Source organism: Pyrus communis, chromosome 16 (assembly GCF_963583255.1).
Source record: "Pyrus communis chromosome 16, drPyrComm1.1, whole genome shotgun sequence".
NCBI classification, from domain to species: Eukaryota; Viridiplantae; Streptophyta; class Magnoliopsida; order Rosales; family Rosaceae; genus Pyrus; species Pyrus communis.
The window spans coordinates 10,694,559-10,757,366 of NC_084818.1; the positions used below are offsets into that span (position 1 = coordinate 10,694,559).

The 62,808-nt window shown below is 35.8% G+C and overlaps 5 protein-coding genes across 5 annotated transcripts; 1 reads left to right on the plus strand and 4 right to left on the minus strand.

The window, feature by feature from the left end:
• Window positions 1-447: 447 nt before the first annotated feature.
• On the plus strand, window positions 448-3,109 carry LOC137720018 (protein CURVATURE THYLAKOID 1A, chloroplastic-like). The gene is made up of 5 exons (XM_068459009.1): window positions 448-700; window positions 1,993-2,090; window positions 2,243-2,350; window positions 2,502-2,573; window positions 2,839-3,109. Exons 1-5 carry the CDS (start codon window positions 559-561, stop codon window positions 2,902-2,904), a joined length of 486 nt encoding a protein of 161 aa, XP_068315110.1. The 5' UTR covers window positions 448-558; the 3' UTR covers window positions 2,905-3,109.
• Window positions 3,110-3,468: 359 nt separating this feature from the next.
• LOC137720017 (BTB/POZ domain-containing protein POB1) lies at window positions 3,469-7,061 on the minus strand. The gene is made up of 6 exons (XM_068459008.1): window positions 6,485-7,061; window positions 5,618-5,743; window positions 5,120-5,241; window positions 4,961-5,024; window positions 4,560-4,839; window positions 3,469-4,450 (listed from the first exon to the last, which is right to left on the minus strand). The coding sequence occupies exons 1-6, from the start codon at window positions 6,747-6,749 to the stop codon at window positions 3,637-3,639; spliced, it is 1,671 nt and encodes a 556-aa protein (XP_068315109.1). The 5' UTR covers window positions 6,750-7,061; the 3' UTR covers window positions 3,469-3,636.
• Window positions 7,062-42,196: 35,135 nt separating this feature from the next.
• Window positions 42,197-45,729, minus strand: LOC137721377 (uncharacterized protein At5g41620). The gene is made up of 3 exons (XM_068460471.1): window positions 45,200-45,729; window positions 44,464-44,586; window positions 42,197-43,997 (listed from the first exon to the last, which is right to left on the minus strand). Exons 1-3 carry the CDS (start codon window positions 45,560-45,562, stop codon window positions 42,540-42,542), a joined length of 1,944 nt encoding a protein of 647 aa, XP_068316572.1. The 5' UTR covers window positions 45,563-45,729; the 3' UTR covers window positions 42,197-42,539.
• A 4,638-nt stretch (window positions 45,730-50,367) lies between these two features.
• On the minus strand, window positions 50,368-54,033 carry LOC137719793 (putative phosphatidylinositol 4-phosphate 5-kinase 11). The gene is made up of 7 exons (XM_068458812.1): window positions 53,888-54,033; window positions 53,538-53,706; window positions 53,145-53,255; window positions 52,597-52,784; window positions 51,750-51,847; window positions 51,325-51,445; window positions 50,368-50,710 (listed from the first exon to the last, which is right to left on the minus strand). The coding sequence occupies exons 1-7, from the start codon at window positions 54,031-54,033 to the stop codon at window positions 50,368-50,370; spliced, it is 1,176 nt and encodes a 391-aa protein (XP_068314913.1).
• Window positions 54,034-57,512: 3,479 nt separating this feature from the next.
• On the minus strand, window positions 57,513-60,636 carry LOC137720429 (F-box/kelch-repeat protein At3g61590-like). The gene is made up of 2 exons (XM_068459497.1): window positions 60,175-60,636; window positions 57,513-59,016 (listed from the first exon to the last, which is right to left on the minus strand). Exon 2 carries the CDS (start codon window positions 58,987-58,989, stop codon window positions 57,772-57,774), a length of 1,218 nt encoding a protein of 405 aa, XP_068315598.1. The 5' UTR covers window positions 58,990-59,016; window positions 60,175-60,636; the 3' UTR covers window positions 57,513-57,771.
• Window positions 60,637-62,808: the final 2,172 nt, after the last annotated feature.

Below are 62,808 nucleotides of genomic sequence, written 5' to 3' on the forward strand. Positions count from 1 at the left end.
GCAATTACAACTCCATACCTCAAATTTAAAATATTGCAATGTCATGTATAAACTTACAAATTCATGATCCAATGGGATTATGAGTCCTCCTGGTCGAGGTAGCTAATATCCAAATGACTTATATGTCAAATCCCTTTAAATTGGACTTACATATTATCTCGATCTTGCCCAAACATTATAATTAATTATGTGATAAGAGAGACAAACATATAGTTGCACGTAACTTGTGGCATCCAAGAATCACAAAATTTAGCATCTTTGCTCATTCATTTCAATGACAAGAAAATAAGGCAATTGAAGCAAAAGAGAGATTATTTTGTTTTGAGCTTTGACAAAAAGAGACCTCAAACGTGGATTTCAGATAGGGAACCAACCAATCAAAACGGTTTAATCTGCCACGTGTCAAGCTCTCCCAATGAACTGAGGAAGTAGTACAACCCTCCGAGATAACGAACCAACACACACCCAACACTTCGAGAGAAACAAAATCATTGCCAGCAACAGAAGCAATCAACCACGGCTACCAAGTCAAGCAGCTGACGATAAGACTCAATTCTAATGGCAGCGACAGCCTCATCCATGGCGGCCACCGCCGTCTTCATACCACGTTTTCCCATCAAACCCACCCGCTGCTCCGCTTTGCCTTACCTCCCTCCTCGCCTCTCCTCCCCTTCTTCCTTCCCTCTTAAATCCTTCTCAGGTGAGCTGCTTCTCAAGCTTGTATTTTTAAGTTTATTTCTTAACAAATTATGTTGTTTTTAGTGGTTTTTATGTGTGTTCTTTTACTTGCTTTTTTGGGTTGCTGAGAAAATGTGGGTGGGAGGGAATTTTTTTTGTGATTTTTTATTTATTTTGGTAATATCTGTTATGTGGGTGTCAATGGAATTATCTGCTAGTTGCAGTTGACTTGTGTATATCAAGTATTTTCCCTGCGTTTAGTTGTTAATGGTTTTGTGAATTGAAGTAATTCATGAAGGAAGAATTTTGTTCTGTTGTTTTCCTGCATTTCTCAAGCTAATAGATGTAGAGGAAAGGTAAGGTTCTGGTTCCGGTTCTTAACGCAGAGGTTTTGAACCTTGCTGTTTTGATATTTTGAAAGTTGGGTGTTGATTGAAACGAAGATAACTGTCCTGCATTCCTGTGCTAATATACGTCATAGACGGGAAATTAAGGTATGCAGAAATTACGAGAAGGAATGAATGTATCTTAGTTGGTTAAGTTGGATCATTGCGGTTGTAACTTCTTACTTTAGAATGGGGCTCCAGATTCCGACTTTAGTTTCATATGGAACTAGTCTCAGTAGATTTTACGGGTGGGAATGACGAGTGTCAGAGTTTTTGGATTTTAACACGTATTTTATGTATCTAAGCATTTAGGCTTATAGCTGATTTGGTGCATTGACTGCATTCCAAGTAAATGAACTTAAAAGCGCTGTTTTTTGCTTCCATGCTCCAATTCCACTTCAATACCTTTCGTAGCCTTGATCAGTTAATTGGTAAGAGAAGGGAACCTTAGTGCTCAAACTGTGAAGGCAAATAACACGGTCGCAGCCAAGTTGACATGTCAGGTTTCTTTGATAGTTGTTGATATAGGTGGTGGGACTCAACTCGGGTACGCCGTTCTGTGAAAAGGCAACAGTCATAGTCTCATAGAGTAGAGTAGGAATTGGCCAATCTCATATGTTGCTCGAAATTTGCTGCAACTCTAGAGCACATATATGCAATCCAAGACACGCAAACGAAGATGATATTTAAAAGACTTTTGGGGTGTGAATTTTTCACTTTTTGGTTTGGCAGACCGTTTGAAAATAAAAATCATTGCTTAAGCTTTTAGAGCAGACCATTGTTATCCTTAGTTTTTTCTTTTACTTAATTGGTTTCACTGTCTATTGGAAACTGAGTTTGATTTCTTATTTTTTAATTTGTCTGTTTATATAAACTGTTAAGAATGTATTAACTATAAGCTTAAGCAAAGATTGTTATTCTTTCAAAGGGTCCCGGAGGCTTTCTCTTCAGGTCAGAGCTTCATCTTCAGAAGAGACATCCACATCCGTCGACACTAATGAACTTATATCAGACTTGAAGGAGAAGGTATGAAAAGCTTTTTGTTCCCCTTTGTGTTGAATCTTATGACAATCATTTCTATGTTTCTTCTACTTACTGCTATTTTGTTTGGACCTTTCTTGCTGAAGTGAATCCAATAGTTGGTTTAAAAATGATTTCCTGTATGTTCTCCTTCCCAGTGGGATGCAGTTGAAAACAAGTCTACAGTACTTCTGTATGGAGGTGGGGCGATAGTCGCTGTGTGGTTGTCCTCAATAGTTGTTGGTGCCGTCAATTCAGTGCCACTTGTAAGTGATTTCTTTGGAAACCACATACCTCTAGGTTTTTCAGTTTTGAAATGGAAAGTGATGAATCTATTTTTCAAGTTACAACTTTGTCCGTGTCGTTGATTTATCTCCTCTTTAGAAATTAATTGAACTACTCTGAATTGACTTTCAGCTTCCAAAGGTCCTGGAGTTGGTAGGGCTAGGATACACTGGATGGTTTGTCTACCGTTACCTACTCTTCAAGGTGAGTCTAAAATTCCCGACTTAAAGTTTGAGTTATCGCTGTTTTCTTCAAGCACGATGCATTCCTTTACAAGAAATAAGATCTGTTTTTCGTTTCATATTCGCCCCCTTAATAGGATCTCGTACACACTGGATGATCACGTCATTCACGCAATGCCCCCGTCCATCCATCAATGATTTTAATGGCTAGAACAACATATTTGCTTTCTGTATCTGCGCACTCGATAATTCTAACAAGTGCAATTTGTGTTTGGTATCACCCTCAGTCAAGCAGAAAAGAACTAGCTACAGACATTGAGGCACTGAAGAAGAAGATTGCCGGAACTGAATAGATCCGTATTACGAGGTGGCAAACGTCAGGCACATTTATCGTCGACATCCTTTCGTTTTGATTCATGTACGTCCACTGTAAGAGGCATTTGTATCCTGTAATCTAAAATAGGTTTATAATATTTGAACTATTGTTGTAGTCATGTTAATGTACTCCCATCCTTCATCTTTGGAATAAGATTTGGCAATTTTATGTCAGTTGGTCTATCGGAATCGGCTCTTGCACTTTTAACCATATCCGAAACCATATTCGAATAATATTTCCAAAACCATATCCGAAACAATATGTATTAATGGGGTTGGATACGAATTAGAGACCCCCATTACTATACCCGAAACCATAACCTAACAATATTCCCAGTTTTTTCCCATATCCGAAATATAACCAAATTTTCATCCGAAATATGTTTCATGCTGGTAATTCTCCCTAGTTATCGAGTTTAACGGTTTGAATTGCCATTCCCACACGACCACTAAAGTGCCACCATACCATAATTTGGATTACTTTTGGACTTCGCCTAATTTGGATACCTTAAATACATGATAATCACGATTAACAGAGGATGGAAAAGTAAATAGTTGTAATCATGTTTAAGCCCTCAACCGGAGAGCGCTAAATGGTGGCTAGTTATTACAATGCCTTGTCCAAGTTAGGACAAGGATGGTAAAAAGCAAACACATAAAAGCAAAACGAAAATTAAACTTGTGCTTCGACAATCGGCTTGACAGACAAGTCACTGTTTGATGGTAAGCTCCGCTCTAAGATGGAGGACGCCGTTTATGAAGAAAAGACTATCATCGGCCATGAAGGAAGTCCATGGTATGGCGAATAAGTTACGGTAGCCAACTGCCTTGCCCCCGGTAAATGTGTAGTTGCCTTTGTATTTGCTGATGAATTCCTCAGTTGGCTTTGATCTCGCCGCAAATTCGTAGTCCACTGCAAAACTCACTGACCCTTTTTCCTGCATCCCCAAAAACAGGCCAAAACAATGGAAAGAACTCTGCTGGTCCATGTTGCAATGCGCAGAGAGGAAGAACCCTTGCCCGCCCAAGTGAAATGCCTGAGAATAAACCCGTCCGGATGGGAATAAATTTGCACACTCTTCCCGCTTCAAGTCCAGGTACACCACACACTGCTGTCTCGGAAGATCAAATTCTACCACCTTAACAGGGCGATACTTGTATGCCCGCTCCACAAACCGACGATTCAAGGTAGCTGACTCCTCTGCTGCAAGAATTCGCTGCCTGTGTGGAGCCTCAGCTTTGAAGAAAAGGGCCTCAAGGACAAGCTTGGATGCGGCTTCGTGGTCAAAATCATTACAGGTTAAGACCTTTTTTAGCTTTCGACAAGTCATGTATGGGAAGCGAATGTAGCGTGCAAGACGAGCACCCAAGATGTCTCGCCTTTCCTCCAACTTAGGGTAGTGAGTCCTAGACCATTTCAACACAAAGTCATATACAGCATCCTCTGATGCAACCTGGAGTTCATCACTGGATATAATTGCCTCTATTCCAGCTAGGGGTAAGGCCATCACCTCTTCAAAAAACCTGGTTGAAAGAACCAACTGTCAAAAATATATCTCCTAAATTTCATACAACTTTAATGAACAAGAACTTAGTCAGATCAAGTTCAAATATGAGTCACACAGAAATTTACTTGCTTATGTCCTTGTAACGGACAGCGAGGTGCTGCTTTGCTGCATCAGTCAATGCCAGGACTGCTTCAGCCATTAAGACACTTGAAGGAAGCTCTAGGTAAAGCAATGCAGATTCAGGTGTCATGGGCATATTCCTCAGTAGCCGACTGCAATACCTCATGCATGAAGCAACCTCAAATTTGTCAGCAGCCATCAACACATCTAGTAGAGCAGGAGCTGTGGTGGTGGACAAGGTATTGCTGTACATAAAATTTAGGAGCTCCATGACAGCAGCTTCTTCTGCACTCAGGGAAACAAAACGACACTTGTCAGGTAACTTCTTCATGGTCAACTCGTAAAGTAGTAGTTTCCATGGAAGGAAACATTTCGGGGACAGTAAGCTTCTAATATTTGTTCTTACCGGACACATTGATTCGCAAGGTTACATGTCGCTGTTCAGACTCCCTCATCCCATTTGAAAAGAGCTGCATAATAATACAAAAGGAGGGCAATGAGAAAAACCATCCACTGACGATAACGAGCAAATATACAGGAACAGATAAAACCAGAGGACAATTACCTTATAGAAAAATGGACTCTTGGCTGCCAAAATTGGAGAGCTAATGTGCAATGTTTTAACTCTCACAACTGTAGAACAATCCATTCCCCAATCTGAATCATTGCTGTTTGCAGCTTCATCCCCTATAAGAATATTCATTCAAGTTTGGAACGCTTAAAACATGACACCACTAGAATTACAAAGCAGATCTCTTAATATGGCCGCACACATGACTCACAGCAAGACAAGGATATGACATAATGAAATTGTAAGCCCTCATTAGATAGTATCAGGGTTTCACCTCAGATAATATTATTCTCATAAATTTATGCAGTCTCACTCAGAATCCTTAGAGATGCAATAGATAAAAAAGAATTCTGTCGAAGCCATTATTATTTTATTCATACGACTTTCTTTAGAGCTCAAGGACACAGAGGAATGTGCATATGGGAGATCCTACTCAATTAAGCCCGTCTTCTTATGTGCTTTATAAACTTCACTTAAGAAACATTCGGTTACCTGAAGGTGATTCTTCAACCATTGCAACTGCTTCCTCATCTTGATTTTCACAGCCCTCACAATCATCCATATCAGGCTGGTTGTCATTCAAGATTTGCTCCTCGGGGCATTCAGCGAGATCCAGAACTGAACAAAATTTAAAACTTTAACCAACATTGCCATAACACCACATCATGTGCATAAACAAAATGCATGGGAAGTGAGAATCATGCAGGTGATGAAGAATATCCAGATAACAGAAACCACAATCCCAAACAATCAAGGGAAAAACAAACCAACAGGGAAACGGAAATTATACCTTCTTCTTGTCCACAAATCACAATCGAAAAATACATGGAAACGCCAAGTTGAATACATGTCGGCCAAAAAAGTGTTGAAGAAATCAAGTATAAATTTTAAATTGAAGTCCCAGGTCAAACCAAGTAAGTCCTATGCAGTCATATGGTTCCGCAAAGTCAAATACCTTGATTTCTTATGAGGCGTACAATATAAGAAGTATCACCCGAATTTCATATGAAACTCCCCTTCTTCCGTTTCATTTCCACAATTTTCTCAGCAACCAAACAAACAAAATAGAGTAATGTAACGGACTCAATCAAAAGTTGCCCCCAAATATTTGCATTTGAAATTTAAGTACAATTATTAGGGAATAACCAATATCAATATCATAATAATAATTTCACTTCTATGATAAATAAACACCAAATTACTAAGCTTTTCAGCTGAACAAGCAACAAACAGTTTCAAAGTAATCCCCAATTCGAAATCCTAAAACCCCAAATGTTCAAACTTTCCCTAATTTCTCGGAAACCAAACAAAACCCATCAAAATTCAAAAATCGAATTGAAAAATCCAAAGAGAACATACTGTTTTCCTTCTTGATGTCTTCTCTCCTCCGCTTCCGGTGACGGGCCCAATCAGCAATACTGGTGCAGGCCTCGGAATCGGGTCTGGACTCGGGTGTGTCACCCATGATCTCGATCCGAAGCAGACGGTCGGAGAAGTTACTATCGTTAAAGGCGAAGCCGAAATCGTCGCCGTCAGCGTCGGCCGACGGCGTCACGGCCCGCGAGAAGTCGGGTTCCATCAGCGTAGTTCTCGGGTCGAATAGATCCGTATTCAATTCCTTCATGATTCAACCCTCAAGAGCTAAAGCCCCACAGAAGAAGACGACCCGAAGAGGGTCTGAGGTGGCAGAATCTGGGAGGAGGTAGGACGGAGTTTGGGTGGTGGCGGTGGGTGACGGGAAGAGGAGGAGCAGAGAAATGGAATGAATGAGAAATGATGAGGATGAGATGAGGAGGGAGAGGGTCATAAAGTCGTGATGATAAAACTGAAGCGGTAGACGACCCTTCTCTCTCTCCTCTCTCTCTTCAAACTTTCTCTGTGTTTGTCTCTCTCCCTTAACCTTCTTTTGTGTGCTGCTTTGGTTTTGTTTGTTACTGTTTACTGAAATTTCTGTCAATTGGGTTGGTGCATCTGACTTGGATTTTATTGTGCAGCTTCTGTTTTTAACCTTTTTTAGGTAATTAAATAGCAATTAGCAAGGTAAACATATGTAATTAGGGGCTGTGACAGGTCAATTAAGGTGGCCATACATGCTATGTGTAAAATATTTACTCATTCAAAAGCTTATCCCAATTTTTGTTTCTTGCATACATGCTTAATAACAAAATGGGTTTCTTTGGATTCGTTTCACACAGGTAAAATTCTGATAAGACCAAACTTAACGAGTGAATATGCGTAAACTAAATCATATCACTGAATGAAGTTCAAAGAGTTGGTAACATATGGACAGATTCGTATCATGATAACGAGTGATGCATAATAGGTTGTGGTGTGTCATTTCGTTGTTTGGAATTTGGATCATAAACGTACTTTTTTGTTTGCTAATGAATTGTAATTACTATATTAAGGGGTTCTCAAGAGGGTAAAAGGATAAAAGAGAATATAGTTAAGTTTTGCTACAGCAGATATGTGGAGAATATTAGTTAAGGAAAAGCTGTAAATTAGTAGAGTAATAGTTTAATAAAAGATTTGATAGCATAACTACAGACAATTAATTGATAAAAATAAAATACAGACAGTTACTGAGATGTCTACACGGTAAGAAATACATATTAAACAAAATTAGTGTAAAAATAAGGTTGTTTTACGCAAATAAAACACCCAAGGAAAGAAAACTAGTAAAAACATATATATGGGCTAACTGCATTTTACACCTTATATGGGTAATTTAAAAATAAAAAGTCATGAGATTTTAATTTTCTTACATTGCACAATGAGGTTTTTAAATTGTCTCAATTTATACATTTTGACATTTTGATCGTCTTTTTTTTTTTTTTTTGTCAAGTCTCTTTGAATATCTATTCTCTCATTAAATTATTGATGAATATTTTTTGTTAATATGGTACAAATATTGTTTAAATGTTAATCCATAAAAGAGTCGCACACTTACCATGTCATCAATTTAATGAATGATCAAACAATCAATCCCACAAAAAAAACATAAATTGTTTTTGCGAAGCCTCGTAAATCTTATTGGGGCTTTTAATCAAGCCGAAAGGAAAAAAAAATCCCACACCAATTACGTATTGGAGCTCTTCCTTAATAATAGATTGAGCATGTATTACATTTGGTGGTTATTCAAACCAATATATTACTGAACTGTTAGTTCTTACAATCAAACATATATACTTCTTTTAAAACATTTTTTATTTTGGTTAAAAAAAAAAAATTGAAGAGCTGATCAAAACTTCATTTTCTTTTTCTTCAAATCTTTTGGTCATCATTTAGTACTACAACGTAATAATATATTAGCATTCTTACTCACTTACAAGTGAAAAGTTTTAAATTCAAATTTGATAAATGACGAATTTAATACCAAATTATTATGACAAGTTCTATGTCAAGAGAGCGAAAATTAATAATTTTCACCCACCACCAGTTGGATCATAAACACTAAACAGTAATAAACTAACAACGAATACTAAAAGTGATGGTACGTACGTAGTTTCCGTTTACACCCCAAATGCCCTTCGTGCATGCTACGGTTGCGACTTTTGAGCAGGCCATCAGAGTCTCCATCCATACATATTTTGTGGAATTAGTCACAGTGTCGTGAGAGTGTTGATGGGTCGAATTAAGCCGTTCTTCACGTACAAGTTCTGTTGATATGCGGATAAGGTCTAAAGTCAATCATTTGTACACGGTTTAAACGATAAAAGTATGATTTGCAAGCCATATTTTATTGCAATCTAAATCCTCATCTGTTTGTCACTTAATACTACCGTCTAGTGGTATCTTTCGTTACTTGTAAATGAGAGATCTTAGGTTCGATTTTCACCAAATACGAATTTGAACCACATTATTGCTAGCTCATTGTGAGGCTTAACCTACTCACCACCTCCTTATCGTAGATAATATCGTTTATTAAAAAAAACATCAACTGCTTAATTACTATTGTTTATTAGGTGGCCGACAATCAGTTTAATTAGGCTACTCTCAGATCATTGGCCAAGTCTACTCATGTGTTCCTATATATATATATATATATATATATAGTTAAGCTCTTATATGACGGAGTAAGTTCGAATTTCGTCGGTGGCTAATCGAATATTTAACTTAACAAAATCTATCGCATGACAATATATATATATATATAGGGATAGGAATGTTCTAAAAGACGATAAGCGCTAGTCGGACGGCGAGCTAAGGCCTAGCGCCTAAGCGGCTAGGCGGGTGCCTATGTTCAAAGTTTGATTATTAGTTTTTTCAATTTTATACTATTAGATATTAATTTTTAATTTAGATTAGTGTTTTCTTTATTAGTTATAATTCACATCATCATCCAAGTCATTTAATTTTATAACTCTCCATATCACTCTTAATCTAGACCGTTGAATGTTATAAAATCTAAAGGCTACAAGAAAGTGTAAAAATGTTTGTCAAAATATTTGTTCCTTGATCCTATCTTATATGTGTGTGTGTATATACAGTTTGATTATTTTATATTTTTATGTATTATGTAACGTGATTCGCTGAAGTATAGAAACTGCTGGGCAGGAAAAATGCGATGTCCATTGACTAGATTCTTTTGGTTGGTAAATTGCACGATACGGTCCAACTGCAACGTGTACAAACCTAAAATTAGGTTTAAGAGAATAGTTAGGTACCAACCTAAATAGGCTTGTACGACCACAACTATCTACTTATTCCCATCACCAATATGTGTACAAAAACTGACATCTAAGAATTAAGGCATGTGACATATCGAAATATAATATGGGCAAGAATTAGAAAGCATATTGGTTTGGCTGTTGAAATTGAACATGATTGGAAATTAGTCCAGTTCATTAGTATAGAGTTTTACCTCTCTAAGTGAAGTTTAAGACACCATATATTGGATTATTTTCTAATTAACTATGTCTAGTTCTCGTACTTAAAAGTTCTACAACCGGGAGACATGACAGAAATCAAGTTTTAGGTAATGTCGATGAATTTGATACCGAATGTGTAGGTAATATGGATGAGTTTGATACCGAATGTGTACATAATGTAGATGAGTTTGATATTGAATGTGTAGGCAATGTGGATGGGTTTGATATTAAATATGTAGGTAATGTGGATGGGTTTGAAACTGAATGTAGAGGTTATGTGGATGGGTTTGATATTAAATATGTAGGTAATGTGGATGGGTTTGAAACTGAATGTAGAGGTAATGTGGATCAGTTTGATACAGAATATGGAGGTAATGTGGATGTATAAGTTCAGATACTTATCGCAAATGTGATATAGATGATATTTCAGTTTTGTTTTTTAAGAGACATTTGATTCCACATCAACACTAGGTATTATGGCGGCAATGCAAGCTTTTCTATAATAAAATGTATAATTTGAACAAATAGTACATTTAATCAAGATTTTTAAAATTTTCTCCCTTAATTATTTAAAAGGGTATATTCATCCCAAACATAACACTCAACCCTAAAATTATAAAAGGTAATTTAACCAAAAAATTTACAATTTAATCATATATCAATGACAAATTTTTGTTTTGAACTTAATCAATGATATATTTTTATTAATTAGAGATAGGTCAATAATGAATGCCACATATACTTTATGTCATTACCAATGGGGATGGAGGACATGGTGAGAAGAGCAATTGCCCGTGCAAGGAGGGCAAGTGGAAGAGGAGGAAGAAGAAAAGTGGGAGACGGTGACTAAGCCCTCAATAAAGTGCCAGTATAGAGGTGGGCCCACTAGGTAGCCGCCTACGCACATCCCAGCTATCACTAGCCCCACTTTCAGTATCGATGGACTTGTCGCCATCTCTTTCTCTCTCCTCAACTTTTGAAATCGAATTGGAATTAGCAAAATTGGGAGTCGGCGATTTCGATTCTCAATGGTTCAACTATTGGTGTTTAGTTGGGACTTGTGGAGATCAAAGACATGTGCTTTCTCATTTGTGAAAGGCTATGAAATTCTGTAACTTCTTAAGGTCTTTACATTTGTAAAGCACAATGGGGTGATGATATTGTAAAGTCGATGTTTGAAGAAAGAATTCATTAAATTAGGAAAGCATTTAGATACCAATGTTGAAACTTGAGTATGATTAAAAACTATTTTTTTGTAGTCGACTTGATGTATCAGAGAGGAAACAGTTTCGCAAATTGTTGGAGCTTGACAAATTCGATTGCTAATTAAGCAATTAAAGCTGTTTGGATTTTTTGTCTCCCCTTTCACGAAACTGTTTCCGTACACGTTTGCGGTTTTTCCACCATCGTTTACACGCCTATAATGCGAAACTAGAAAATAGACATTGTGGTCAGCAATTCAAAATCAGAAAACATAGACTTCTACAATCAATAATTGAAAACCAAGAAACGGATATTGCGTTGCTGTGTTTGAATCCAAGTATAACAAACAAAACAGTAAACGAACACTGCGTTGCCGTGTCTGAATCCAAATGTAAAAAACAAAACATGAAAGGAACACTGCATTGCAATGTCTGAATCCAAATGTAGAAATCAAGAGTCACGCGAGATGTTAAGCATAGAAGGCATGTGAGTGATGAAAAAAATAGAACCAGGAAACAGACACTTCAACGCAGTATCTTAATCAAAAAAAAAAAAAAACAATACTAGGAAACAGACACTGCATTACAATGTCTAAATCCAAATGTAAAAACGAGCATGTATGAGGCATGTGAATGATGGAAAAAACAAAACTATGAAATGGACACTGCAACACAACGTTGTCGTCGTCCTCCCTAGGCTTATGGTGACAACCTGGCTATGATGACGGTGCCAAGGAAGAAGAAGGTGAAGCACGGAGGAACTGGGTGTCTGGGTTTAGCAAGTGAAAACTTGGGAATAGATACACGACTTTAGTGAAGTGTGGTGGGACTCGTAGTCGAGGCGAGTCCCATTTATGTTAGTTCAACGACCTACGAAACATGAGATTATAGTCTTGCCTAAGACAGTCCAAGCCAGTCCCTCTTAAGGAGGTGGAACAAACGCACCCTAACGGTGCTTTTGTTGCACTGGACTATCTCGGATTTGACTAGCTTCAGGACTAAGCTAGACTAGCTTAGACTAGACTAAGCTGAACTAATTAACGAAACGTTTGGTGCAATATTGAACTAAAAAGCAGGATAATTAAAGAACTATAATATTATATTAATTAATGCATATATAGTAATATTTTATATTGTTTAATGTATATATAATAATATTTTATATTATTTAATGCATATTTATTTTATATTCACCTTTTACTTTTTTACTCTTGAAAGACTACCCCTCTCAAAGCATCTTTTCTTTTCTTCTCCCTCTGGCTCCGCCCCATTTCTTCTTTCTCCCCTCTTTTTCCTACAAAATGCAGGCGTAAAGCTCATCGCAAATCCTTCAAAACAAGCTCATCCTCTTCACCTTCTTGTCGCCGTTAAGCATCTCCACCTTCCTCATCCTTTTTTTTTTCCCAAAAATTTTCAAATCTCTCTCCTCCCACTGATACATGCATTGGCTTCCCCGCATGCAAAGCCATCTCAGAATTTTCTGGCAATGGGTAAATTTTGAATTTTAGGGTTGGATTTTGTTGTTATTTTTTCGTGTTATTTATTTATTTTATTTTTAAATTTTATTGGTTGGATTTTGAGGTTTGGGCAGTGGGTAGGGCTTTGTTTCAGATCTGGGCGGTGATTAAAGGGTGTTGCAGAGGAACGCTTGCAGACGATGCAACGTGGGCAAACAGAGCAGGTTTGGGGACAGGATTAGCAATCCCATACATATTGGGATCTTCGCTAAGACTGCCTAGTGAAAGACTTAGTCAGTGCGAGTCCGACTTAGTCTCATTAATGGTAATCCTTGATCGCATCAAACACCGGCTAGCAATCCTAGCTAAGCCAGTCCAATCCAAGGAAGTTTAGTGAGGGCAAGCAAATGCCCCCTAAGTTCCTTATATACGAGTTAGTGCGAACTAGGCCCAAAACATCTCGAAGGAAATAGAAGTCCTAGAATATGCTTTGTTGTTCTTCTAGGAGCTCCAAAGTGTTGAGTTGATTTTCTATAGAAATGCTTCTAGCGGTCTATCGAAGTTCTTCCTCTGGCTATTGAAGTGTTTCCTGCGATTTTTTATGTGGTGAGTCAATGTTAAAAAAGGCTTGAGATAAGAACTCGAGGTGTGGAAGCTAGAGATCCACAAGTTTAGTAAATGAGAATGCATAAGCTTCATTTTGTTTCCTGCAATTATTTTATTTCCGCTAGATAACAGTGTGTGCCAGACACTACTTGTTTCTAGCCGGTAAATGGATGGATTGGAACCTCCTTATGTGCTATGGATATGTTGGAAAAATTAATAATATTATTATTATATTAAATTTATTAATTGAATGAAAATTAGAGGTGGAGCCTTTTGGTAGAAAGATGTGTCTACTTAAATGAAGAGTTGCAACTTTGACTCTTCATGAATAGGGACGCCCCCTATTGGGTATCTTACAATCTATAAATAGGGACGCCCCCTTTAATCACATAAGAACTTTTCATCATACATACATATAGTGCATTAAATATTAGAGAGTCTCATTGAGTTCATATAAGAGAGTTTTCAACACAATTGTGGTTCATGGAGCCTTGTGATTTGGAGTGCTACTATTACAAGGACGTGGTCGTTGTCTTTTCAGAGACATGCGCCGATCAATCATGAGTACCGTAGTGGGGTGTAAACTTGTTTTAAGGACAAAGTGTATAACACTTGCCTCGACCGTATTTTCAGGTTTTTCTAATCCATTATGTCATGTTCATTTAACATTGGTTACTCATGTGCATGCATTACTTTGATATATAATTACATGAATTATTTCTTGATTTTTAATGTGATTTAATATAGCAATTAGACCTATTTTTCCAACAATCTTAAGACAAGTTTATAGGTTTAACTTGCTATAATGTTATGGGAAACGGTTTTCTCAATTTGGTCTGATCATTTTCCAAGCAAACAGAACTTGATTTGGTTTTGTTTCATATAAATGATTCATATATTGACGTATGCATATTAGACGCATTAAAACAAGGATGCACATAATATTCGTGCACCATTTTATCTGTGTGAAATGTTCGATGGTGTATTATGAAATTTGGGAAATCATTCATATGCGTTCCGTATTGATGATTCGCATATACGTTTGTATAACTGATGAAATGGCTCAAAATTCATAGAAGACTTGTGTAGTGTGTATACACATATTTGTTTAAATTTAAATTTTATATTTTTATGGATCTGTTAACTAACTCATTAAGATTTGGGTATTGGCTGACAGTAAGCGAAATACATGGTGTTCACACCTTTCTGTGAATGCAGTCTCGTGTTCCTTATTGGCAAGCTATGGAGCTAATAGATGCAACGATTTGAAGGATGAAACTAAAAAGATCCTTGGTCCTGCCTGAAGTTAATCTCTTTTTCGAATAATAACAAAACTTCCAAGATTGGATGTAGAGGACCAAAGGACACGACTAACGTTTTTAAATTTGGCAGAAAGACATGATCATTCTGTATGGATGATTTGGTCCTTTTTCAGGCTGCAATTATTCGGTTACAAAGATGGTGTTGTTTGGGAAGGGCTCGTTTGTTTCAGAGTTCTGTGAATATCCATTAGACCAAGCAGGGCAATTCAATAATGCAATGATGCATTCCTTATGAGCAGCCATTTGGTTTCAAAACGAAAATTAAGTCGTTTTGTTTTGGATGTGTGTTACCTTAGATCATAGTGCCATCATTTGGCTTTGTTGTTTGAGTAGATGCACATATCTCTGGGTGAAAAGCCATCATGTGATGTTTGTTGCAGAAACTGCAGACTTCCACACTTGCTTGAAGAGGCGCTTCATGCATATTATTGTTTCATGTAAGATGATCACAGTGATCATCATTTGGTGGTTGATAGTTATTCAAGGTGATCACTTGGCCAACATTACAGGCATATGTAACTCTTGGTGAAAAATGTTAGTGTGCAAAGGGCATAGTTTTCACTGTTAATTGCCTACAAGGAAACAAGCAGAGTTTGCATCTTTATTATAGACACTGTGATTAACAAGGGAAAACAACATTGAGAGAAGGAAAAATAACTACTCCCGGAAAGGGAAGTAAGGTCAAGACAATTACTTCCGAGAAGGGAGGTACATGGGAGAATAATGTTTTGACTTCGAGGCGTGACAACTGAAATTGGTGTTGTCATTGATCAAAGCTAGGTATAGCCATGAGAACTCGATAAGTTTATAGGCTAAATGCCAAATGCAAAACATGTTTCTCCATGAAGAGGCTATAGTGATACTTTAGGCCATAACAAGTAAAGATAGATAAAAACAAAATATCTTCACTGGTTCTTACTTCTTAAGTATGATGAATGAGTAATTGATAGCATTAAAAAGCAACCACAATGTAAAGGAATTGTGGGGGTGGCTTAGCTATTTTTGAAAAATGATATACCTAACTATAATGGAAAAGTAATTTGCTTCAAGAAAAATGATATTCTTTCATTTAAGGTATTGAAAGGTTAGAGACCTTCTGGAAAAAAAAAACCTTAAATGTGGGGGAGTTTACTCAAGTATTAGCAAATTACTTACCAAGTCCGAACGCATGTATGGAGGACTTAACGTTAGAAATCAACTACTCTCGAATGAAATATAATTTTATAAATGGAAGTGTGCACCATAAGAGATAGTCATCAACCTAGTGGATCCAAATTAATTAAAGGTTTGACTAGAGAGTAAGTTGTATCATCGAGGGGAATGGGTTAAAAGCCTACATATTAAGAATTGCCATAATGGCAACCCAACCTAACTGACTAGAGATCCCAAGATATAGGTTCAAAAGGACAACCGAATTGTGGATGATTCAATGAGAGCACTGCGAAGATAATCTCCTACCCATGTCCTATGATGAAACAGTGCTATCTGCAGCGTATTTAGAATAAGTTTTGCTTTTAATGATTCCTATACTTGGGAATAACAAGTGGGGTATTGCAAGATACTCTTAATAGGAAGTCACCTATCTTGAGTAAGGAATGGGGCCGTTGATGTGAGAATTTTTTGAAAGGCTTAGTTCTCTAAAAGCACTTATGAGAAACCAAGAATTGTTCAGGGCCAAAATGAATACAACCGAGCAACCACGGGTTGTTTGGAAGGGTATTGTGTGATTACTATTGTCTTGGTTTACACAAACGGCTGAGCAGTTCAAGATATCGCATTCACTGATTAGTCAAGTAAATCCGATAGTAATTCACTACGGAAGGATCAAAGCCAAAAGCCACATATTTCGATGCGGTACTTTTCCTACTGAGTTCTCTCTCTAGTGTATGCATTGTCATTTGCATGGTATTAAGTCAATTTCCATTCATGTGGGGGATTATTGAAAAAATTAATAATATTATTATTATATTAAATTTATTAATTGAATGGAAATTAGAGGTGGAGCCTTTTGGTAGAAAGATGTATCTACTCAAATGAAGAGTTGCAACTTTTGACTCTTCATGAATAGTCACATGTTTTCTAAAGAGGTATCTCATATTCTATAAATGAAGCCCCCTATAATCACATAAAAACTTTTCATCATACATACATATAGTACACTAAATATTAAAGAGTCTCATTGAGTTAATATGAGAGAGTTTTCAAAACAATCGTAGTTCATGGAGCCTTGTGATTTGGAATGTTACTATTAAAAGGGCGTGGTCGTTGTATTTTCAGAGACACGCGCTGATCAACCATGAGTACCATAGTGGAGCGTAAACTTGTTTTAAATAGACTAAGTTAGATTAACTTAATGAAACGTTTGATATACTGTCAAACTAAAAAGCATAATAGTTAACAAATTCTAGTATTATATTATTTAATCCTTATCTTCTAATACTTTATTATTGATTATATCTTTTTTATTTTATTTTTCTAGAAACCTCTTCTCTCCCCCTCCCCTTTTCGCTCATTTTCTTCTTACTTTTCTCCGTCCAACTCTAAAAGCTGGAGAGCTCCCAGAGGGCTGGCAAATCAATTCCTCTAATCTCATTTGAAATCCTAACCGAATCCCTATGGAAGCAAAACATCAGAAGCTGAAACAAAATTTGAACTCCATTGTCAACTTGTTGGATCCCATTTGAAACCCAGATCGAATCCCTCCAATCCCTCAAAATCATAACTCTTCCTTCCTCCACCACCATTGCACCCTCCTCCCAAGTAACTCCCACAACAATCCAGATCACAGATGGCGAGAACAACCAGCTCATAGCCCTTGTTCGACTTCCTGGGTTCAAATTCAGAAACCATTTATGCCCTAAAATCGCTTCTGCAACAGAAGCTCAAAAACGACGAGGATGACGACGTCGACGAGGCGCTCAAGATCCTACAACTCTTCGTAGTGGTGCAGCCCTCCCTTACCGAGTGGATATTCATGATAGAGAAGGTTCTCACTAAAATAGGCAAAATTGATGGAAATATGAATACGGGACTGCTAATACCAACCTTTCGCACAGGAATAGTAGTGAGGCCCTTAGCGAAGATGAGTCCCGCGTAGTCTTATTAACTTATAGCGTGTTTTCTAACCCGTAATTGGAATGAGAATAATGAATTCGATTTTGACTACGAATTATACCTGTGTTTACTAAAATTGAGAGAAATTAAAAGTTATATTAAAATTGGGAGAAATCAAAAGTGCGTACGGATTATACTTGTGTTTACTAAAATTGGGAAGAATCAAAAGTGCGTAGGGCCCACACAAAAAAATGGAATCCAATTCCAAAATTTGACTGATTTGGATTTCCAACATAGAGAATGTATTTGGATTCTAAATTGCCCAAGCAATCAGAATGATAATTTTTTTCCCTTCATGCCCTCACTTACTTTCATTATTTCCAAGATTATCCTTAACCCTAGACTATCATTTTTTTTTTCACGCAGCTCCTTTCTCTCTTCTCTCAACCGCAATTTTCGCCATAATTACGAACAGGTAAATTCCTACTTCTTCTGCGTTTTTATCTTTGTGTTGAATTTTTTGCTTTAAACTACACAGGGGGGTTGGTAAATGAGATTTCTGGACGAAAACTCTGACCTCTGATAGAAAATAAATGAAAGATTTTCCATTAATTGTGTTTCCTCGCATCCTGCTGAATCTTTCATTGCTTCCTTCACTTCACTTCACTTGAGAGAGAGAGAGAGAGAGAGAGAGAGAGAGAGAGAGAGAGAGAGGCTGAGTTGATTCTTGCCCACTAGTTCTTGTAAGTTTTTTACTTTGAATTTCAATAAAAGTTGGAAACTTTGTTATTGGTTTTTGGATTTGTGAATTGGGTCTGATTTGTTTTGATGTTTTTTGTTTTGTATCTTGTATTGGGGGGAGTGATTGGCTGTTAAGAAAATGTGGGGAAATGGTGGATTGAAGTAGATTGATATCTGTTGTTCTACTACATATTCTACATTTATGTAATTTACTTGAATTATTGGGTTGTTGGGAATTTATTGAGCTGAATGTTGATTTACAGTTATTTATTTGCATAATGGATCTCTTTTTTCATAGTTAGGTGCATAAAGAATCAAAGATGCAAAATTTTCTTTTTATTTGCCTTTTGGATTTGTTTGACTTTATGCTTTAGATCAGTGACATTTGGGATTTGTGTGTTTGATGATCTTCTAAATTGGGTTATGCAATTTGTTGATCCTATTGGGTTTAGAAAGCTAGGTATTTGAAGAGCATATGATGCAAGGATAGATTCTAGTTGCATGTCTTAATTTGAAGCAGAAAGGTCAGAGTTTGATTTAGCTTATTGAATTTCATAGGCTAGTCTATGCTTGAAGATACCAAAAGCTAGAACAATAGTTCTTAGCATTGTCTTTCTTGGTGAGGTTCATACTGTCTTGATCTCGAAAGCTACAACGATAGTTGACTAGTATTTATTTACCATAGAAATAATCTTCCCTGAAGGTTATATAGGACTCACAACATTTTAGGTAATCTAATACAAGATTATCATTGTTTGGTATGATTTGACTTGTTAAGAAAAAGATTGATATGCAGGATTGTGTACCTGTGATCTTTGAAATGTTGTATTGTTTAGAAAGAGTACTTTATCCCTAATTCTTTATGCTCACAAATGTTGTATTTTTAGGAAGAGTACTTTATCCCTAATACTTTATGCTCACAAATGTTTACTAATCAAATATTCATCATCTTTATGAAATTAGGAAGAGTGAGGACAAGGTTGTGGGTTGAGCTCTCTTCACTGGTTGCAACAAAAACTTGACGGTGAGTTGAGCAAAATGGAGTTTTTGGCTCCCATGGAATTATTTAAAGTCACCAACTTCTTGGCTAAAGAACATGACATTCTGAGGGTTTTTTTCAACATGTCTGATGAAAGGAAGAGTGCACATGCGACTACTTTGTTGCAAACTTGGATGCATAATGACTAGACCTGGCATTTTCAACCAGACCTGTTAAAATTAGTATTCGGGTGAGTGATAAACGGGTTGGGTGGTTAACGAGTCAACCCGTTAAATAACAGGTCATTTTGGGTGAACCTGTGAAACCCTTTAACCACCCGTTATTGAGGACTTTTGTGTAATTTCAATAGTCTTGATAGAAAACCCTCAGGTCCCTCACTATTCTCTGCCGCATGTCGTTGCTCTCTAAGAGATCGCTATGCTCCTTCCCTTATGGCCCCGGTTATCTCCCTTATATTCTTCTCTCAAAATTTTTACTGAACTCCACCACTCTATCTGGTAAGCTCTGATTCCATTCCACCTATTCTTTGAATCAGTCACGCTTGCTAACCAATGGAACCACCTCGGCCAGATGAGTTAACAAGGGTGTTGGGATTAGAGACGTTCTGCAGAAAGGACACGTAGGGTTCAACCGCAGCCACGGATTAACACACTTGAGGTGGAAGAGGTGTCTACAATCTAGCAGCAGCTGCAACATGTCGCTTTTTTTTTTTTTTCTTTTTTTTTTTGGAGTTGGTCACTCACAATGTGTGGAATTCTTGCTATTCTCGGTTGCTCCGTTGACTTTCAGGCCAAGAGGGTCCGAGTTCTTAAGCTTTCCCACAGGCAATTTCCTAATTCCTTTCTTCTTATTTTTTTTAAGTGTTATTAAACGTTATAATTCTTAATTATTGATTGAATTCAGAGCAGCATGAGGCAGTGGAGTCTTTCTTTTGGAGCTTGGCCTCATAGTAGAGCATTTTCGGGTAGCTTTGAATCGTGTTGTCATCAAGATTCCCTTCCACAGCTTCGGAGTAGGCAGTGGAGTCTTTCTACAAATTGGATCAAATGTATATAAAAAAAAAAAATTGTTAACGGATTGGGCTTGGGTGACCCGTTAAATTAACGGGTCGGGTTGAACCCGATCCAAACCCAATAAACCCAACCCGTTTACAAGTCTAATAATGACATCTAAGTGATGGTCCAAAGAATATGAATGCTAGTTTTTTGCTATGATGTGCTCGCTGCCATGATAACATATCAGGGAAAATTGTTAAAGTTTTGTAAAGCTAATGATTGATTAGATGACACCATGATGGTGAATACCTACATTTTGTTGATATTATGATGTTTAGGTAGGTTAGGAATATTTTGTTGACAATCTGATGTATAGGCAGGTTATGAATATTTTGTTGACAATATGATGCCTAGGTAGGGGACTAGTTCGTTTAGGTTGGTTATGACGGTTAGATAGATGTACTTTGATGTAAAATATTAACTTTAATGAAGTTGTTTCCTACTCTTTGTTTGTTCCTAATATTTTTTTCTTCATTTATTTACTATTATACAAAATCCACCTCTTGGAGATCTCTTTAGTTTAAGGAGAATCAAGTTTTTTTTTATTTGAAATGGTAAAAATCATTCCTTCTACTCATTGACATCATGTAACAAAATATATTCATGAAGAGTTAACTAATGCTCCTAACAATTTCTTTCCATGTCCTTCTAGCTCATTAAGCGCAAGTCCATGCTCATTCACATTATGCAAAACTCCATACATATGCCTAAAAGAAGAAACTACAACTTGAGCGAGAAAATTTAGATATTAAAGTAAATTCTTAAATTTATACAAAAAAAAATAATAATAAACAAAATCATTTTAGTGTGTCTATGAAATAAAAAAGTAATTTAATTTTTTCTTCCTATTATATACTATATCATATTTTATTAAAAAAATATAAAAGATATTTGATTTGGGACAAGAGCATTTTAGTAATCATACTAGTTTATATTCCGATTCTGCTAAATTAGTAAACAGTTTTATGAAATTCTATTTAGATTCCAGACAGTTTTAGTAAACAACTTCAATAGGAATCTGATTTTGATTCCGTCTCATTTCAATTCCTCCTCAATCCAATTCCTCCTCAATTCATTTCCTCTCAATTTGATTACGGATTAGTAAACACGCCCTTAGTCCTTTATCCGCGCCAAACAAATAACTAGGACAGCAACTAAGCCAATCCTAGCTAATCCTAGCTAAGGAGTCCAAACAAATGCGGCCTTATAATATAACTTTAATTTTCATGCAAATATTATCAAATTTTGTGTTAAAACGTGAGGTGACAAAAAGTTCATAGAGAATCTCATTCTTAAAAGTCTCCTTAGCATTTCCCTTTTGGCATATAAATCTTAAACAGATCAACCCTTCAACCTTTTTCGTAGGTGATTGAAAGGATGGCTTGAAGCAATTTTTTTTTTTGAACAAACGATATTATTGACGTTAAGCTTTAATGGAGTTGGGGAGTGGGAGCAGGGGTGGACTAAGCTAATACAAATGCTCTAACAATCATGACATTTCACTAATTATAATATTACTACTTTTAATATAACACCATATTTACACTAACACAGGAAAATAAAAATAAATAACTTTTACATATTTTTTAGCTTCTCAAACTGTTTTTATTAATACTGTCGAATTAAATAAATTAAATAAAATCAATAACTAAGAGTAAATATGAGTACGTGAATAGGTGAATGTTTGAATATTATTTATAAATTAATAAATTTTAGACTCGAGATTGAGAAAATAAATTAATTGAATAAAAATTAGTCTTTATTAAAAGTTGGGAAAGGTTGATTGACCACCTCGAAGGTCGCAAAAGGGCACACATCTAGAGATGGACAGACAGCGGTCACAAGCATGGACCAAGGTACTCAAAATCGAAAAGAGATTATTTTCGGATTTTCTCTATCAAAGTTATCAGATAAAGTGATTCGGGTATTTAAAATTTCATTTAAGGATAAAAAATTATTATAGCTTTTAAATAATTAAAACAGATAAACTATTTGATAAATTTCAAAAGTCTAGATCACTTAATCATGTGATCTTGGTGAAAAAATCCTCAAAATCTAATTAAAAATAATATATATATGACCAGAAAATCAGAATAAGAACCATCAAAACTCTATTTTAAATAGACGAACTTAAAAGAGAAATGTTTATTTTATTTTAATTTTTTTCGCTTTTCATTTTGCCCAGTGTACTTTATTAACACTAAAACCTAAATTTTAATGATATTAAAGTCATACTTTTTTTGTTGCTATAATTAAAATCTTAATTTAGTAATAAAAAGTAACTAAACTTTTAATTTTCCATGCTAGTAAAATACACGTGGCAGACCAAACGTAAAAAATTAAATGAAAAAGGTCAATAGCACTCCCAACTCAAAAAATTCATCTCCATTCAGAGCCTTTAATATACCAAACGAACAATTGATCATTTAAATTTAGAGCGACCTACTATTCAATTGTTAGATTATCTTCAAATAAGATGTCAAATTTTTAACATAAAATATAAATTTAAAAGCCTATGTAGTACTTTGATATTTTAAAAGTTTTTTTTGATATGTCAAATTAAACCATTATTTATTACGTTAATTTCTTTCCATAATTGTAATAAATATTTGGAGAGCTAAAATTGTGAAAAGCATTTATTAACCAATTAAAAATGGATTTCAAGTTGCTGTCAATTTTGGTAGCCACCACCTTTGCTGCCATTTTAAGTCATACCACATAAAAATTTGCATTCGATGGAAAAACAGTAACATTGTCTTTTTTTTCTGTCATGGATTTTTTAAAACATGCTCTTAGATACTAAAAAACTATAAAAGTCAAGAGTGGACCTTGAGAGAGGAGAAAATAGAGTGCTACTCGAGAGTGCTCACCTTTTGATTTTGCCAATGTTAATGAAAACTTGTTAAAATAGTGACGAAAAATTAGATTGAGTAGTTAAAATAATTTTTTAACGCTATTTATAATTTAACAAAAATTAAAGTTTCTCGTTCTTAAGAGTATATTCTCGAAGTATGAGAAAGTCGTCCTTCGGCTTGTATTGAATAATCCGATCAAAAACCGCATATCAGGTTGCATGAAGTTCATATACAAGATACCCGTGATTAATTAGATGACGAATATTATTTTTATCGAGTCAGGCAGAAATGGCGATTGACCAAATCATCAAAGCAGATGTGACAATCTTATATATTTAGCTATGCATTCAAATATGGCACCTGCAGCGAAATCCAATATTCATTTTATAAAAAAGAAAAAAAATGAAAGCGCCAACGCCATGTTCAACATTGTAATCGGAAAACAAAGATGAGATTTCCAGATTACGTATTTTTTTATATTAGAAGATTAATTCATTGAATGTGTTTATTTAATTAGTTTACAGAGTTGCGCAGTCTGGAAAAACGCCATGAACATTCCCTGGCAAATTTGGACAACAAAAAACATTTGGATTTCGTAGATTTACACAAGCAAAAAAGAAACTAAATAATATGGTGCTCCGTCCGGATCTGCATATGCATGCCCTTCAACGTATTTCAGGCTAAATTTCTTACGCACCCTGAAGCCACAAAAACCTTCGCAAAAAACACTACAGGTCAGAACTATTTATACATACATACATACACATAAATATAGTTTCATAAAGTTAAAGAATAAATTGAAATAAAATGAGAGAGACAAGACAGGCAAATAGTATCGGAGCTCCCTTCAATCCAAGAAAGGAGAGGAGAAGGAATTCACATCTCCTGGGTCATGCAAACCCTTACACTGCGCAGTTTCCTTAACGTGCGCACCCCAGAGGTATCCATGAACCAGCAGCAGTGTAAGACCCTCTCTCCCTCCTGCTTTTGAATCAAAGGGAGCTCCCATTTACTCACATTTACAGATCTACAAACTAAAAGACAAACCGTAGTCGTGAAGAGAAACCCTAGTTCTACTTGTGAAGAGGGATGGTGGTCTAAAGGGACTTTAAATAGAGATGGGGGTGGGGCTCATGGGACTAATGGGAAAGAAACCCTAGTTTGGTGAGAGAGGACCACATGATTGGATTGAGAAGTAAATATGGACATTAATGGGGGTTCTGAAGAAAATCGGAGAGTTAGATTTTCTATTTATTAATTTCTGACGAAAGTTGGATGCATTGGGTTGGTTTTGGAAACAGAGACTGTAAATGGCAGACAACGGCATCTTTCTACATTTCTTGTTTTCATAAAGGTAAGAAAAATCTGGCTCAGGGATTTAACAGACAGTCTAACTATTACCTATTTTAAAAGAGAAGGCCGATTCTAGCTTTAGAAATAGATCAGTGGCACACTGGCACTCGCAACGGCTAGATTTTGGTTTATAGTTTGATATTTCTCCCACACAGATATTTTGATTATTTTTTACGTTTTGTAATCTTGCACAATAATTCGAATTGTCTACTTTCTATTAAATTACTTTACATTTTTTAAAGATATTTTTTTACAAAAAATTTAACTAAATACGAAATCACGTAGTCATTAACAGTTATTTCAATCAGTTACTCATGAAATTTTTGCCCATGTAAATTGAATGGTTAAATAATTTTCAATTTGATTGATTTTTTTTTTTTTTTTTGCAAATGCGATTTTTAAAGAGTGAACTAAAAAATAAATGGTTGTTATTATCATGAGAAATAGAATCAAGAATGTAGAACGACTAAGTCTGACTGATGAGATATATAAAAAAGAAGTTGGCTTTTGCTAATGTGAATATTAGTAAATGGGTAATAAAGAAAAAAAAATTAACGGAATCATAAATTTGGGGATCTTCAATGTTTTAACACTGCTATGCTTGCAAAGACAGGATGGAGAATTTGGAAGAATCCGGAATCTTTACTTGCTTTGGTTCTTCGTGACAAATATTTCACTGGCCATTTCAGGAGGTGAGGTTGGGAAGGAATTCTTCTTGGGGGTGGAAGGGGCTCGTTCAAGCGAGAATGGTTGTGGGAATGGGTGTGCGGCAGAGAGTGGGGGATGGTGGGAGCATCCGGATCTATGAGGATCCTTGGGTTCCTAAACCACCGACATATAAGTTGTGCCATCCACCAACCTGCGGGCTACAATGGTGAGGGAGCTAATGAATTTAGATGGCACGGCATGGAATGAGGCTATGCTCATGGACCATTTTACTATTGAAGATGTGCATCACATATTGGAAATTCCGGTGAGTCGACGGGATTGCTCTGATCGGCTAATTTGATATTTTACAAGAAATACGGATTGTCGGGCTATAAAGTTGCGATGTGTCAACACAACTGAGAAAATCAATCAAGAAACCTAGAGAGAGTGCTCGAGAGAATTTTACAGAGAAAGAAAATTGATAATAACTTTTGTTCTATTTCTGTTAAATCATAATTACAAGGCTTTCTACTATTTATAGTTACACCTACTATAACCATCTCATAACATAACCACTACTACACTGCCACATGTCATATTACATACAACTTATAACCTTTATATTCTAACATTCCCCCTCAATCTTATGTTGGGAATCCCCAAACATAAGATTGGAACAATGATGAGTAAATGAAGGAGAACTTAACCCTTTCGTAAAAATATCTATAGATGCAACAAACTGAAGAGAAATGACTCCTTGTTGTACACGTTCCTCACAAAATGACAATCAACTTCTATGTGTTTAGCTTTAGAATGCATAACTGGATTGGTAGCCAAAGCCATAGCAGAGATATTATCACAATGAAGAAGACAAGGGAATGAACTGTGAACATGAAGATCTTTGAGCAATTGTTGGATCCAAACAATTTCAACTGTTGTATTGGCCATTACTCGATATTCAGCTTCAGTGGAAGACCTGCTGACTATGTGTTGCTTTTTAGAACTCTATGAAACAGGATTGGATCCACGGAAGACCATAAAACCTGTTGTGGAACGCATATCATTAGGGTCCCTAGCCTAGTCAGCGTCCGTGTAAGCCTTAATATTCAAGGAACCAGGACGCAAACATACTCCCCAGCCTAAGGTACCTCGAGGATATCTCAGTATCCTCTTTACATCAACAAAATGAGATTTCATAGGAGAGTGCATAAATTGATAGACTGAATATACAATATTTGGACGGGTGAAAGTCAGATATTGTAATGCACCAACAATGCTTCTGTATAGAGTGAGATTGGAGAAAGATGAGCTGCCATGATTCAATAGTTTTTTTATTAGGATGACAGGGAGTTATACACGGTTTGCAATGAAACATATATGTCTTAGTTAGAAGATCTTGAACATACTTGGTCTGGTGAACAAACATGCCCCAAGATTGATAGTCAATTTGCAACCCCAAAAAATAGTGAAGAAGCGTTAAATCTTTCATGTCAAACTCCTTTGTCAATTAAGACACCACAGTTTCTATACATTTATCATTATCACCAGTTAGAATAATATCGTCCACATAAAGCAGCAACACAATAATAGACTTGCCATCATGTTTAACAAATAAGGAAGGGTCAGCAAAAGATGATTTGAAGCCTAATGACAGTAGGAATGAGGTAAACTGTCATTCCAAGCTCGATGAGCTTGTTTGAGGCCATAGAGAGATCGTTCCAATTTGCATACATACTCAGGATGGCCTTTGTCAATGAAACCCTATGGTTGTGACATATGGACCTCTTCATCAAGGAAGTCATGTAAGAACGCGTTCGTGACATCAAGTTGTTTAAGTTTCCACCATTTGGTTCAGCAAGAGATAATATTACCTAGACTGTGTTGGCTTTACTACTAGACTAAAGGTTTCATGATAGTCTAAACCTGTTTCTTGAGAGTAACCTTTGGCTACTAATCTAGCCTTATGCCTTGCAATGGTACCATTGGGATTTCTTTTGATCTTGTAAATCCACTTGCATCCTACCAAGTTCTTATTGGGAGGCAAGGGAACCAAGGACCATGTATGTTGTTGAAGAAGAGCATCCATTTCCTCACTCATAGCCTTTTGCCACTAAACTGACTTTGATGCTGCAATGAATGAAGTTGGTTCAATATCTGGATTTGAATGTAACACAGTATGAAAAGCTTGTTTCTTTTTGATAATCCAGACTTGGATCTTGCGTGGGATGACTGTTGGTTGAAAGAAGATTCACACACTGTAAATCTGGAGCTTGAGAGACTGTTGTATATGGATGTAACTCATTTGTGTCTGTATATAATTTAAAAGACCTTGAAGAAGCTGAAGTGGAGCTTGCTGTTGCATTAGTTGAGTCAAAGACAAGATCACCAGTGTTAAAAGTAGAGGACTGAGTAATAGGTTGTGCAGCAACATTTAATGATGGAACAAAAACTTGGGGGAAGGGAATGGGAATAATTGGAGTGTGGTGAAAAGTATTGTTATGAACCATAAAAGGAGAAAACAACTTTGAGGACTTAGTACTAGAGGACTTAGACAAATGAGTTGTGGTATGTGACAAAGAAGAAAATTGTGTTTCATCAAATAACATATGTCTAGAAACAATAAACTTGTTTTTGTGTACATCATAGCATATATACCCCTTGTACTTGGCAGCGTACCCCAAGAAAATGCATTCCATGGTTTTTGGTTCAAGCTTATTAGATCTATAAGGTTTCATTGAGGGATAACTTAGACAACCAAAGACTTTTAAATGATCAAGTCTTGGTGGAGTGTGATATAGAACCTCAAATGGAGACTTCATACCAAGAATAGATGTAGGCATCCTATTTATAAGATAGATGGCAGTAGCACATGCAAGATACCAAAACCTGGAAGACAATGAAGCTTGTTGAAGAAGGGTAATGATTATTTCAACAATGTGTCGATTTTTTCTCTCGGCCAAGCCATTTTGTTTAGAGGTATAAGGACAAGACAATTGATGAATAATACCCTTTAAGCTAAGAAATCTTTGAAATTTAGTACTCACATACTCCCCACCACCATCACTTTGTAGAATCTTAACATTTGCATCAAAGAAGTTTGAAACATAGGCTTGAAATTGCACGAAAATATCAAACACAATTACTTTATTAATGAGAGGAAAGATCCAAGTATATCTAGTACACTCGTCGATAAAGGACACATAGTACTTATATCATTCTAAAGACATACTAGGGGCAGGTCCTCACACATCGGAATGGATTACTTCAAAATGAATGATTGATTTGGAAGTAGACACGAAAAAAGGTAACTTGGTGAACTTGCCTTTGAGACAAGAAATACATGTGTGTGGACTAGATTTGTCACTAAATAGAATAAAAGATTTACTTAGAGCTGCTTGAACAATGAAGTTGGTAGAATGTCCCAATCTACAGTGCCATAGTGTAGAAAAGATCTTATGTTCAAGAAATGTTGTTGGTGAGGTTGTTTTAGGTTTGATGATAGGGAGAGGCTACACTGCATTATTACTTAGTCCATGGAACAATGTTTTCTCGGTGACCTTGTCCTGTATAGAAATAGACATCTCATCAATAATGCATTAACAATTGTTATCCTTACATAACTGATGCATAGACAAAAGATGCTGAGACAATCTTGGAACATGCAGGACATAATTTAATCTAAATTTATAATTGGGAGTAGGAAGAGTAGAATTGCCAATGTGAGTAATACGCAAACCTTTGCCACTAGCTCCAGTAACTGTTTCAGTAGAAGGATAAGGTGTTGCAATGTTCAGGTTTGACAAATTAGACGTCATATGATTCGTGGCTCTAGAATCCAGAAGCCAAAATTCTTATGCAGGTGTTATGGGACTGGTGTTGGTTATAGCATTCATAGCAACATGTGGAGTAGGCACCCCACTTGGAGAATATTGTGAATACTGCACCATAGGATAGGTTGGATATGGAGCTGTAGACATTCAAGGATTCTGAGTTTGATTGTAATACTGAGGAGATGAGAAATAACCTTATGGAACCTGTTGATACTGTGGTGAATGCATGGAATAGCCTTGTGGAGACTGTTGATTCTGTCAAAACAAGTGGCAGCAATGTGGCCCACTCGATGACAAATCTGACATCCACGTTTATGGCTGAATGATCATTTTTATCATAAATTTGGCATTTTTGCATTGGTTGATACCCTTGAGAAAACTGCATTTGATTATCTGAGGAAGGAAACTGTTGTTGAAGAGGAAAAGTTTAACCCCTATACAAAGGCTGATGTTGAGAGTGGTTGCCATCGAAGAGAAATTTCTTGCCTTTACCCTTGTTCTTAAAATTGTTTCCCTTTAAATTGTTAAAGCTACCCGAGCCAGTTTAAGAGACAAATGCATAGGGACCAAGTATAGGCAACTGAGGCATTGGCATTTGAGGAAATGACATTTGTTGAAGTGGTGGCATCTGCTGATATGGGTTCAAAATGGGTAAGTATACACTTGAAAAATTGGGAGAACCACCAAGGGAAGATGCTGCAAGGATAGACTTAGTACCAGAAGTGCCTCTAGTATCATACACAGAACTGGAAATATGAGCAAGCATAGCTGACATTAAAGGTACTTGTTTTGGCACTTCATCCAAAATTGTTTCTTCAGCTTTGAGTTGAGACCTTAGCTCTTAAAGAGACACAAGATTCTCTCTGCCACGAATGACAGACTTGATGGTATTATATTCAAAGGGAAGCCCACGCAATGCAACAATGATAATATCTTCATTAAAAATGATAACACCCACAGTAGCCAATTGGTCTCAAGCATCTTTAATGCATTGCATATAGTCATCAATGGACTTTGAACCTTTCTTTATGTTTTGAATAACGATCTTAAGTTGCACAATGTTGGTTCTAGTCATATTAGCAAGCCTTCACACATATTTGTCCACATTTGTTTGGAGCTTGTACACCCAATAACACACGACAAGGTAGTAGTGGACAATATAGCAGTAATAAGAGTCATTAAGACTTTATCATGAATTTTCCAGATCTTATGCATCAGACATAGCAGTATCATTCACCATAGTTCCAGTGTCAGGCTCAAAATTAACCGGACAAGGTATAAAACCATCAATGAAGTATAGAATTCCATTACCATCCAGTAGCAATTCAAGTTGAAATTTCCAAGTTACAAAGTTAGAATCATCAAGTTTCACCGTAACTGTGTTGGCCACACTTGGAATCAAAGAAGAAATAGGTGACTGCATAAGTTCTAATTGAGCAGAGGTCACCATTGTTATCAGATCAATCGACAAACTGAATACTCCAGATATAGTAAAAAATCCACAATCAAATCAAGAAATTAGTAAATCACAAAAGCACCATGACTGCACAACAAAATCTCCAAAAATTCACAATAAAATCACCAAGAATTCACACCAAATTCTCCAAGAATTCACAACAAAATCACCAATAACAGAGCAGTGAATTAGTAAGGGAAATATATCACCTCGGAGAATCAACGAGAAGTCAATGAGCGACAAGCAACCAAAACCATAGAATTTGACAACAAGCGGCGACGACACCAAAACGACTGCACCCAATCACACGAACAACCGACTGGAGAAATCAAATGTCAGCGATGACTACTACGACCAAAAGAAGAATCAATGAGCGGAAGCAAAGGATTGACGACCACCGATGTTAACCATTAAAGGCTAAGATACCATGTCAACATAACTGAGAAAAGCAATCAAGAAACCTAGAAAGAGTGTGCTCGAGAAAATTTTAGAGAGAGAGAAAATGGATAACAACTTATGTTCTATTTCTATTAAGTCATAATTACAAGGCTTTCTACTATTTATAGTTACACCTACTATAACTATCTCATAACACAACCACTACTACCATGCCACATGTCATATTACATACAACTTATAACCTTTATATTCTAACAAATGGAGATTATAGAGGTAGGAGAATTAGGAAGGAAGGCTTTGGCTTTGGGATCTACGAGTGATCGTGATTCTAATAGCCCTACGTGGTTTGGGGTGTAGCTGCTAAGTGTTCCGAACAAGCTGAAGAATTTTGTGTAGAGGTGCTGCAACAATGCGCTGGCAATGCATTGGAATCTCCAACGACACAATGATCGTGTGCCTGATACATGTGGTATTTGTGCAACACATAATGAGACAGAGAATCATCTGTTTTTTGAATGTGAATTTAGTCGGGCTTTTTGGTTTGGTATCCCGTTTCAACTCAATTTACGAGATGTAGTGGGCATGGATTTCATTGATACTTGGAAGAAGATTTGTTTAAAAGTTTCATGATGTGGCAAAAAAGAAAGATATACTTCAGAGCGTTGTGTTCAGATTATGGCGTATTTGTCGAAACGCTATGATTTTTAACAAACAACACTTTCATCCTATGGAGGCGTTGGATTTGTGGAGGCAACATTTGGTTGAATTTAGGGGAAGTGAAAAGGGAGAAGATGAGACTGAACTCTTAGGGGATAAGGGAGCAGTAGGGAAGACGGTGGAGGGGCAAGGTGGCTGGAAGAAGCCCAAGTTTGGGACTTTAAAGTTGAATTGTGATGCCGCATGATGCAACAAGTGACGGTGGGGAGCAACATGCTGGGTAATAAGGGATTTTGCTGGGTTATTGTTGGCTGCATCTGCTGTGATGGCAGAGGCGATGGCTATGAGCAGTGATGAATCTAGTAAATAATATTAGAGGGTTAATAAAAATAACGCGTAAATTTTTTTAACAAAAATAGCATGCATATCATCATTTCATCAAGTCTTGGTAAGCCTGAAGTCATTGGGTCCTCTGTAAATGCCTTATTTGCATGGGTAACTAACATGTTCTAAGGCTGCTCTCATATGAATGTTGAACAAAGAAACACACTTATATTGGACACACTAACAATGTTTGATATCATTGCATCCCATTAATACGTTTGTCCAAGAATGATGATGCTTTGTTATTCTTTGAGATCACCATTTTATTTACTTTGCATTTCTGGATAGTTTTTTACTTGGTTCTTTTTTTTCTGCTTACAATTGTAACACAACCAACAAACAAGCTAGAGGTAAATAATATTAGGACTAGACTGTAAAGGGGCAACACCCTTCTAATGCATTTTATCAAGTAGTTGAAGGGCATATATGAAGGCCAACTCCAACCTTTAACGGGGCAACACCCAAGTCATCCATGGACATTGATCGAAGTTCGAAGGGTCAACACTCAAGTTATCCCTGGACATTCACTAAAGTTTAGGGGGTCAGCTGACCCTCTGCCCCTCAATGCATCCACCCCTGGCTATGAAGGAGGCATTATGCTTTTGTAGGCAGGAGGGTTATACTCAATTGGTGATTGAATTTGACTCACAGTTGGTCATTAGAATGGCTTCAAGGAAGATCGGTGCAGATGCATCAATGGAAAGTGTCATACATGTTATATGGGCTATAGCAAATGAAGTGGGGATTGTCTCGTTCGAGTTTACTCGTCAGGATGGTAACTAAGCGGCACATGCTGCGGCGGCGTTTGTTCAAACCCATGGTGGATCGTTTAGCTGGGATAATATTGGTCTAGAGTTTCTGTTTAATATTCTAGTTAATGATGTAAACATTTCTATTCGTATTTAATAAAGATCTATCTTTCATCAAAAAAAAAAAAAAAAAAAATTAGGGTTTGTTTAGGTAGAGATGTTAATTATATGTTACGAGTTTCTTAATTGATGTATAAAACTTTATAATTTAAGGCTGCATCGTAAAGTTGGTGGTGATATATAAAAGCATATGTATGTTTTGTAAGATTCTCCATTCAAAGAGTAATGTTAGGAAGATCAAATTTTTTAAACTAAATTTGTAAATCAGATGATGTGATTGTTGATGATTGGATTATTACACAAGTATTGATTAACGTGCTTATTTTCTATTGGTAACACATAATTTAATTTGCAATTGTTTAATTTCCCTAGCATTGTCCAAAATGAATTGTGTTTAGCTACGAGCTATATATAATAAGTTCATGTTCACCGTTTGATTGGCTGGTAGATTTTTCTTCTATCGAAGGAAAATACATGCATCTGTTATAAATAGACAAAAGTTAGAGAGATAACCTTTCTAAGGACAAGAGTGAAGCAGGTGTAAAATATCACACTATGACTTTAGTAGTTATAACACAAAAGGATGGCAGATAAAGAGAGGGAGGAATACTGATATTATTTCTCTTGCTTTCTTTCGCAGTGCATTTGATAACAGACAGAGTGCTCTATTTATAAAACGACTCTCGTAATTACAATCATTTAAAATATAATGATGATACTTTTGAAGGTATCAAACACTATTACTAAATCTTTAGGCATTCTTTTGAGTGGGCATTCACCCACTAATTCTATAACAACATCCACATTATGTGATGCAGAACTCCATTTAAGATTTAAAATAACTTGTGTACTACTAAATTTGTCACGGTTCATTTCCCCGCACTTCCGCCCGGGGGCCCGCCGCGACTGGCGCCGCGACTTTCCTCTGTTTACAAGAATATATGGGAAGAAAACATGCCATTTTCGTCCCCACTCTCTGTCATTGAATTTTGAGCAACGTGTCGTTGAAAGTTTGTTAGACATCTATTTGCATATGACAGCTAGGTTACCATCTTCAACCTGATGGGAGGGCATGGTAACATCATTCAAACCATTTCATAATTAAAGAAAAATGTCGCCGTAGCTTTATATTTTCAGAAAAGTATATGTCTACTAAATATAATTAAGAACTATAGATAATACTATCTGAAAAGTAAACTTTCATCAAAACTAAACTAGTTGTCAACACCTAGATTACATAAATAAGAAGAAAAAAAATCTTGCATCGTACATTCAATTCATCCACCTTCAATCTATGAGCTCTATGTTTCCTGCATCTGGGCATTTTTCTTTAAGCATGCTTGAAGTTAAAATGTTTTTTTTGGATAATTCTCACTTTACTACATTTAAGTACGGTGAAATTTTAACTTTCATACTCAAATTTTTTTTCGTCCCACTATTAATTTAAAGTTTGAATTTTGTGACACTTTCATAGTTTCGTTAACCTTTTCATTAGGAATTCGTTAAAGCGTGACGTGCCATGCCATGCCGTTAAGCCAAAAATAAAAAATAAAACTTGCGGTCACTCCCAACTGCGGTCGACTGAAGAAGAAACCACCATTAAGCTAGCTTCCACCGAACAACCCACCCCGTTGCCGTTGCCATAAGAACACGTACGTTTGTTTCTTTTAAACCGATCCGGGTGCTTGTATGGATTTTGGTTCTTTCTAACCCTCGGCAAGATATTAAAACTACAAAAATAATTGAACGACTAAGGCTTTGTGTGTAGTTCGGTTTTGCATCATCCTTCAGTGCCTTCTACTCTCGCTTCCAGTTTGGTTCTCATTGTACTGGATTGCTTTTTCTTCCTCAACAATATAATATCTTGATCGGTTATACCGAAAAGAAAAGAAAAGAAAAGCAAAAAGTGCTTTGACTTTTACGGTGGGTGCATTGATCTAAGCTAACTATACTATGTATTGTCTCAGATTTCTCTCTTTTTTTCATGTTCAGCATTTTGAAAATGAGAAATTAGATTCTCATTCTTTTTTTTTTCTTATTGCATTGATTAAAATCTTATTTGTTTTCAACTCTTGATTAAGGTCCTTAAGTTTTAATGAATGTCATTATTTTAATAATAAAATATTTACATGTTAAGATAATTACATTTTATCACTAAATATATTCATGTAGTAATATATTCATTTAGTGTTACATTTGGTATATTTATATTTATGACTAAACTTTGTATCATCTATTTTTAGTTTGTACTCATTTTTAATTTGTACCAATTTTCTTTACAGTTTTAATTTGTACCCATGTATTAATTGTTTTGTTCCCATATTTTTAAAATTTTTATTTGTACTCATAATTTTTTTCCCCATTTTATTTGTACCCATAATTTATTTACAATGTACCCATGTATCTTTAAAAATGTACCACTTGTTATATGTAAAATTTACCCAATTTTTAATGTAAATCTATTATTTTTTTAATCTAAAATGTATCCGTTGTTGTTATATAAAATGCACGCATTATTTTCTAAATAAAATGTACCCATTTTATTAATATAAAACTTCCCCATTTTTTGTATAAAATGAACCCACATTTTTAAAATTTATAACTACGTGCACCATTGTACTCATATAATTATATGGCTACATTCTTTTTAAACATTTTTATGGGTTGTTTGGAATAATGTTGAAATTGTACCCCATGGATAATTATATATTGCAAATGTACGGGTACATTCTTTTGACATGTGACAACTATTTGATCATTCATAACAATGTTTTCTTTTGGTCAAATTCATAACAGTGTTGGATACATTCTTTTTTGGCATTTTTTTTAACACTGTTTCCAATTGATTGATACATATATATGCTTACATGTACTTAACATCTATTAATATACATTTTCAAAAGGAATTATATTGTTATATTGATTTTTTATTCAATCAAAATTTTGAAAAAAAAAAATTCCATATTTTTTGTTGGCCCTTTGAACTTTGATCAAAAATTAAAAACCACTAAAATTTTAATCAATGAGTATTAGTGGTTAGGAATCGCATTCAAAGTCTCCCTTATGAAAATTTTGCTTCCCAAAATTTTAGGTCATTTTTTACACAATTTGGTAATGTATTTGGCATCTTGATCATCACGTTATTTTTCATTTAAAAGGAAAACTTGCAGTCCACTACTGTACTTTGTAAACTGCATGCAGCTTGCTTTTCAATTTTTGCGTCAAATAATTGGAGAACTAGTAGATCGATCTATAATTACAAATGAAGAATTTGAATGGTAGGGAATAATTCAGTGTCACTTGAAGAAAAACTTGTACATAAAATGGGACCATATACATACTTACGTACATAATATAGAAAGCTTTTAAGGGAAGGAATCCCCATTTTTTTTAAAAAATGGGAACATCCTCTTAACTGTTAAATTTGGCTTTAATGAAATCCTGTGGTTGAGATTCTGTGCCATGTGATTTAATCTTAGCCACAAAATTTCATTAAAGTCAAATCTAATGGTTAAAAGTGTGTCCCTATTTTTCAAAAAAAAAAAATGAAGATCCCTTCCCTTAAAATGGGGCATCGATTTCACCAGATAAATACATAGAGAGAAATTAGGTTGGACCACCATCGTGATTTTTCATGAGTCTTAGGAGGAGAGGAATAGAAGAGGAACTAGCTCTTACTGCAAGTGCAAGTCTAATGCTAAAAATATTTGAAGTCTCACCATCACCAACATGCTTAGAGAAAGGAGGGAGAATAAAAGACGCAAGCATGCACAAACTTAGAAATAAGAAAGAACGAAAAACTTCAGGAAGACCGTTAGGAGCTCCCTTCACTCCAATACCAAAAAGTTCAAGGTAGTCTCGTCTCCTACCTCATGCAAACCCTTAGTATGCACACACTCAGTGTTATCGTGCGCATCCAGGGGTATTCATGAACTAGCAGTCGTGGTCTACCATCACCTCCTTTCAGAGTTGAAGTGGAGGGAGCTCCATTTGGGCCCCACCCAAAACCCTAATGCCCTAGCTAGCTACTACACATATGCATATATAAATATATAGCACTACTCTTCTTAGGAAACATATGTTGGAAGTGATATTTGGCTATGAGAATGGGAACCCTCAAGGGGTGTTTATATAGACCGGGACATTGGCTTTGGGTGAAGTTAATTAAGGCCATTGATCTTCCAAGATTTAATATTTAATGAAAGAATCTGGTAATGGGATTTTCTTGTCCAAGAATTGGTGAAACGTTGCACTAGTAAAGAGATAATCACTTACTCTTGATTGAGAGCATCTTTTTTGCTTAACTTTTTAAACGGGTTATTATTGGTGATGATGATATATATAATCATATATTAGCTAAGTGCGTGTGTATCTATAAATCAAGGGGTCTACAATTCGTAGGTCCCATACAAGAACGTTGGTTCGAAGTGTCCCAATTGTCAATTGTGTGCATCATCAAAGAAAAAGAAAAAGGTTTGCGTGGATTATCATCTGGTGGTAATTGGTATGGGTATGTTGAATATTTAATTAAGTGGAACATTGGCGCCACCTTAATTAGGATAATTTTTGGCCGGTGCCTGTTTCCACGTATAGGGGTCCAGAAAATTTTGAAAAATATGATTAAGTACAATTTAGTGCGATAGGATGAAGAAAAGGAGAGTGAATTTTGATACAAAAATCAGACAAGTACAGATTACAAATAGAATCTATGAAGAGGTTAAATTTGACTATAGGATGGAATTAGGAGACTAGGAGTGGATGTAAGTCTGAATTATGAAGAGTTACAAATCTTTACAACTATGATCCAACACGCCTCATCTCTACTAATTAATGAAACTTTCTTTGTCAACTAAAGGAGGTTGAAAAGACAAATTAGTTTTCTATCACACACAAAAAATGATGGGCAATAATGTAATTTCACAGGTCCAAATTTTACTGTTTTTATTGAAGTCTCATCTACAGGTGATGTTAAAATATCTCCAATATTAATAAATAAATAAATAAATAAAATAAAGCCAAAAACAAAACCTCTCACTCCTCCCACGTTCTCTCTCTCTCCCCTTCTCATTTTCCAAAAAAATGTGTTCATACACACAAAGTATGTAGGCAAATGCTAGTAATTATTAAACGTTTGTAAAATGTTCCTTTTGTTGAATTATCAAAGAGACGGGTCAAATGGTCACTTTTAATAATACTGATAATATCCTCAATTTGATAATTACTGTCTGACAATTCATCAGGTGTAGAGTTTTATCACAAAAGACATCGGTAATTATTAAACATTTGTAACATTAAGTCGTAGTCGTTCCAATACAAACTGACGCCAAAAGCAAAAATGTAATGAGACTTTTTCTAAATTAGTGCTTTCAAAACCATACCAAGTGGCCCAGTGGTAAGTACACTGGACTAGGCTCTCCGAAAAAAAATGTGGAGGGTTCCAAGTTCGATATTCCGAGCTGGCGAGTCTGATTGATCCTGGCCACGGGTAGGAAGAAATTCCTCATAGCCTCTATGAGTTTGAAAGAGGTAGATAATCATGAGTTACCACCAATTGTTCCCTTTTTTTAGATTTTTTTTTTTGTACTTTCACATAATTTCTTTCGTAAACCAGTGAATTTTGGTACAAAAATAAGAAATATAGACATTTAGAAGCAAGAGACTTGTAAGATAGTTGATTATAAGCATTCCACTCTCCCCTCTCTTCATATGATTTGTATAAAAAACAGAAAATTGAGAACGGTGATGTTATTGACAAATACGAATGGTCTTTTTATTTTCTTTTAATTTCTTTTTCCAATAACAATCTAATTCATAAACTTACTATAAGGAATATGATCATCATTTTTTTAATACAAACCTCTGAAATACTTCGAGAATAGAGAGAAAGTTTGAACTTGAGGCGCAGCAGGAAAATTAATCCACCAAAAAAAGCAATATCTATGAAGAAAATCCTATCAAGACAAATTATTTTTCACCAAATTATATTCACTAGCAATGGAAATTTAATTGAATCATTTTTCTCTCTTTTTTCAAACAAACTATATGAAATTCATGAAGATCCATCCAACCACTAAACCGCCGTATTATATCAACATGAAATGACAATTTTACTCTAAACAAAAAGTAGAATTTTGTTGTACCTAACCGTTCTCTTAACTATGTTTGGATAAGGGTTTTTCAAGTTTCAAGAGACTGATATCAATATATTATGGAATGGCTACAAAATGTAACATATAAGAGATTAGAAAAATCATGCATGAGCAATACACATGCATATATAAGAGGCATTCGCTAATCCATACTTAAAATGTGTCATCTACAAATCCCTCTCACATTTTATGATCCATTACTTTATAACTTTGCATCAATTCATAAGAACGTGAAAAACTCTAGCTCAAACATAACCTTACATGTTTGCCAGTTGACACGAGAGTTGCTACATCTCCAGGAAGGATATATGTTACTGCTTCAACCATCATCGATCACAAAGTTGATTCTGATGCTAGCTGCTTTTCCATAGTGGTCCACTACATACGGAAATTTAAAAGAAAAAATGTTATGCTTTTGCACAATTATGATTTGTTTATAGGCTTTATTAAGTTACTGGATAATAAAAAAGAAAGACGTTTCAGTGTAGTCCCTATCTTTTAATAGACAAAACATAGTAGGAACATAATTTTATAAATTTTAGATCCCTAATTCGGTTCGATTTTGTCATTGTTTTAGCAATACGAACCAATAATTTATGAGACGAAACTATACACACAGAGGTGTCCAGTCACACTTACTACCAAGTTCCAAAGTTCCAAAATTAATTGGATCCTTAAAAGGTACCAAGAAATTTTGGATCATGCAAAATAATTTATATATTTCTATGCACTCCACACTAATCTTAGTTGCATGAAATGGGGGTTGAACTTATCCCCAATCTTTTATTTATTTTAAATTTTTGGAGAGATGAAAAAGTATAAAAAGAGGACCCTATGCAAGTCCTATTGCCATCATACAAATCAAATATTGCGGAAAAAACTTATAAATATAAGACAGAATGTAATTATATACTTTTTTTTTTATAAGAAGTGATAGTGATTTCATTACCAACAAAAAGTGACTACAACGATTGTTATCAAGGTACATTTGCTCTAGTGATCAGTACATAGATTTGGAAGTAATTTGCACAAACTAACAAAATTGATTAAACCTCTATATGGCTACCACAAGCACAAGATCCCCAATACAAAATTTCCGCAAAAGACGATAGATGCAACAATCTACGAGATCACATCACTCGCTAGACGAGACAATGCCCACTAAAAACGGCATATCCCGAATAATTGAGTATATACTAAATTATATCCCATCGTTGATAGGCAAATTTACAGGTGAGATAACGCTCGCTAAGCCATATCACTCGCTATTTATTACCTAATTAGCAAAACTTCGAATGACACATATAGTTGAAAATCTGCCCAACAAATACCAATTTTAGCCCATATGAAGTGAAAATCTAACAAAATGTTTTGTTTGTGTTGTTTAACTATTGTTGGCAAGTTAGAAACAATTTTAAATATTTCAATCCACTCATTTGGGAAGGGATGGTTGATGTTGTAGTCAGCAACTACCTAAGATTCAGGTCTGCTTTTGGGTTTTGGATTCTAATTGAGATTAAGTACCATTTGGTGGATTAAATTATGCCTCTTTACATGGTCAAAAGCAACTGAGCAAACCTAATTATTTTCATTTGAAGAGCTTAGAAAATCATGCATATCTCAGCGATGGTGCTGCCAATTGTCTCCTCGTGGCCATCACAATCATGAATCAACCCTTAATTTGATACTTACATGAAGCTCGGCATTCACTTAGGAGAGGGGTGATTGAGAGGACTCCATGCTCTGATTGTGGGATATTGCTGATTGAGAACGATTAGTAGTGACACCCGTCACCCAATACACATGCAAGTGATTTCCTGCATTTGATTCCTATACGAGTGCATATTTATGCACCTAAATACAGGAGGTCCTTTTAGAGCCTTGCATATTTCTTGGGTGGACAAGTGACATGACACGGCTTCGGCACCGAAGAATCTTGATTTCAGTTGGTTTAAAACCCCAGCCGCTAACGAGAGAAAGCTCTTTGTTGCCGACCGTTGCCTCTGAACTTGGGGTATATTCCCTTTGTTCCCCTCCCTGTGTCTCTCATCTCCTAACCATCTTTTATGCTTTGGTTGGGGTTACTTTTTTTCCTCTCTAGTTAGAAAAATCTTTTTTTTTATAAAAGTCGCTCTCCCTCTGTCTAGTGTTTATTGCTTTCGACTCAAATTGATGTATTTGAGTGGTGACTGTTGTTAAGCGTTGAGGTGATTGTTTTTGTGTTTCTTGTGTAGTTTGTATGCATAACAAAAGACTATAAGAAAGAAGCTCGGTATATATTGAAGGTGACTCATGGTAATGTTTCTTAACCAACAATTGCAAGATTATCAAAGGGTGATGCAGTCAATCTTTTCTTTATGGTGCCTTTAGAATAAATTCTACAACTTGTAATGTTTAGTCATCGTGAGTGTTATCTTTCTTGTTAGTTGAATGTGAGACCTTTGTGGTTGATGAATTATATTTATTCGTATGTGATTGTAATTGTAAAGTTGTAGTATTTTATTTTGTGTTTGTGACCTCTTGATTTACATTTGACATGTTCATCTTATATGTATTCTTGATCGTTCTTAAGAGCATCTCCAATAATTCCCAATTCCCAATTGCCCTTCTTGCCCACAAAAAACTTGCTTTATGGTAATTGGCCCTATCATTGTAAGGGCAGGCACCACCCAATCCAATTGCACCAGCAAACATCCGTGGGTCCCACCCACAAGATGAACGGATGAGCCAAATGGCTTTCCTGATGAAATGGCACTGTTGGGGTTCAGACCATTTATTTTCCAACGAAAAACAAAAATTGTCCTTTTGTGGTCAACTGACACGTGGTAGAATGTTGACCTCTAACTGTTTATGATTATGAAAATCAACGGTTAAGATTATTCTAACAGTAAAAAATCCAAAAAATTACTATAAAATTTCCAAAAACCCTACCGAATTTTTTATTTTTTTTTATACAAGTACCCAACTATATATTAAAAAAATAAATAAAAAATATATTTGTGAGTAGTAATCGTCCTTACCCTTATCATTCCTCCTTCTAAACTGGTGGACTTGCACAAAGACAAATAGTATTTAGAGTGAAAAGTAAGAGCAATTTTATTGCCCTTGCTCTCAATTGTCATTGCCTCTACCAACTAGTGGAGATGTTCTAATAAAGTTCCATTTGATCTCAGAAGGGGCCAAAGAGGTTCAGTTGGTTCCGGTATCCATAGCCAAAGAAAAACAAGAATAATTTCAAGTCCATTTTTTTATTTTAGATGATTGGATTGAGATTCAAGAAAGCTTTTAAAAATCATAGATCGTTACTGAATTTTTTGAGAGGTTTACTGATGGTAAGTGGAGATTTGGATGAGAACTAGGTATTTATAACAAGGTAAACAGAAAAAACACTTCTCATGTACAAGTGTACTGCATTTTGGCATTTGGACAAGAAATTCAGTTTACAAAGATTCTGGCCTCAATTCAAAGATCAGCTATTCTTCCTGTTATCAGCTTACCATGAGAAACTAGAGAGGCCCCTTGGAAGTTTTCATGCGAGGGCGCTTTGCTTCCAACCTGGCTTCTAGTAGTTTTGCCATCAAGGTATTTTCGTCAAGTCCCGGAGGCCATTCCAAAGAAGACTGAGATTTTCCAAAATCTGGGGTTCCTAGTTTTGACATCCATTGCTGTACTGGACTAGCATTACCTGTATACACAGGCTGAACACAAGCTTCCACCCTGCGGTTACTTTCAGGATGACTGGATTTCATTCCACGTGCCCTAAGCCGTTTACTTTGTATTTCTTGTAGACCTGTGATTAAATCACAGTACTCAGATTCTTCAAGATTCTCAATCAGAGCCTGATTTTCTGCTCCCACTTCAGTGATTTCACCATGTTCCCTATCTGCAGACTCGCTTCTGTTTGCATTATAGGACATGCTTCTGGCCATACGTTCTTCATACTGCCCTTGCAAACCAGACAAACTATTAGCCTTAGTGTTCTCCTTTGATAGCTTCTCCCTCACAGAATAAGATCTCGCCATTCCTTCATATTGGCCTTCTGCAACATTTTTTTTTCGCTGTCTAGAGCTGCGCTTGATTTGTTTTCCACTGGCACTCTTGCCTGCTTCTAAAGGGTGTGAATCATTGTCGGTAGTATCTTCGTCAGCTACATGCTGTGGTGCACTTGTAGCTTCATTCAATGGAAGGGACTCTAATGACTGCCGACGTGAGCAATTTCCCTTCAGCTCCTCTGGGGATAATTTACCATTTTTCTTTGACTCAACAGATCGTTTAGCCTGAAGAAAGGTTTCTATATCAAAACCTAACTTGTCCACAATTGTATTCCTCTCTGCAAGGTCGCTCTGAGCTTCTGGTATCTTCATTTGCATCCGTTCATCAAGCCATGCTTCCGAAAGATGGAGAATTAATCTGTCTGAGCTGGTCATACCACTGTGACCCTTCTCGGGCTTTTGCTTCAGGGATCGCACCTCTTGTTCATACTCTTTTATTCCATTGGCAAACTCATCGCACAAGTTTTCTAATAGGATACGTGCTTTTCTCTCCCTTTCAAGCTCTCTCAGAGCATTAGAGAAAGAAGATTTCACTTCAGAGAGCTCTCTAGCTAGCTTCCTATGCAGGCTTTCTGAATGCTTTCTCAACTTCCTCTCACCTTCTAGCTCATCCCTGAGCAATTGGACAGTTGCTTTGATTCGGTCTTGGTCCTTATTCTTCCAAACAAGTTTATTTTCTGTAACATGCTTCATCAAGTCATCCATTTTTTGCCTATCCGATTGCTTCTCATGCAACAACTCTTCAATTCTTGCATGAGAATGATCTAGTTCCACTTTCAAAGCTTTTACCAATGATATATTAGATGCATGTTGCTCTTCAAGAGTCCAGATACGATTTAGTACTTTGAGTAATTCTGTGGATGTTTTAAAACTACGACTTGATTCGCCCATCCTTCCCTTATAAGGTGCCACCTACAAAAAATTGAAAACCAAAGGGTATCCAAATCCATCAGTCTCTGATCTTGGGTAACATTGATTCTACAATGTGTGTAACTATTTACTATTCCAAAACGAATAATTACGATACTCTTTTTTTAGGCATTAAACTTTTTTTCAATTCATGCCTCCTATCTCTCGATTGTAGATATTGTTTATATAAATTATACTTGATACCCCAAAGTTCTTTCTTGGATATCGTCATTTGAAAACATTTTTATACAGCATGGAATCTACACTTGAATGAATTTTTTCAGACGCGTATTACTTTACATTGTTGTCTACTTATCAATTGACTTTACCCTTAAAGTAATCACTCACAGACTATCTAATGGATCAGCCGTTCTGATTATTGTGTTAATAAGGGAAGGATGGGCGACTTCCTAATCTTCAAAGGGAGGGCATTTTTTATATTCAGGAGAAGAGGGACATAATTACTCACCTCCAATGAGCTACAAGTAGCAGGAGATCGGGGTTGGAGAGCACAACCATTGCTCTCAACTGATTGATGGTGCTGTATCGACAGTGCTGATACAAGCCTTCTCAAGCTTCTTGCACTTGCTGGCTGGAATCAGAAAGGTCAAGGATCAGTACTCAATTAAAACACACAGATGAACGCAATTTCATATGTTTTTGAAATTTCGGAGCAGTAAAAATAAGATCACAACTATCAAATCATACACAATGACGAGCAATTCTTCCCAACTTTACAATTTTCCCCTAATGTTAATGCTGCATAATCAACAACTCAAACTTTTCCGGATAAAAGGAAATTCTAAATCATATTTGCAGCAGAACTGCAAAAATATAAGCCAAGTAGAATGCCTCTCATTTTTGTTTTTGTTGTTGCTTTTTTTTTTTTTTTTTTTTTGACAAGACTAATCTACGGAAGCTCCGAACTTGGATGGGAGGGGTCGATATACTGGCTTAACCAACTGACATAACTCACATCTACAAAACTGACATAACTCACATCTACATAACCAACTGATATAACTCACGTCTACGTAATTGTATCTTTAATGTGTCATAGAAGCAAAAAAAGATACAATCTTTAGACTAATTTTCAGCATAGCAAGAAATCCCAACTTGAAGAAACATTCCATTTCTGCAACAGGCTTCATAAAACAAAGTATAACTAAGCATTCGACCAAAAAATAAATACAAATTACACACACCTGGTCACGAAGTGAGCCAGCAGGACTCTCAACCTCCACCAGAGGCCTGGAAATCCCAATCCCATTTCTCCTCTGCTGCTTGCGGCGGAGCCGACCGCCGGCCTTGCTCATTTGCTCAATTTCCCAGACGGAGGAACAGAGCTTTCTGGCAGAGAGTGACGCTGCGGAGTGAGGGATGAGGAATTCTGAGGTGGGTTTTCTGCGACTCTGAGAAGAGAAATCGTCGAGCCTCCAAATGGGTGGTGGCGTACTGGAGGAAAGCCCTCCTCTTTTCCTCACCAACACAACCCGTTTCAACTTTTTCACCATCACTCCCCCTTCCTTTTTCCTTTCACTTTCTGCACCTTTTTCCTCTCTCTCCATCTCTCTCTCTCTAAATTCAAATTTCAACCTGTGCTTTCTTGCTGACCCACGTTTTTGTGTTTGTTTTTGTTTTCTGCTTTTTTTTGGGAGATTCAAGATTACAAGGTTGCTTCTTTCACTCTCGTTTTCTTCAAAAGCTACACAGTCGAGGTTGTTCTGCTCTCTTCTGTGACCTGTCCTACATATTTTTGGAATCTATTTCTCTATTTTTTTTATTATTTTTCCTATTTTTTTGTCCCCAGATTTACCCCGAAGTTTATCCACCTCAGCCATAATATGCCAAAGGAATTGGGACAGTGACCTCCAAAAATTGGGCCCACTTAGCTCCTCACAGTCACAATCATCTGTTCTTGCTTTTCTTTCTCCTCTTTTAAGTTAAAACGAACAGGAATAGCCTAATAGTATTATGGTCTGATGGTATCACTTTTTATTTAAAAATGAAAGGTCTTAGGTTTGAATCTCGTAAATGGTGAATTCGATACCAAATTAGATTGTCCATTTGGTGGCTTAGCCAAACTCCCCTTCTCATAGTGTAAAAATACCGATGTACTAAAAAAACTTAGCCAAACTCCCCTTCTCCTAGTGTAAAAATATCGATGTATTAAAAAAATCTCCTAGTATAAAAATATCGATGTATTAAAAAAAAACTTAGCTGAACTCCCCATTCTCCTAATGTAAATGTCACATCCCCGCCCGGGCCCTCACCATATCCCCGGTTCGACTCCACCGTAGGACGATATTATCAGCTTTGGGCCCTGACCACGCCTCACGGTTGTGTTTTTGGGAACTCACACAAGAACTTCCTAGTGGGTCACCTATCATGGGATTGCTCTCGCGTGCTACTTGCTTAACTTCGGAGTTCCGATGGAACTTGAAGCCAGTGAGCTCGCAAAAGGCCTCATGCTAGGTAGAGATGAGAATATACATATAAGGCTTACATGATCCACTCTCCTGGACAATATGGGATGTTACTGTAAATATGTTGATGTATTCTAAATAAATAAATAAATAAAAAGAACAAGAGTATGTTTTCTTTTTTTCTTAACTGATTTTGATTTCATTTTGTCTCCTATAATTCAAAATTATCACTTTATTTAAAATACAAATTTTGCTTCACTTTTCCATATTTCCCTTTCTTTTGTCAAATTCACTTTTTTTTTATTTTTATACCACTTTGCACTCTAGAACTCGCTTTTAATCTCACCTTGGCTTCTGAAACTCAAAACTCGTCATTTAATTTGTGAAACTCAAAATTTGCACCACATTGCCTTCATTATGTTAATTCAATTAAAAATCCATCAAATGTGCTGATGTGGATATGTGAAAAGAAAAAAAAAGGAAAACTAATGGAAAAAAACTTGAAAACTTTGAGTTTTAACAATAAAGACAAAATAAAGGGCAAAGTGAATAGTACCATGATTGACTTTTTAGTGTAAAAATGTGGTTTTTCGTTAAAGTGAACAATATCAGGAGTTTTTCGTTAAAGTTCCTAAAAAAAGATTCAAAGCAGCTTGAGTACGCATACTCAGACTAGTTTGAACTTCTACCTCACACTTTTTCTAAGATTTATTTGCTATTTGTAGAATTGAAGCAAATTCTATTACGTGGGCTTGATTTGGATGCACCAAGCTAATCAATTTCTTTTTTATTTTTTTCCAGATCTCTGCAAACCAAATTTAATCCTTAATTTCTTCCTCTAAACTTAATATTTTCTAACTGTTAAATGTTAACACATAGTAAAGCTTTATAATCAAATTCATAGTGGAGAGATCAACAATTCATAGTGGATATTTATAAAATGATGACTTTTGAGTTTTAGAGGGGCAAAGTGAGATCAAAATCGAGTTCCAGGAGCAAAGTGGGAACAAGATTGAGTTTCATGAGACGTAGCTAAAAAATAAGCTTATGATATTACATTTTACCCACCACGTTTGCAACTTTAACAGTTGTTTGATAGAAGAAACGGAAAAGTAATAAAGTAGAACGAATTTAAGCTTTAGAGAGTAAAGTTGTGGATTTTAAGTTACAATGGGCAAAATGAAATCAAAATTGAGTTCTAGAGAGCGTCGCTAAAAATAAGTTTTTTTATCTTTTTCATTTTTCAGTGAGAATTACTACTATTTGACCTTCATAATTCAGTCCTATGACTTCAAGCTTAGTACATTAATTACATGTGTCAACTACAATTTTCCGGTAAATATTTTAGGTTTTATAGAATTGTATAAGAATTTCGACATTCTAGAAGTGCATTTTGTAACAGTTAACAGGTACAAAGAGTTGAACGTGATGCATATTATTGAAATTAAAATGTCATTGTATTATATAGTGCGCTCAACCCATCATAAATACTAAAAAAAAAAAAAAAAAAAAAAAACTCCCATAAACATCATAATTTTTATCTTGTGGACCGTTGTGGAGCAAGATCAAAGCCTACAATGATATTGTTAGTCCATTTTTCAAACTTTACACTTACACGAGGAGATAGCGGAAGATCTTGACCTTTCAAAGAGAGAAATGACAAGATATTAACATAATGATATTGGCCTTTTCTGCTTTCATGCGCCATACATCTATAAATACAAATATTAATCATAGCTTTCTAGATATCTGATTTGATTTACCATACAAATCTCTATCTTTCTTTTCGCAAAATTACTCATATGATGTAGAAAAAGATTCATACGATACAGATAATTTTTTCTCGAAGACTAGCGGAAGCTGCAGAACTTTGATATTTAACCAACCAACCCCATAAGGACAATTTAGAGTCAGGAATGGAATCCTAGGCCAGGGAAGGTCACCTGTTTGTTGTCTTAAGCCAATTTAATCAGTCTGTTCAATTAGTCACTTGAGAAGCATGATTGTCCACACATGGGCAATCTGGAGCTTTCTGACAGAGACGAACCTCAAACACCAGGACCACTGGACCAGTCAGTCAGAAGAAGGAAGGCCCAGAATTGTGGTCCTTGCCCTATCATGCAATAGGCTGTTGCATCTTTATTCCTCTGTTGTCTTGTCTATGTGCTTTTTGTCTGCAGGCAACAAGTGTCTGTCATCTCCTAGATGTGGTTTGGTTCTGATTTTTGGATTCTTTTTCCTACCTTTTATTTTCTTCTACTCGAATGCTTTGCTTGTTGAATGGAAATTCGAGGTTTAGAGTCAATTCAATTGTCAGATAACCATACTTTATCCAAAAGGTCGATGTTTTAACGGTTGAGTAGGGGTGGATTTGGATAGGTTTAAGGTTCAAAATTACAATTGAACCAACTAATTAAGATTTTAACTAAATTCATTGGGGTGAAAACGAACCAAAGCAAATCACTTTTTCTAAGTCTAAATCCTTAACGTCATTTTTTAAAACTATTTGTCCTTTTAATAATCAAAACCGAATTAAATTGTTCATTATTATTGAAATTGTTCGGTTTAATGCGCACTCTTACTATTGAGCCAACTACAACATTAAATCTACCGCATCTCCTTTTCATCAAGAGCTTTCATATCAATTGAACTCCACAACAGGACCACAAAAAATAACGACTGGACCACTTGTGTGGTTTGGTATTGTTCTAGACAGGACGTGGTCCAAAGGGGGCTTTGCTTTTGATGAACTTATACAAAATCCAATTTCTGGTTTTGTTACCAACATGGGCAATGATTAAGCCTCAAACGGTAGAGTAACATGGGAATTTCATTCGTGGTTTTCGTATCCTGTACCTTGACATTGTACTTCTCATACTTTTTGGGTGCTTCCAAGATTGGATATTTGGATTTACTGTGATTTTGAGGATACCAATTTGAGCTTGGCCAATTGTTAGGCCGGGCATTGTATAGGTATTATTGGGAAACTGGGCCTGGTATAAGAGTTCATCATGTACGTTCTCAGATAGAAACCAGTTCGTTTCGAAGAATTCAGTATGTTAGAGTCCGTCTAACATCTTTACTCATAAGCGCTTTTACATAGAACATTTTATTTGAAGCATGTTAAAATGCTATCTGAAAGGTACACAAGTGTTTTTACAACCCAAAAAGAACTTATAATTTTTCTTTTCATACTCTGAAATTGGTTATAGCAAGAATCGGCTATTCAGAACAACTTGTGCATGCAATGGGATGCACTTACCTCTTAGCAACTATCTTCATTTTTTTTTTTTTATCTTTAGAAACATTACCATTACTTCACTAATTCACAATCCTAGCAATGCAGTAATCTATATTTTCTACAACATGCACGAATTGCGACTTTCGGGTTCTGAGATATCTGACCTGAGCAATAGTGTTCTTGGTGTTGATCAGAAGCATCTCCCTTCACTAGGCTGTCTAAAATGATCAACGTAGCGCATTCTTCAACTAAATTTTGTGGATGAGTCCCTGTCGGAAACTTATTTAGAGTTATGTTAAACTTAAGGTGCTCATCACATCCCTAATGGTGTCAAGAACAGAAACCCTTCATTGTTACACTGCACATTTAGAGCTCGATTGGTGCTGAAGAAGTAAGAAATGAAAGTAAAGGTGAACGATTTTTCATTTTGAAGGGGATTCGAGGAAATCAGTTATAAGGTGTTGATAACGTAGCTTAGAAGGAATAAGTCTTCTTCATGAGTGACATGACCTACCTTCAAATATTAATCCAATCTAATCCTACCTAAGCCTTAGAGATTGTCACGTTTGAGTTACTGCCACAAAAATAGACTATCTTCATTAATCGAAAGCATGGCTCAATGTGACCTGAGCAGGCCTTAACATGAATCTCTCCTAGTTTTTCATTTCTTATTTTGTTCAAGCCTAATAGTAACATGAATCTGTATTTAAGGGTCAGATTTTGAAGGAGCAGAAGGAACCTGCTGGTTGAGATCAAAGTCATCCGACTCTTCGGGCAGAAATACTTCGCTCAGAAACTCTTGAAAGCGAGAAGAATAGGCTTTGGGGTTCACAGTATTGATGGACTTAGAGTCATATTTGATTGCCTTGAAAGCATGCTCAATGCGTTTCTTCATATTGTAATTCTGACAAAAGTCTATTATTCCAAAGAACAAAAGAACATTGAAGCATTCCTGTGATCTGCTGGACCTATATGATTTACTCTCCATTTCATTATTGAAGGCTCGGACAGCGCGTGCTGGCAGTCTGTCGCCAAATTTAAAACCAGGCCTGCAGCAGAAGAATAATGATCAAGAGTCAAAGAAGAGCATAAAGCAGAGAAGTAATCAACAGATACGATTTGGAAATAAAATATGGTTGAGATTTTGTTAGGTTTTGTTCATTAAACTTTTACCTCAATTGTAAAGGCACTTTCATTTACATTCCTACTTACTACAGTCAGGGTTTAAGCCTTGACAGATTAGTAACAAAGTGGTACAGCGGTTCGTCCTGAATGCCAAAGCAATTAGAACTTACTACAGATTTTCAAGAATGACAAGATTTGAATTGGAAAGTCTAAGATACTAGTTTGTCAAGGCTTAGCCAATATTAGGTGGAATATAAACGATAGAATGATAAAAATGAAATGGATTAGGAAATGACTGGAATTATCTCTCCGGCATAGCTTCAATGATGGCATTACTTCTTCGACGAGTCAGTTGACATAATAGTTGTGAAAAACAAACCCTAGCAAACTTCCAACCATGTTCATGCCAAACAGAACCTAGCACAGTTCTATGCTAACCGGGATGTTTTGATCCTATATTTTAAACCCAAACAGAACCAACCAAAACCTTTTTATTTCAAGTCCAGATATCAATGTGGAAATACATACAATATAGTACCTGTCAATTAGATCGCAGATATCGGCAAGAGTTAACTCTGATGAGGTTTCATCGTCTTCATAAGTATCATCTGTTTGCTTTTTGGCATCAAAACTTCTGGAATTTCTTTCATCAATTGAACCTGCCAAGGGATAGATGGATTCTTTATGTTAGAGAATTAAAGACTTGAGAATCAGGACAAACACATTTTCTGAACACCTGAATGGATCTTACTTAATAAGCGTAAAAGTTCATTTATATGTTCAATTGATGAAACAAAATAAGCAATTATAAAACTATATTTGACACAACGACAACAACAGGAAAATTTTGGACTAGTTTTCTGCAGAAATATTTGTGTATGTTGTATTCTCATAAGAATTTCCTCATCTGCATCTGATGAAACGCACACTAAGTGAGAGAAAATGATTAACGAGGAGAACCACCTTCCCGTGAACGCGAAGTATCTATGTGCATACCAAGCAATAAGCTATAATCCATGATGCCCTCGGCCTCCAAAAACTCGCAGTCATACTTGATTTGTCTATAACACAAAAACGAAGGCAAAAGGTGTTCATAAGGCAAAACAAGGGATTCATATGTCACGAAGCAAACAGATCCATGCATCCTTGTAATAATTTGTATTCTGAGATTAAAGCGTAACAGGATAAGCTATACAATCAAATCTGTGTGTAACATACCCGCCGAAATCCATATAATGAATAATTAGAGTTTGTAATTACTAATAAACAGAATTATGTGATAGAATGCATTTCCTAATTAATAGTTTGTGAATGCACACTCCAAACTAGTGTCATTCTCCTTTTGTCCCCATGGAAATTACGTTGCCTAGAAAACAATATCAGTTTGTGGTCTACCTGCCAAATGACAATATTGTGGGCTAAAATAATTGGTAGAGCAGCTGCAATGCATAGCAGAGAAGTAAAGTTTCATGATTCTCAAGATCTCTAGACATCCAATAGGTAAAAGTAGTGAAAAACAAGATTTTGTTTTTTATCGTACCGATGGCAACATTCCCTCAACAATTAAACACAACTACAACTGCTCATTCGGAACATCTCCAGGCAGCCTAGGAGTGATGTGTTACAAGAAAATAGGAGATGACATTCGAGTTTGAGATCAAAGCTTCTTCTAATTTAAGTAAAATAAAAAATTCAAAGAGGGTGCTATTCGCTAACATCCAAAAAATACAGACTGAACTCGAGCGTTATGCATAAAAGTTTGCTTATGCGCCGATGCGCTGAGAAATGACAATTAGACGAAGGTACTTACGCTAAGAGCCGAGCATGGACCAATGGATCCAGGTAAAAGCAAAAATCAAAATCGAGATCCTTAAGTATGGCCGTGTCGTGGACGTGTAATCTGTTGCGGGCTCTACCTACTGAAGAGCCTTTGAGATCATAGCACTTATATAAGCAAAGTTCTGACGGCATTACACTTGCGCAAACCGCAAAGTAAACCTGCTCATTGCAAAAAAATTGTAACTATTGATTAGAAGGAGCTTGAATATGTCAAATCCTAATTAAAGGAGGATTTGGTAGGATAAAATTTGTTCATCTACGTTAGCACTTTGCATATAAAAGTGCTTTGACACCATCCTCCATGACGCAACGCCATGGAAGCCAAAAGATGACGCAGTTTCCGCATCATCTATGCTGATATTTGTAGTACTATATATGTAGCTCTCATTTCATATATATATATATATATATGTATGTATGTATATTATGTGTAAAGTATATGCTCACTATCTCTACCCAATATATTGCATTTAATCTAATTAAGTAAACTTTAATTCTGTGTTACTGAGAAGATCGTACCTTGATACCTCCCGGTGGCCTGATAACATGAAGTCCATACAGTCTTTTCAAAAGTGAGGCCCCGTACTTCTTAACATGGCGGTAATAGTTTGGAAGCATTTCTAGGTACACCTACGAGAAAAGGTAAACATAGTAAATGCCTAGACTGCTGACAAACAGATATATATAGAAGCAAAGGAAATTCCTTTGTTCCATTAACTTTGCATCAAAACGTCCAAATTTATACAGAAATCTTTAGAAACACAAAATCCTTCGACAGAATGTAAAAACACGAAGAAGAATTGTTTCGCAATAAGTGTATATAATCAGATTTGTATATATGGCTCGTAAATTTGTGCTAGTAACCTTTTTCATCCATTAATGGTAAATGACACTAGAGGTTTATTTCATTACCTGCTTTTCTGATTTCCGCAGAGTTTTAATCACTAAGCGTTTGTCACCAGGCAATATATACACCCTACCGTACCGTCCTGGTAAAGAAACCGCCCTTAGAGTGTCATCTCCACATACTGTAAGCAGGTAGTCATCATAACTAATTATACTGTCAAGCTCCAGCAAACGTCTGCAAACAATCTATTCATTACATATTTTGCAAAGTCCTAAGAAGATAGAAACAACACAGGCATGTGCATACATACATGCGCACACGCTAAATCACTTGAAATAAGATGAACAAAGAAACTTGACACGAGAAGATCTAACTTGAAAAATAACACACAATTGAAAGAACATTAAAAAGAAACCTGAAAACTGCAGGACTGTAATCCTTCCATTCAAAGTCATTTGTGAAGTAAGCTCCATGTATCGAGTCCTGCCTGGTATACTTTATACAGTTTGTTTTGGTAGCTTTGAAGTCATCTGGTGAAAGCTCTTCTTGCAGAAGCTCCATGTATCGCCCTGCGGAATAGTTCTTATTGGATCAGCATTTCTAAGTAGACAATGTTACACTTGAGTTTGTTAGCCTCATATATTAGCGTCACATGTTACAACAAAGATGTAATCAGAATTGATTATTATATCCGTCAACCATACTTGAATTTCGAATTGATTTTCACAAAGCATAGACACAACGGTGCGCAATAGTTCGCATTCACAGTTTGGCAAGAGAATATTTATGACACAAATGATCCTATATTGTGGACAAACTGACAAAGTCATGAAACATATACACGACAGATGACCATAAACAATTAACATAAGATGAGAACTATCATCTGTTTTTCTGTTTCGTCCACAAGGACTAATCAACAGCCTAGCCATTCATTCAAAGTTTCAGTCACAAATTTAATTAGCTGCAAACTTGTACACTGCTTATCATATAATGATTTCTATCCTTATTGAAAAAAGTAGTATCACAAGATTGTCAAACGAGCCACCCGTATTTTCTTTTCATTTTGATCATTTTTAACTGAAACCAAAAAGATTACATAAATAATCAAAACTCCTTCAAAGAACCAAAAAAAATAAAAAATAAAGTACAAAATTGACGCAAAATTGCAAATTGAGCTTTATCTGACATTTACTAAACAAAGAGCTACAAAATCTACCAACCAAAAGTGAAAAACCCTATTTGACCAAAAAAACAAAAGTGAAAAACCCAAAAAAACATGACTCCAAACAAACCCAGCAGTTATTACCCAAACATTAATTGAAAACCCAAAGGCAACCTTTGCCTTCAGCATCCCTGACAAATCACCAACCCCAAACAAAACCTACCAAAAACAACACTGTTTGGGCAAAGATTTACCTTTGTCAGAAACCCTGTTTCGAAATCCAAGAATTTCCAGAGAAGAAAGGGTTCTCGTTTTTTTTTAGGAGTTTGTGCTGTCGTCGTCTTCGTCATCAGTTTTAAAATTTGGGTTTTAGTTATGACAGAGAGGCTAGGAGGAGGTTTGCCCATCGGACTCATTGATTCACTACACTTCTACGCGCTAAAGAAAGATCGAACTACCGATATAGTCGTTTTTGGAATGAAACGCTAACAAAGTTTCGCGTCTGGTACAAGACATACCCTCCCCCTCACAAAACTTCCTAACGGTCATTTTTCATTTGACTATTATGCCTTGCTTGTTACGAAATTTTATCTGAACTCAACTTTTTTATCTATACAACCAACTAACAAATTTTTCTCACGAAATTTTCAAATTTACCCTTAAATAAATAAGAATCAGAAAATAAGTATTGAAACATTTATCTCTACATCCAATAACCTAACGACCATTGATGCTCTTGTTTTCGATCTCTTTGGATCTAACTAATTGGAAAATAAAAAGGAGCTGGGTGGAGGGATCTCTTTCCCACTTTTCATGAGAATAATAGTATTAATTTACTTTTTGTAAATCAATATATGAAGAAAAAAGTGCGTACGCATACGGTGCTGAGGGGATCGCTAAACCCTAAGGTTTCTTATGTTCTTGGTCCAAAGTTCTTGCGGTGATTGAAAGAAAGAACGACTTTTGCAGCTTAAGTTTGCTTTAAGCCTCACACAGGGACTCCTCCACTCTTAATTTGTTGATTTAAGTGTTGATGGAGTTTAGGTTGGATTCGTCAGAAATAATGGAGGCGTGCAGTGGTGGTGGTGGGGTTTATTGGGTGTAGGGATCCAAATTAGACTTCAATTTTATTTGTTTTTATTTGTTTAAGGACAAATTCGGAAGTTTAATGGCGAGAAAATATTAGTTGGGTGTAGAGAGAAAAACTTTGGGTCCAAATAAAATTTTGCCTATTAATATTTGAAACTATACTAATAAGAAGGGGAAGAGAGAGTTTGTACCCGAAACGCAGTAGATTAATTATAAAGATCATATTCACCAAAGCAATTCGACAAAAATAGCACTTCATCTAAATGACTTTGCGTTTAGATTCTTCTCTTACACTAGCCTCCAAGCACAGACATTGCCGACCTTTTTAGGTAGACTACAAGGGAAACGGAGAGCATCTTTATCCATGGATCGCTTACTCATACTTATTCAGTTAGAAGTATTGATCTGATAAAAAAAAAAAAAAATTATGTTTCGTAATCTCATAATCCAATTTTTCAATTTTTAATTGATTCTTGGATGCAAATCACGAGAATGTATAAACTTCTATGGATTCATGTTCTTAGAATAGCCATGCAACTGCAAATTGTTTGCATGTTAAGTAATTAAGAGTATACAACTCTGGATTTGAAATTATGTATTTGGTTTTTTTCTTTTATCAATATATTAGTCGTATCATAAAATCCGACAAGACGTTTTGTTTTAATTATTAAAAAAGAAAAATGAAAGTTTTATGTCATCGCCTGAATGGAGCATTAGATATTTTTACAAAAAGTAGATAAGGAAATAAGTAGTTAACCTAATTGGTGCCACCCAAGCCATGGCATATTGGCTTATTGATTGTAATGATCTCATTGGGTTTTTTTAATCCTAATTTAGTCAACTTGCCCCCACTTCTATTTGAACAAATCAATATCATTAGCATAAAGTGAATAATTTTAAACATATAAAATTGTAAAATCCAAAAAAAAAAAAAAAATTGAACTTGAGTGAAGACGATTGTAGAGACATACAAAACATACAGGAATGAAGATATCGATCCATTTAGAAAATTTTTATTTTTCAATAGCAATATTCTCCTAAACTACAAAGAAATAATTCAAATTTAAGTACATAAAGAATACAATACCGGTTTCCAAATCATAAAATTAAGATTCATTGAAAACCCAAGGCATTTCAATAAAAAAAATCCTTTTCTTTAAAATATTTGGTAGTGGCACAAGTCTTCGGGCCACAAGGAAAAAAAGCAGCATGGATTCATAAAATACAACCTTCCATCGTCACATGTCCACCAAGCAAAATCTACCTCCATTAAAATTAGAATTTTAAAACCAGAGTGTCGATCTTCGTCACTTCTCAACCAACCCACACAAGGCAAACACAAGCTTCCCTGTTAATCTCCACTTTTTAAGTGCCTAATCAATTTCTTAATTATTTTTACGTTGAAAACACGTGAATTTGCAAAAAGATGAAACAAGAGGAAATCTGCTGAAACATGGAAGCTTCTGTTAGCTTGAAAGGCTAGGAAACCATCTTCAAAACCATGGGTGTGATTGAAACTTGAAAGGGACACTAGAAATCAATGTGCCCCCCTCACATATGTGGGAAAATTCCGTCATATCTACAAACACGTATAATATATAAATACTGTCTGAACCATCTACGAATCAAATTTTTGTTGACCTACTGGTCCAGACAATATTTATCTGTCATACGCAAACAATCTAAAAAATATCCCCCTCTAAATCTCTCTTTCACGTCACGTAATGTGAGATAAAAAGCGAAGATATAATCCCCAATTGTATGACGGAATTCCCTACATAAGAGAGTCAAATCTAAAAGGTTTATAAATTACATGTCAGGAATTCATAAGATTGAATTTACTAGAAACAAATTCCAATAGAAAGAATAATATAGCCATGACCATGAATAAGCAGCTTTTTATCTGCGGGTACGTTATATGTATACAACTTTTAGAACACACATGCGGTAACTGGAAACTAATGGGAAAAGAAAACAAAGGTGAAACACGGGAAATTCAGACAAATTGGTGTAATGCCACCACCACATCCTATCAATCCACACAATCAAGGAGAAATTTCGAGCCTCGGTTCGAAACAAAAACCAGTAAAGAGCTGAAGTGGGAACCTCTTTGTTACAGGGCACTTCTGGGACCATCTCCAATGCCTCAGGTTCATGTCAAATACAAGAAGAGCTGGAGATCCGTAGCTCTGAATGTATATGAGATCATCTGTGCCGCTGCTGGCGAAAACATCATCAAACTCCCCAAACCCTTGGAAGAACTTGTGAGGCATTCGTGCAATCTCTTGCCACTCTTTCCCCTTTAGAAGCCAGATACCAATCCCCTTAATTATGTCAGGCCGATCTTGTTTACCAATCCCTCCCACCATAACCAACCTCTCTTTCAAGTTCATCAGACGGCCACATGTAAGAGAGCAAGGTACAGGAATTATACTGCGTATCAACAACCCATGGGTAGAACAAGCAGATAAATTATATGTGATTAGGCCATGACGATTGTCTGGTGACCCGCCCCCAGTTGAGTAAATCAAGAAGTACAAAACCCCGTCACAGATTACACTCTCATCTCCACCTCTCCATCCTGTCAGAACCTCTGTCAAAGAGGTCACCCACATCATTGTTTCTGAATCATAAATATGAATGGACACATCCCATTGGAAAAAATTTCCAGCAACTTGCTTAGATTTCACAATTGAGATAGTATAACCATGTGACTTCCTGTTAACGGAAACTGCAGGTGCGCTGTAATCAGAAAATCTCAAGCCAGGGGGCTCCTGAAGCTTCCTCCATGTTTTGGTAATAGGGTTGCAGACATATAACTCAGTTCTACTTTCATTATCCATAAAGCAAACCAAACCGCATGATGACGCAATTAACCAATTGGATGTCTCAATACAGGGGAGCTCAATACCATACCACTTTCTGAGGATAGGATCATATGCATAACCAGTTGGATCATTAGAACTTGTAAACATAAAATACCAAGGTTTTTGTGATAGCACATTCGAAAAGTTCCACAGAAACCTTCTTGAACTAAGAATTTCATGCCACCTTTTGCACACACTACGTGCTCTGAAAATGCTTGCAACTGGTAGATATGCTAATATCCGTTCCAACAGGTCATCAGGAAGTATCAAATCCACCATAACTGCATTAGCTTCTCTATTTCCTTCATCACTGAGCACTGAGAATGCATCATACTCCGTAGTCCCTCTTGCCATGTTATCAAGGGGATGGCTAAACCACGATGTTTCTCCCTCCATGATCAGAAGGAGTAAAGTGAAAGGAACCTGGACACAAATATAATACAAAAAATTCTTATCTAGAAAATATAATACACCAAATTATGTTAAATAAGAATCTCTTGCATTACTGTCAGACTACTCAAGTTAGCGATCGCAAGATTAGCATCAATAACAATATTGGTTATGAAACCTGTGGTCTAAACCAATACAAAGTCGGAGACTGAGACCAATTCAAAATTGAGGAATCAAAGATGGCATATGAACTCCAGATGTCAGCTATATTAACTCTCTCATCTAATTGTGAGTTGACTGATTCAAGACACTATAATCAGCAGACAATACTGCATTCCCTACCTTTATTAATTACAAATTATATAATCACATAAGGGGAACGAAACATGATTCCGACTAATTAAAAGGCTACACATAAGCAGAAATCCATCCACCTTCCAAGATTTTTATTCGTTATTCCCAAAGCAAAGATTCATTATCCAGAATCCAAATCAATATTCATTCTATAAGAAATGCCATGGTAAACCTTCAAACACTCCATTTGAAAGGCAAAACAAAGGAAAGGACAGTAGATGCAGCCAGAAAGTAGAGACTGTCTTGGTAATTGAATGCCAGAAATTCGATATAGAAACTCCCATATCTTCAAAATTACAGACATGACAGAGAATGCAGCATAACATCATTAAATCTTGCAAATGTCAGAAATTTTATCTCATACCAAAACAGAAAAATCAGTTACACAATCAATCAACCACATATAAGATCGCATGCAATGATGCAAAGAAGAATATCAAACCGAAATGCATACCCAGTGAAGAAATCAGAAAATTAAAACTTTTCAGCAGCACAGTTTACAACCCACATCCAAAGCAAAAGCAACAAAATAAAAATGGGAACTTTTTAATCAGATTTCAAAGCAAAAACTAGTGCTTTTTTCAAAGAAATCAAACCCTAGGAGAGATTTGTGACTTGCAATTTGTTTTATAATGTTAGATGAAGAGCTATTAGTCCATGGATACCACTCAATCAAAACATCACAATACCGCAACAAAACCAGATAGCAATACATCAACAAACAATATTTCCACCTGACATCGATGGGAAAAACAGAAGAAGAAAAGAAAAACAAACCACAAAAACAAAAGCAGAGAGAAACTAATTTCCTGCAGCAAAATCTAACAAAGCACTCACCTTCCTCCTCCACCGCCACTGGCCAAATGGGTTACCTTAGATTTGTTCAGAGATTCAATATATGACAGCGGTGAAAAACAAACGAGCCGAAGAAAATTTGACCTTTTACCGACCAAACCTCCTTAAACGAAGCAAAAGGTAAAAAAGCGCAAGATTTCCTTCAAATGGTAGAAAACCATGAAATGGGTAGCTCTAGATTTGGCTGGTGAAACATGTTTGGTCGTCAGCTGGTGAGCAAAAACCCAAATGCAAAGGAAGGAGATTTTAAAGGGAGAAAAGAGAGAGAGGAGAGAAGTGACTTCCGTTTCTTTTTCGATGCAACAAAAACGACAGGCAGATAGTGAAGTGAGAAAACGTTTACTTCTTCCTACAGTCTCTCTCTTCCTCTCTGTTTATGTGTGAGAGAGGGGAAGAGAGGTGGGGAAGGGAGGGGAGGCGCGTGAGCCACCGTGAGAGTTGAGCTATGTTTTTGTGCATACAAGACATGGTGGGTCTGAGATTATGGGGTTTTGTGGTAAGCAATTGATGAATTTTAACGAGAGGAATAAGGCGACTTTTGCCTAAAAAAAACCCACCGAAAAGGAATAGTATAATGCTCTCTTACTCATCACCCCTTATTTTTCTTTAGGAAAATTAATGTAAATGGTTTAAAAATTTTAAGTTTTAACGATAAAGATAAAATAAAGGGTAAAATAAATAGTATCAAGTTTGACTTTTTAGTATAAAAATATGGTTTTTCGTTAAAATGAACAGTACCGCGGGTTTTTCGTTAAAACGCTATTTTTCTGTGAGTTAGTGTAACGTGATTAAAATTTTAAACTAAATTTTATAAATTAAATAATAAGAAAACTAATTAAAATAGTTTGAAAAATTTAAGTTTTAATGATATGACAAAATAAAAGGTAAAATGAATAGTACCATGATTGACTTTTTAGGGTTAAAATGTGATTTTTCGTTAAAATGAACATTACCGGGAGTTTTTCGTTAAAGTTTCCTTAAATAATATAGATGTTAATAATTAGATTATGAAGTATTGATTAACATGCTTATTTTTTATTAGTAATACATAATTTGGTTTCCAAATTTGACTTAAAAATTTAGTCTCCCTAGCATTATTTTTTTCTTCACTTTTTTGCTTCTTTTTGCCCCTTGTTTCTATCTATTTCTTCTTCATAATTTGGTATTACAATTTGCACCCTCATTTTCCCAACCATTTAGTTTTTCTTTTTCTTTTTATTACTCATTAATTGAATTTAAATTCTTTGTTTGAAAAAAATTTCATTTTAATTTATATTGTAGTGCTAATTTATTGAGGAAAAGAGAGGGAGAGGGCCAGTGTCAAGGACAGAGAGAAAAGAAAATTCTATATGTAATATACTAGGATTTACACAATTACACTCCTAATGAATTTAGGACTGCAACAAAAGTTACATTTTTTAGTTTTCAAAATCTGACTTTCAATTTTTAGTTTTTAGTCTTCATTTTGTTTGAAACTAAAAACTAAAATAAATTACCAAACATATTTTTCATTTTCAAAAAAAAAAAAAAAAAATCCTAAAAACTAAAATGATTATCAAACGGGCCACTAAAACTAAAAATTAAAAAATAAATGCTTTAAAAAAGTCCTAATATAAAACACAAAGTTAAATCACTTGAATTGTAAACTTTGTACTTCTTTGGGTGTCAATTTTTCTCTTTTTTAAATTGGTATATACTTTACCAACCATAGCAAGGCAGTCCATGATACCAAACCACATGGCTAAGCTATTCTTTTCTTGCTTCCATTTTCTTTGAAACATGAAAAGGAGGTAATGGGGTAAGACCCTTTTGGTTGGTTGGAGGCACGTTGGCCCTTCTTTACCTAATCAGAATATCATGTTTCGCGCTCCTATAACTCGCCTCAAATTTATTTTTTATTATTTTTTTTTTTTTTACAAGAAACAGCAATTTTCCATTAATAACGATAACAATAACAGTTACAAAGGTTGCAACATGAGATAATTTTCAATGACCAAATACTTGATATGGAGGTAATTCGCACAAACAAGCAATGACGATAATCCCTACTTAGTTACCAGAAGGCAGAAGCGCACACACAATAGCACAAACACCCAACCAACAGTTAGATATGATTTTGACCCAAAGAATAAAAACCGGCTAGCCTACATCTTAAAACTAAAAACTCAAGTTCGAGGGCTCCTTCTTTAATTGTCAACTTCAAACCAACAGTTAGATCAGAATTTAAATAAATTAAAATGTAAAAACCGAGTAACCTATATCTTAAAACTAAGGAGTCAAATTCGAATTCTTCTCTTCCATGAAAAAAGATCTATGGAAACTATTGTGTAGATTGATCTATATTAAATCAACCCGCATTACCTCCAACTTAAAATTTGCATAATGTTTTTTCAAGTTCAACCCCAGAAAATGGTGAATCATGGAAACACACCAGACTATGTTTTAAACATTTTACCTTATTAAGTTCTTCAAGGCGGCCAAAATTGTTTCTATAGCTTTTCAACAAAATAATTTCAAATCCAAAGTTGCGAAGATCTATATGTTTTTGTATGAACAAGAAGAGAAGATTCTTTGCCGTAGTCATAACAATATCCAGGCCACTAATTGCTCAACGGT

Bases quoted from the DNA above. Each gene is read 5' to 3' on its own strand.
- LOC137720429 (XM_068459497.1), bottom strand. From the start codon at position 58,989: ATGGAGGGAGAAACATCGTGGTTTAGCCATCCCCTTGATAACATGGCA.
- LOC137720017 (XM_068459008.1), bottom strand. From the start codon at position 6,749: ATGAAGGAATTGAATACGGATCTATTCGACCCGAGAACTACGCTGATG. The intron at 5,025-5,119 runs GTAATTGTCCTC...ATTATTATGCAG, and splicing joins AGAGTCCATTTTTCTATAAG to CTCTTTTCAAATGGGATGAG. The intron at 4,451-4,559 runs GTAAATTTCTGT...TCTTTCAACCAG, and splicing joins CGTTACAAGGACATAAGCAA to GTTTTTTGAAGAGGTGATGG.
- LOC137719793 (XM_068458812.1), bottom strand. From the start codon at position 54,033: ATGGAGCTTCTGCAAGAAGAGCTTTCACCAGATGACTTCAAAGCTACC. The intron at 51,848-52,596 runs GTAAGTACCTTC...TTTGTGTTATAG, and splicing joins GTCCATGCTCGGCTCTTAGC to ACAAATCAAGTATGACTGCG. The intron at 51,446-51,749 runs GTGGTTCTCCTC...ATCCCTTGGCAG, and splicing joins TACTTCGCGTTCACGGGAAG to GTTCAATTGATGAAAGAAAT.
- LOC137720018 (XM_068459009.1), top strand. From the start codon at position 559: ATGGCAGCGACAGCCTCATCCATGGCGGCCACCGCCGTCTTCATACCA. The intron at 2,091-2,242 runs GTATGAAAAGCT...TCTCCTTCCCAG, and splicing joins TATCAGACTTGAAGGAGAAG to TGGGATGCAGTTGAAAACAA. The intron at 2,351-2,501 runs GTAAGTGATTTC...ATTGACTTTCAG, and splicing joins CCGTCAATTCAGTGCCACTT to CTTCCAAAGGTCCTGGAGTT.
- LOC137721377 (XM_068460471.1), bottom strand. From the start codon at position 45,562: ATGGAGAGAGAGGAAAAAGGTGCAGAAAGTGAAAGGAAAAAGGAAGGG. The intron at 44,587-45,199 runs GTGTGTGTAATT...TTCTGATTCCAG, and splicing joins CTGGCTCACTTCGTGACCAG to CCAGCAAGTGCAAGAAGCTT. The intron at 43,998-44,463 runs GTGAGTAATTAT...AATTTTTTGTAG, and splicing joins CTACTTGTAGCTCATTGGAG to GTGGCACCTTATAAGGGAAG.